Here is a 72,089-nt window from a genome sequence, read left to right as displayed (position 1 = left end):
TTTTTATTATTGTCATTGTTGTTGTTTGTTTGTTTTTGTGGGTCAGTGAAGGATAAGAGACTTGCCCAGGGTCACACAGCTAGTAAGTGTCAAGTGTCTGAGGCTGGATATGAGCTCGGGTCCTCCTGAATCCAGAGCTGGTGCTTTATCCACTGCATGATGTAGCTGTCCCCCGCAATCTATAGACAATCTCTGCATGGGATACAGTTTGTCATTCTGAGGCACTTCCCTTATACCTCCTCATTAGTCTCACAGAAAATGATCCCTAGTGTCCTCCACGTGGAGAGATGACATCTTTTCCCTAGCATCTTCCACACGAAGAAGGCATCTGAGGCATTCTTGGCATCTGCCAGATACTTATTACACTTACATTGATGGTTCTACATCTGCCACTCTGCAATTTCCATGCATTGGTTCTTTTTTTTTTTTTTTTTAGTGAGGCAATTGGGGTTAAGTAACTTGCCCAGGGTCACACAGCTAGTAAGTGTTAAGTGTCTGAGGCCGGATTTGAACTCAGGTACTCCTGACTCCAGGGCCGGTGCTCTATCCACTGCACCACCTAGCTGCCCCTGCACCACCTAGCTGCCCCTATGCATTGGTTCTTAATTCTCTTTTCCAAGTCCAAGTAAAATAGTTCTAACTTTCCCCACAGTAGCCATCCAAATATTTAATGATAACTCTAAGTCACTTCTCCATTCTACACGTACTTTATTTCATCCTCAAAAGACTTGTGCCCCACTATTTTCATCATCCTATTCTATGCGGAACATCACACTTTGTCACTGTCTTTACTAAAATGTGAGCCCTAGATAATTAGGCATAATATTCAATACATGTGATCTGACAAGGGAAAAATACAATAAGACTGTCATCACGATCTTCCTAAACATCATGCCTCTCTTAATGCAGCAAAAGATGACCTTAAATTTTTTTTGGCTTCCATCTCATTCTGTGGACTCGTGTTGATCTTAAAGTCTACTTAAACTCTGTTATTTTTTTCTTTTTAAAGATTAAATAGAAATCTTATTCTATTTCTTTGAGGTTAATAGTTCACTATATTTGATTTACAATAATGACTTAGCAGGATATAAAGCAAGATTTTTTTTTAATTTTGTCTTGTCAGAAAGTATGCCTATCCTTCCTACATGTTAAAACAAATTTAATAATTGCTTCCTATTTTTCAGAGCTGATGAGACCTTTAGCATTCAGCTATTCTAATCCCTTCATCGTACAAATGAGAAAATTAAGACCCAGGGAGGTAAATATAACTTGGCCAGATTCACAAAGTTGAGAAATGGTGTAGCCTCAACTAAAATCCAGATCATTTTATTTGACTCCTAAATCAGTTTTTCACACACACACACACACAATATGTATGCATGCATATATCTATTGAGATACACACATACAAATACATATATACATATATACATGAACATATACAAATATAGTTCAGTGGGGAAAGACTATATATAGTGTATAGTATATAGATGTTTGTACACACACACACACACACATATATATATGTACATATGCACATACATATGTGTATTTGGTTTAAATTCAATTTACAACATTTTAAGCATACACATATGAGTGTATATGTATATATACATACATACATATGTATATTTGGATTGAATTCAATTTGGTACACATATTGTGAGCTTCTTCTATATATAAAACATTGTGTTAGATGCTGGGAACACAAGGATAAACCACTTCCCTCAAGAGTAAATTGTATAGGGGCAGCTAGGTGGCACAGTGCATAAAGCACCACCCCTGGATTCAGGAGGATCTGAGTTCAAATCTGGCCTTAGGCACTTGACACTTGTTAGCTATGTAACACAGGGCAAGTCACTTAACTCTTATTGCCATGCCAAAGTGAGTGAGAGAGAGGGGGAGAGAATATGAATTGTATCTTAGGGAATATAGCATAATGATAAAAATTATGATGATGATAATGATAGCTCATATTTGTGTAGCACTTACTTTGTGCCAGGTACTGTACTCAACACTTCACAGTTATCTCATTTGATCCTCACAATAACTCTGGTAAGTAAGTTATTATCATCCTTATTTTCCACGTGAGGAAACTGAAGTATAGTTTAAGTGACATACCCAAAGTCATACATCTAGGAAGTACCAGCAAAGAACAACCAAGATGGTATAGGGACTTGAGTTCATGACACATGAAGATCCACTGATAGAATTGGGTGTCTTTAATATATATAAAAGAAGAAACAGCCAAGATGTGTGTTCTGTCATTTAAAGGATTGCCTTGTGAAGTATTGGGTGTCATATATTCTATTTTTGCATACATGGAAGAATGGAGGGTAGAGTCTAGAAGTGGCAAAAAGATAAATTTGTGTTTGATGTCAGTACAAACTTCCAGAAAATTGGGGTTAGTCAAAATTGGAAAGATCTATCTCAAGAAATGGTAAGCCTGGAGGAGGTAGGTGACACATTAGATAGAGCATTGGCCTGGAGACATGAGGACCCATGTTAAAATCAAGTCTCAGACTGTTGGATGTGTGATCCTTGTCACATCACTTAACTCCAATTGCCTTAAAACAGTGATGAATTCACTTAGATATAATTAAGTATATTTTCTGTGACCACTGGAAGTATGTTATAGTTTTACTTGAATTTATGAGTAGGACATTATGGTATATAAGGTCCCTTCCAACTTTCAAGTTCTATGATTTTGAAATTGTATTATTTAGATAAAAGTATACAGTTTTCCACATTTCAATCCTTCAGGAATGTTGTACACACAGAGAAAAGGTTAAGGACCAGACCTGTGATTTCACTGGTATAATAAATCCCCATGTAAAGAGACTCTTACCAACCTAGTTTGATAATTCTACAAATTAAAATCTTAGACAGTTGTCAAATTATTTTGAGGTTCAATGACTAGCCCAGTATATGTCAGTGGATCAATTGGAACCTACCTCTTGATAGCTTTGAGACTGACTTTCTGTCCACAGCTCCATGTTGTTATTCATGTGGCATGCTAATTATTTTCTAATATTATCATAAGAGTGCTAGGAGGACTTTTTCAAACTTATAATAACTCAGTTCAAAGGCTTAAAGTTATACTTCTAGTCAGCCAGATGCTACATTATTCCATTAGTAATGAACCATTATATTTTTTCAGGAGCTCAAGTAGGTTAATAAGATGGATTCTGATTACAGACATTTTTTCTTGTTGTCTAATTCAGCTGTTTCTGTATTCATTGTTAAAAGGTATCAAATGATATCATCTATAAAGATCTTATGCAATCAAAAATGCATATATTATAAAGCTTTGAAGCTCAAGGAGAAAGAAGAAAATCAAGGAAAAGGAAAAAAGTGTATGTTGATAGAGATCATAATTAAAAGGCATGATATCTGATATAAATGTTCATAATACGAAGAAATGATTGTGAATTCATTTAATTTTTCATCATTCATTAGAACTACAAGTGCATCTGTCTGCCTGGTTGGGAAGGAACATTTTGTGAACATGAAGTCAATGAATGCAATATTGAGCCTTGTGAGAATAATTCCACCTGTACTGATCTTTTCAATGGCTATTCGTAAGTAATACATTTCCATGTTCTCAATAAAATGATTTAGTTTCTTCTAAGACCATGGGAGACAGGCAGTAATTGGTGAATAGACAAATTTTGACATGAACACACTCTTTCATTTCTTATCTCTTTTATGTGAAACCCAATGGAGGGGAAGATGGGGGTGATGTTGAGGAGGGAGTGAACCTTATTTTCATCAGAATTGGATCAAAGAGGGAATGACATACACACTGAGTTGGGTATAGAAATCTATCTTACTCTTCTGGGAAGTAGGAGGGGAAGGGGATAAAGGGCAGGGAGTTTGATATAAGGGAGGGCACCTTGGGGGAGGGGTCAGTCAGAAGCAAAACACTTTTGAGGAGGGACAGGATGGCAGCAGATAGAGAATAGAGTAAATGATATGGGAGGGAATAGGATGGAGGGAAATACAGTTAGCAATAGTAACTGTAAAAAAAAATCTTGAAGCAAGTTTGTACAATAAAGCTCTCATTTCACAACCATAGAGAACTGAGTAAAATTTATTAAAACATGAGCCATTACCCAATTGATAAATGATCAAAACATATGAACAGTTTTCAGATGAAATAATCAAATCTATCTAAAGTTATATGAAAAAAATGTTCTAACTCCCTATAGATTAGAAAGATGCAAGTAAAAAAAAATCTGGGGTATTATCTCATACCTATTAATTTGGATAATAGGACATCAGAGGAAAATAACAAATGCTGTAGGGGATGTGGGAAAATGAGACATCAATGCTCTGTTGCTGGAGATGTAAACTGATTCAACCATTCCACAGAGGAATTTGGAACTCTGGGCTATAAAACCAAATGTATTCTTTGACCTAGCAATACTACTGCTAGGTCATTATCCAAATTGAGATAAAAAACAAAAAGTTAAAGGACCTATATGTACAAAAATTAATTATGGAAACTATTCTGGTGGCAAAGAATTAAAAATTGAGGGGATTCCCATCAATTGGGGAATGGCTGAAGAAACTGTGCTATGTGATTTTTATGGAACACTATTGGGCTATAAGAAATGATGAGCAAGATGCTCTTAGAAAAACCTGGGAAGACTTACATGAGCGGATACAAACATAAATGCACTTTGTGCAAAGTAATAGCAATATTGTAAGATGATCAGTTGTGGCTTTTCTGAGCAGTACAATGATCCAAGACAACTCTGAAGAACTTATGATGAAAAATGCTATGAATCCCCAGAGAAAGAACTGATGGTGTCTCAATAGAGATTGAAGTTGTTGGGTTTTTTGTCGTTGTTGTTTTTACTTTACTTTTCTTAAGTTTTTTCCTTTGGTCTGTGTTCTTTGACAATCTGAGTAATATGGAAATATATTGCATGCCTACACATAGATAACCTATTGAATTGCTTGCCTTCTTAAAGGTGGAAGGTGGGGAAGGAGGATGTAAGGAAGATAATTTGAAATAGAAAGTTTCAAAAATTGATGTTAAAATTGTTTTACATGTAATTGGGGAAAATTCTAAATAAACAAAATTAAAAAAAACTAATTCTGATAAGTTCTTCAAATATCTCAGAAAAAGAAAAAAATGGACATATGATTTTCAAAATAGTGATGTTATTTGGATTACCTTCTCTTTAAACCAATTTCCTACTTGTGAAAATAAAAATACTGAAAGTAAGAATAAAGAATTACATAAGAAAAAAATGTTACTATATGAAATACCTATCTAATGATAAACTTTAAAATGACAATCACTTATTCATATCACAGTTTTATGATGAAAGGCATGCCAAAGAGACTTTGTATTTACCTGCTCCATGAACTATGTTTGAAATGTTCTAAGAGAATATAAAATCTCAAGAGCTTATTCTCTGAGTATTCTAAAGGTAAAACCATTTTTGTTTCTGAAAATGAAGCAGATCATACAGAATTTATCATCTAGACTAGGCAGCCAAAGAAACTCATTGTCATCAGGATGTTTTATTCTATGCAACAGATGCAGATAATTAGTGCCCAAGTACTCATATATAGCTGGTTGTCTTTCAGGAAAGACCAAATGATTTCACTGTGTCCTCCCCAAAATGACTCACATGCTTACATTTTCCATATGCATTAAAAGATTTTTAGGAAGAATTCTGAGTCATCTCAAGTACCAAGTCATTTTCTTTCTAAACATCAAATATATCCCCTTTTTCCATGACTAGAGGGTGATAATTCTGATTTTGTTGGCCAGCAGCAATCTCACAATATTGTATGGTTCAATGAAAGGGGATGTTGCAAAGCAGCAAGCTGAGTCATATGAGTGTATCTAGGAAAGGGGTGGGGGTGGGAACCTACCACTTTTTTGGCTCTAATATTTATATGTATATCTCATAATACAGAAGGAGCTTCCACCTTAAAATAATCTTACAAGTACCTCATCATCTCAGACTGGAAGTTTTGAATTGTTGTGTACCTTGTACAAACAACATACCCCCATATGAACATCACAGGAATTGCACAATGTAGAGATAATATTGCCTGATTTATCAAGCTTTTATGTTCAACTGCACTGTAATATTGGACCCTATTGGGCTATTCCTCAGTGTTATTACTTATTAATGTAATGGCAGCAAGAGCACAGTGGATTGAACACTGCTCTTGGGGTCAGGAACACTTGAATTCAAATTAAGCCTCAAATACTTCTTAGCTATGTGACGCCGGCTATGTCATTTAACCTCTATTTGCCTAAATTGCCTTAATTGTACAATGGAGGTACTAATAGCACCTTCTTCACAAGGTTATTGTGAGGATCAAATGAGAAGATATTTGTAAAGTGCTAAGCACAGTGCTAATACATACTAGTTACTTAATAAAATTTTATTCCCTCTCTTCTCTAATATATTTTTGTTGACTTGTAGGTGGTACCTGTTTTGTAAAAGACATATAGATAAAAACATGTATATATCTGTATATATATCTGTATGTATATATACACATGTGTGCATATTGTGTACATGTATATGTGTATATTACATGCACATGTACATATGTATAACTGGTAAATTGCCCAAACCTAGAAACATGTAGAAACTTTGTTAAAGAAATGTATCAGAATATTATGTATAAAATTGCTAGGCTTGGAGTGATCAAAAACTATCTCTAATACTAGCTAATTGTGTGACTATGGGCAGTTCATTTAACCTCTCACAGATTCACTTTGCTCATCTAAAAAAATGCTCATGAGGATAAAATCTAAAGTACCTTTCACATAGGGTAGTTGTAAGGCTAAAATTTGATAACGAATGCAAAGGAGATTACACATTTCTGGCTATAAAACAGCAATGTATACAATGAAACAGTCTCTGAAGAATTTTTTAAAAATTAATATCACCCACAGGCCACTGGACTAGGGCAAGGTGTGTGTAAGCAGGCTGAAGCATATACCTGATTAGGAATTTCAAAGAATTCAGTTAAAGAAGTATCATCACAAAAATTTATTTCTGGCCAGATGGCAATAGTGAAGAATAATAGAGAGCCAAACCAAGAGTTTAGATAGTTCCTTTTTGATGTCTATAGAAAGTGAGAAAGCCCTCTAGCACATTGTATTGACTCCCAATTGTGAATTTATAGAAGGGCACTGATAAAAGTCAAATAGGATCACCAGGCAAGATGGACTATGGACTCCATGATTAGAGGGAATTAACACATGTGCATTTGAATATTTGTGGATGTTCCTTTTTATGCCATATTTCAGAGGAAGCACTATGGCTCAGAAATTACATTTTCCCCAGTAGTTATCAATAAATTGCCCATTTGAGTCATTAGCAAGAAAGTGTTTCCTGCCAACTTGGAACAGGGAGATAACCCTTTGTCTACATTCTGTTGAGCAAATGCTTTCTTTATGAAGCCAGTGCCACAGTTTACTGTCATTCTTTCACATCCACTTTGATGTTGAGCGTAATATTGTTCTACAGTTTTACCATCTATGTGGAAAAACACTATCCTTGCTAGGAGGAAAGACCTTTTCTTTGCATTGAACTAGTTTCTGATGGTCCCTGATGATGCAAGTGAATGAGATTAGTCAGTCAGCAAAATTTTTTTTAAATTCTTCTTTGTATGAAGCACTGTGCTAAACCCTGGGGAATTAAAATACTAAATAAATTAACAAACAAACAAAATAAAATAAAGACAATCTCTCACCTCAAGGAGCTTATAATCTGATGAAGGAAGACAAGATAGAAAAGGAAGCTGAAAAGGTGAGGGTGCATAGGCAATCTTTGCTGTCAAGGCATGATAGAGAAATCCAAAGGAGTGAAGTCAGTAGGGAAATTAAGATATAGCTTTCTGGATGCCCTCCTTAAATGGAAATTTTGGAAGAAGTTGTGGATGCTCCATTCAGAGGACTCTCAGGTGAATAGTGTATTGATGAGGTGCAAGGACCAAGGCTGAAGCGATCTGGCAGAATGATAGATTTTGGAAGCATGTTGTAGAAGTCCCTAGGAGTGCAATCAAGTGGGAAAGGAAGATGATAAAGACCAGGGAAATGATAAAAAGTACATGAAGCTGGAAGTGATGAAAAAGTTTGGTATATATTATACTAAACAGAGCTCTTTAAAAAGACAGATGGGATTGCTTAGTGAGACAGTGCTGAAGCTATGCCATATCTGTATGTGGCACACCATGATAATAAATTTCTTGTCATCTCGCCTGATTGAGGTCTCCATTTGTTTTTCTTGGACATATGGGAAAGGCAATGGCTGCCCAAAGGGGTTGAACTTGATGATATGTAAAGTCCCTTCCATTCTAAATATCTGATAATGTGATTTTCTAAAAGTAATTCTAAGTAGTAGCAAAATCTGAGCTAAAACCATGATATTTATTAGTCTTGAACACAACTGATGCTTTCACATTTTAAAAACCCTAGACAAAATTTAGAGCAACCTGGCTTAAGGTAAGGGGACAAGTGCATGCTGCTGTTAGGACAACTTCCCAAATTACAATGACAAAACCATCCCTTTGTCTAAGGAGAACCTTTTGCTGTCCCTATCTACATTTTCACATCATGATTAAAATTATCATTACATATGTAAAAAGAAAAAAACCCAGAAACTTGAAGCTGTATTGTTTTACAGTGCCTAAAATTGTTTATATATCAATCTTTGCAAGTTCATTGGCATTAAAAAAAAGAAAATGAGAAAAAGAGAATAAAATGTTATGAATAAAATTCCATGAAGTGTTTCATAGTCTTCATATCTATGAAGCAGGGTTTTTTTTGTTTTTTGGGTTTTTTTGGTGAGGCAATTGGGGTTAAGTGACTTGCCCAGGGTCACACAGCTAGTAAGTGTTAAGTGTCTGAGGCCAGATTTGAATTCAGGTACTCCTGACTCCAGGGTGGTGCTTATCCACTGCGCCACCTAGCTGCGCCTATGAAGCAGGTTTTGATAGGAGCTCTGTAGAATTACACCCAACTGACTAGCCCATAACAAGGGAGAATGCAAAATAATATACTTGCTCACATTTTTTACATTAAATTTTTCTAATTCTTATATTGGATTGACTGAAAATGATGAATATCATTTCATTAGCCATTATGGTACTCGTTTTGTGGGAATAAAATATATGTTACTTTATTTTTTGAATAAAAAATTAAATCAAAAGGCAAAAAACCTGAAAGTTTTCGCATAATTTTTGCATGCATGAGAGAGAACTATTTCAGAATTCTCCTGGTGACCATAAAAGTAGTGAGTCTGAATGAACCAATATAGAATCATAGATTTAGCACTTAAAAGTCATGTAAGAGGTCACCCAATCATTTTATAAAAGAAAATAAAATGAGGCCTACAGATATTAAGTAGCTTTCCCAAGGTGCACATTGCCATTAAGTGACAAGGCTAGATTCTAAGTTAGGTCCCATATCTTCAGGGTCATAGATCTATTCTGTGGTATCATGGATTTTCTCTAATTGTGTGATATAAATTAAATATATGTATACATGAAATACACATACATATATTTCTTTTCTTTACCAAAACTACAATGAAATCTTAAATAACAAGTTGACTTGGTGGACTGCTTTTACTTTCTATGAAGCATTGTCTGATTCAGTATGGAATTTCTTTAATTTTGACAGCAAGGTACTAATATTGACTCCTATAATTGACTAGCATCAATGCTTCTGGAAATGTATTTTAATGATACCACATTCATTGTCTATGTTGTTCTTTTGGTTATTTGTTCTTACTTTCTACTCCTTATGAATCTCCTTATGTTTCTCTGAATTCATATCTGGGTTGTCTTTTTTTTTTCTTACTAAACAGTAAAATTCCATCACATACATGTATACTAATTTGTTGAGGCATTCTCCACTCATTACATATCTATTGTGTTGGTTTATATTTCTTTGTGAAAAAATACATCTAGCTAAGAATATAATTCACTTAGATTTAGGAATTTTAAGAGTACCGGGTTTAGAGTTAGATTTGGGTGCAAGTCCCAATTCTATAACTGCATATACATGACCTTTAGCAAATCACTGAGATTTTCTTGCCTCAGTTATCAATTATAAAATGAAAAAAAAATGTTCATTTACCTCTGAGGGCCTTTCTAAGTCTGAATCTATGCAACTATTATACTCAGGTTACAAACATTAAATCTTTACCAATGTTTTATCTTTATCAGCTTTGATCATTATGAGAAAAGGAATCCCTGAGTACTCTCTTATTTTTTGTGGTGAACATACTATGTAGATTATATTTGTATATTTAAATATCAATACTTACTATTTGAAATTCTTTTTAAAAATCCTACTGTTTGTTCCTCAAACACAAAAATTGGTACACAGCAATTAACCTTCTCTGAATTAAATTGAAGATTATACATACCAAGATCACTACCTCCTGAGAAATAAGATAATATCTCACATATCTTCATCTGTGCTCCACATGATGAGTACTAGAAAGCAGCTAAATGTTGTTAGTCATAATCTAATGAGTAATGGAGAAAAATAATATTCAACTGAGGTTTCTCAACCTGGAACACTTTCCCTATAGTTTTGAGATATGGCTTCTGAATAATCAGAAGGAAATTCATGGTGCCTTCCATTTCATTGATTTTTTTTTTGAACAGTATGAAGAAAATAAAATCATGGGAATAATTTCCTTTAGAGTATTGTGAATTTAAAAGAAACTACTTTCATTAGTCAATTTCAAACATATTTAAGTGTGCCATGATATGGACCATAGCAAGCATGACATAAATTGTGTTTATATACATATGCACATATATATGTATATTTAAAAAAAACAAAATTGCTTCTTCATATCTTTGACCATATGTTCATATTCTTTAAGAAAAATGTTAATACAATGAACATCTGTTAGAATACCAAATCTGTTTCAGGGATCTGTGAATTCTGTGTTCCTGAATTACCTCGATGTGCTCATCTATAAACAACTGGAGTTAACACAGTTTGGTGTTTACACAGTTTCAAGACATTAAAAAACAAATTGGGCTAGGGATGTAATTTGAATGCTGACTTCAACCTGCCTTCTGCTATTCCTGGCACAGTTTAGATTTTAACTGCCTTCTTTATTTCTGATTTTTCTTCCCCCAAAGCAGAGTCAACAGCTTTAGCTACAGATGGGGCTCTGTGTGGCAGTTATTGGACCCAGATGTCACACTCTGGAATATGTTTTGCCAGCAGCATCTGGCTCTGTTGTTGTCTCTTTAATTGGCACTTGTGTTGCCTCTTCCACCTGCTTTTCTGCTGGTCACTACAGAGTGGTCTTCCAGACAATTTTAATATCATGCCACATGATATTCTTTTCTTTCAACTAGGGATTTGTGTGAAGATTCATCATGATATGCTTCAAATATAAGTTGATAAGTATAAACTAATTTTCATAGTATCATTTTAGTCATTTTTTGTTTTCTAATGTTTTTATTATCTTCTATTTTTACAGCAGCATCATTTTCTTGTCTATATCTTCAACAATTTTCACAGTTGTACCGTATAATAAGAAAGGGAAAAAGTTCAGAAAAACTAATAATATATCAATCAAATCTGGTGGTATATATAACATAACACACCCATAATAACTCATCTATACAGAAAAGTCTTCATTTATTTATTATTTGGGGGCCAAGGTTAATCTTTACAAATTCAGAAGACTGTAGTTTTTTGAGTTTGCTCTCCTTTTACCTATTTACTTTATAGTAATCATGCTGTACAGTTTTCTTTTAATGGTTCTATTTACTTCATTTTGTATAATTTCTCATAACTTCTTAACCTTCTCTGGAGTCTTCATAGTTATTATTTTACATGGAACAATTTCTTTAGGCATTCCCCAGTGAATAAATATTTTCTTTTTCTTTTAATTTTTTACTACTACAAAAAAATCTTCCTATGAATATTTTGGCATATATAGGGTCTTTCTTTGTATAACTGAACTTTCGGTTGGGTATAGGAGCTATGTGGTAAAAAATAGAATTTCTAGGTCAAATGATATGGGGGATTCAGGCAGACTATTTTTTTAAATCTAAAGTAAAGACCAAAAGGGGCATTCATTTATATAAAGCAGAATCTTAAAGTGAATTTCATAAGAATCCCTGAATTGCCATTTAACAGTGCATATCTTTCAGAAAAGCATATAGTAAGATAGACATACTTCTTTTAAAACTATCCTCCTTATCTTTTTTTTTTTTTACTTCATTCTCTACTATTCTGTGAATTGAAAAAATATTGTCAGGAGCAGCTAGGTGGTGCAGTGGATAGAGCACCAGCCCTGGAGTCAGGAGGACCTGAGTTCAAGTCCAGCCTCAAACACTTAACACTTATTAGCTGTGTGACCCTGGGCAAGTCACTTAACCCCAATTGCCTCACCAAAAAAAAAAAAATAGTGTCCCTCTTTTCTTTAGAATTTCCATTGTTCATTCAAATTCTCCTTCCAAAAACAACAACAACCAACAACAACCAATAACCAACAATAGCAAAGCACATTCAAGTAAAGAAAAATCTACCTACCATCCATAGCCAAAAAACGTATGTCTCTGCACATTGTGCCCAATACCTTTCTATCAGGACATGGTAAATATGCTTCATCATAATTCCTCTAGAACAGGGCTTCTTAAACTCTTTTCTACTCATAAACCCCTTTTTGTTACAGAAATTTTTATGAAACCCTGTGTGTATATATGTATGTATACAGACATACACACATGTATATATATATATAAGCACACATATATATGTATATGAGTATATATATGTATTTGTGCATATTTATGTTTGTGTGTGTATATAGTGTTGCAACCAACAGTTTAAGAAGCTTTGCTCTAGAAATAGTTGGCCATTATATTGATTATAGTTTTTAAGCCTTTTAAAGTAGTTTTTCTTTGCAATGTTGTGTTCTTGTATACATTATATTCCTGGTTGGCACACATTATGAACAAGTTCATAATAACCCCACATCTCTCAAAATCTTCTATTTCATAATTTCTAATTGTACAATAACATTCAATTGCATTCATATGCCACAATATATCTAGCCAGAACTAAACTGACTTGCGTGTGTGTGTGTGTCTGTGTGTGTGTGTTGTATGTACATTTAACCCTTCTTTATCAATTTCAGATAACAAGTACATTTTATGTATGCTCTCCCCACCTTTGTCTCCATGGTTATGGAGGGAGAGTCATGGAAGCATTAAGGAGGGAGGAAATGTTTTGGTAGAGGACACTATGGGAGAGTAGATAATCAGTTCATAAAGGGGAAACTATAGAAGGATTGCTTAGAAAGAATGAAGGCCACGGGGCAGCTAGGTGGCACAGTGGATAGAGCACTGGCCCTGGCTTCAGGAGGTCCTGAGTTCAAATCCAGCCTCAGACACTTAAACACTTACTAGCTGTGTGACTGTGGGCAAGGTCACTTAACCCCAATTGCCTCACCAAAAAAAAAAAAAAAAAGAGTGAAGGCCACGTGAAGTTGTATAACAAAGGCAAAGTGGTTGCATGATTTTCTCTACCTTTGTGCTGCAACACATTTGTAGGAATGAAGGCGGATTGTGGGAGCAATTGAAAGCTAAGTTTTGGCAGGGCACAATCAACAATATGATTAGGAGGGCAGGGAATCAAGAGAAGAGGACAGTTTAGAATTGAACAGGTTCAGAAAAAGATCACAATGGGGAAAAGAGGAAAGAGTAGCTGATATGGTAATGATCTGGGAGAAAATTAAGGGCTTAAGGGATAAGAGGTCATGGTGTGGACATAAAGTAGGGTTTGGTAAAAAGGGAAGGTAGAGGGAGAAGTGGAACATGAACAGATTGGTGGCAGACAACATAATTTTGGAAATCTTGAAACAAGGAGGTAGGACATTTGTGGGTAAAGACAAAATCAAAGATATGACCATCTTTGTAAGTGGCCGAAGTGAATTCTAATAGGAGGTCATAACAAGTGAGTAACTTTATGAAATGGGTATTTTAGGGTTTTTTCTATAGATAAATGCATTTTATGTGTAAATATATGTGTATTTATATATATAGATGTGAATATACATGCTTTATATATGTATCTAAGTGTATATACTTACTCACATATATGTGTATGAACTAATATATGTATATATGTTTATGTGTGTATATATGTACATATATATACAAAATGTATGTATGTATCTATCTAGAATTCACATAAGATATATTATGAGCCGTATGCTGGACTCCTTAAGAAGGATGGAGAGTGGCCTGGAGTTCCATAGTTAACAGTCACCAGGATTTTGATTAGATATTACATATGGATTTCATGAACCTTAAAGGAGGAGTGGTTACTGAGAAACAGAGCTAGGAGTAGACCCTCAAGTTGGCCACAGAGAGCAAGGAGTGTCTAACCCCCAGCCTTGACCAGTGAGCCAAGTGGAAAGAATAAAAATGCAGCCAGTACTGCAAAGGAAATTATGTTATCAGAATTTGGTGATTGTTAGAAGATGAAAGGAGTAGGAGAGGAAAATATTTAGAATGAAACAGGCATTATAGAGGACATGGTATAAGGGATAGGTAGTGTTTGGTTGGGACTTGGGTGCAGGAGCTTTGAATGAAATGGGAATCAGCAATTAGGAGTTAGAGAATTGATGATGAGCTACAGGGGTTCAGAATCATTGGGAATGGACAGTGTATTACCAGATGTGAACATGTTTACCTTTGAGTGGAAGGCTCACTCCTGGTAGCACAGTGGCTTGAGTGCTAGATCTGAAATTAAGAAGACCTGAGTTCAAATATGACCTCAGACACTTTCTAGGTATGTGACCTTTCATGTCACTTAATTAGCTTTTGCTCAGTTTCTCACCCATAAAAATAGGGATAGCAGTAGCATATGCTTGCAGAATTATTTTCAGGATCAAAGAGACATAATTTTCAGAGAGAGACTCTTCAAAAAAGGCTTTATATAAATACTTATTTCCTTCCCTTCTACTTCCCTACCCCCATCCAGGAAATAAACTTAGCATGATATGGAAGGCATACAATTATGAAGGCATATGGTCCGATGAAGGCTCCATTTCACTCTTCCTTTTCCCTTATAAGGCAGAAGATTAAGCAGGTGATGGTAGAACAGGAGACTGAGGGCTTTTGAGGTTAAAGGGAAGGTTGTTTCTCTTTACATTGAAGTTTCTATACATGGGGGGAGCTGGGAGATTAGCTTTGTGGGTAAAGCATGAAGTTCAATGTCACTCCTCTTCTTACCTGAGGCTAGGGGATCATGCAGGCTTAGCAGAATGTAGAAGTCTCCTTTGCAGCAAATGTTGTGGTGATGCAGATAATACCAGACAGTCCTCTTGATGCCTTCCCTCAGAGAATATAGACAGCAGAAAATGAAAGGTGCATTGCCTTCTTTCTACTGTAGCGTATTCCTTTTGCCATTCCCTCCTCAAACTCTCAGAACAGAATCAAAACAACAACTTGCATCTTTGTTTTCTTATTTAACTCTTGCAATAGCTCTGTGTTGAAAGCATCACCTTTTGTATCACCCATCATCTTCCAGATGTTTAAAAAGTTCTGGACTGGAAACTAAATTGTAGTTTCATGTTTTTTATCTATTAATCACCATTCAGTTTGGTGGTAATTCTAGGATTTTACTGAAGTAAATAGAAGGGTCTTGGGCGTGGTGTCTCCTGCATAGGCAACCAACTTTTCAGGAAGCCTTTTTATCCCCCCACTTTCTAAGCATGGTTCCAAATTGTTTTCCATAAGGTTGAACCAGTTCAACAACTAGACCAATCAGTTATGCTTATCTTCAAATCATTAGGAGAAATAAGGAAAAATTAAGATGGTTACTTGACTAAAGAATGCTAAGATTTACAAGTATAGTTTTAAGTTTTCATGAGCTGTATATTAAATGCCATTCACATTTTGGAACCCTTTGTGTTTTAATATGTGTTTACTCAGCCAAACAAACTTGTGAGGTTGGTCATAAATATTCCCCTTTTCACTGATAAGGAAGTGATACTCTGAGATATTGTTGGATGAGTTTCCGGGGGCACATAGAGAATGTCAGAGCTCGCTTTCAATCTAGGTCTTTGGATTCCAAGGCCTACATACTTTTTGCCAAAACATGTATTAATGGAAAACAAATGAAGTTTGTAAGGGATTTTTAATAATTGTGTGGGCTTCTTTGTTATGTTACCTCAGCTACTTCTTTCCATTACATCTTTCAAGGACACCCTTTTGTAGTCATTTAATAGCTACATGTAATCAGTATTTTTGTACATAGTTTATTCAAATATATTTAAATTGTTCAGAGAGCAAATAAAGAATTAGAGAGAACTACACCCTTAAGAAGCCTCTAGCAAGAAAAACATAACTGAAAGAAGTTGTGAAAAAAACCTTCTGGGAATGGGAGTTCTGTTCTCAGAAGCTAGATTGTGAAGTAGATACAGAACTGGGCCTGGAGTCAGGAAGACCTAATTTCAAATCCAGTCTGTGATCCTTATTGACAATGTGACTGGATAAATCTTCTATCTTTTGTCTGCCAGTTTCTTCAACTGGAAAATGGGAATAACAGTAACACCCTAATCTCAGGGCTTCTGTAAGGATAAAATGACATATTGGTAAAATGTTTAGTACAATGCCTATAGCAGAGTAGGTACTTAATAAATGCTTCTTCCCCTTCTGTTCCTTTCTTTTCCCTTCCTGTAAAAAAATAAGTAAATATTTAGTGATTCTGGTTCCTAAAATAAAAAGAATAATTTCGAAAGAAAAAAAAAAACTCTTGAATGAACTGTTTGGTTTTTTTATAGATTCCTAAACTATCCATTTTTCTGTCTTCTTTGGCTCAAACTAAAATAGCAGGATGCAGAAACACCTCACCCCCGCCCAACCTCCACCACAAAATAAAAATGTGCAGGAAAAGCAAGGTCATTGAGAATGTGCTGTCTGATCAAATAAAAAAAAAATGTAATATAATACATATTCGGTGGATGACTTCTGATGCTAAAAAGAACACAATTCTATTTATTCTTGATAATAAGTTAGCTTTAAGTTAAACTAAAGGAAACAATTATGTTTCCTAAGTGTTTCCTTTTTCCTTTTAACCATGGCCTGTGCAAAATTCCTTTGATTACATTTAGCAATTAATAATAAGTTAGGTATTTTATCAACAACATATTTAATAGGTTTTTCATTTATTAATAAATAATAAATGTTAATTTATCATGGATTTTTTAAATTAAATACATTATTTAGTATTTTATAACATATAAAAATTGCATGAGACTAGTTTTTTGTCATCAAAGCTTTATCAAGCATTTATCAAAATTTCAGAAAAGCTTGATTATTCATCTTATGAAATTTAACCCATGATACTAGTTCACCTGTTAGTAATTATGTATGTAACCTGCATTATATCTCATTAGATTTTAGAGCAAGAAGAGATATTCTAAGATTATCAAGAAAAATCTCTTTATTTTACAAATGAGAAAACTGTTATAACTATTGAATTTTTGGTTCTCAGTCTACTACTCTTCATTCAGTCCATCTTATATCCTATGTAAGGACAGATTTGGAAAACTGATCCTTAAAGAAGCCCTGAGAATGAGGAGCTACTATTATTCACATTTTCCAGTTGAAGAAACTGGCAGGCAGAAGCTAGATGATTTATCCAGTCATACTGTAAATAAGGATCAGAGACTGGATTTAAAATTAGGTCTCCCTGACTATAGGCCCAGTTCTGTATTAAATTTTTTCTCCCTCCTTCCCCTCTTCCATCCCCAAGATGGAAAGAAATCTGATATAGGTTATATGCAATCATATTAAATGTATTTTGACATTAATCATACTGAAAGAAGAGCAGAACAAAAGAAAAAAACACAAGAAAAAAAAATGAAAAATAGTATGCTTTGATCTGCATTCAGACTCCATAGTTCTTTCTCTGTATTTGGATACAGTTTTTTATCATGAGTTTTTTGGAACTGTCTTGGATCATTGTATTGCTAAGAAGAGATTAGTTTATTATAGCTGATCATTGAACAATATTACTGTTACTATGTACAGTGTTCTCTTGGTTCTGTTCATTTCACTTAGCATCCGTTCATGCAAGTCTTCCAGGTTTTTTTGAAATCTGCCTGTTGTAAAGAATTAATTGTTATTTGAGGTTTTATGCCTTGACACATACTTTCCTGGGGCTCCGCAAACCACACAGTACTCCACCCACTGATTGTAGCTATTGCCATGGCACTGGCACCTCATGTCATCACCACTTGCCAAGGCCTTCATGGACCTGGCAAAATTATAATGTTTGGAAGCCTAGTGATGGCAGTCATGTGACTATCAGAGCGGCCAGACAATGGTTGCGGGCTGTGTGGGTTTTGGGGAATGGGGAGAAGTTGCCATTCTAGCTGGAAGCTGGAAGGCATTAGGAGTGGGGCTGTGTATTCTCAGCTGATGCCTGGTTGGTGGTATTTTTTCAGGTTGTATAATTTCACTTTCCCCATTTTATTTCCTTTCCCTTGATCCTTCTGATCCTGTGTTTGTGTTTTTTGTTTTAAGTTCATTCTTCTTAAAATAAATCTCTGTTCTGTTTTGAGGGAGGCGCTGCTGGTCTCCTTCCTTGGCCCCGTATGGGAGCCACTTAGCTAACACTCCCCAATTAAAAAATGGTCCGCACACTGTTCATAATTTTTTTAGCACAATAGTATTCCCATTATATTTATGTGCCACAACTTGTTCAGCCATTCATACATTATAGGCATTCTCTCAATTTCTATTTTTTGCCACCACAAAGAGAGTTTCTATCAATATTTTTGTATGAGTAATTCCTTTTTCCTTTTTTATGATCTCTTTGGGATAGCCACATACCAGAGGTATCACTTAATTCAAGTGGTATACACAGTTTGATTGCCCTTTGGGAAACATATTCAAGAAGCTTAAATTCTTAAGGAGAAAGACTTTACTCAGGAAAGTTAAGTGATAAATTGGGCCTTTTGTTCAGGTGTTTGATGTCTGACTTTTGTGACTCAATGGACCAAAAGACTCTCAAAGCCAACAGGACTCTCTCCAGCCCAACAATTTGAATGCAACAATTCTGCAGCACTCAGCTTTCTGTATGGTTCAAAATCTCACAGTCATGCACTGCTACTGGAAAAGTGATTGCTTTGACTATGTGGACCTTTGTTAGCAAGGTGATGTCTCTGCTGTTTAGTATGCTATACAGATATGCCATATCTTTCCTTCAACGAGTGTCTTTTACTTTCATGATGGCAGTCACCATCTTCAGTGATCTTTGAGCCCAAGAATATCAACTGACATTCTCAACCAAGGAACAAGGCCAGAATTAGAGAATAGGCAGTGGGTTTGGTAGAGGCTGTCAGTTATCAAGAAATGTAATAAGAAGGTAGTATCTATTGATTAACATCTATTAAGTATATACACTGAGTCCAGAAGATTTCACTTGTTCTTGGAGAAGATAATGCATCATGATACAACATGGTTCATGCATTTTGAATCTCATATTATTTTAAACAACCAAACATTGAGAGTACTTATCAAAGAAAGCCCAAACAGATTAATCCTTTCAAATGAAGGTGTCAGTGCTACATTTGGGTACCATATACAGAAGCTTAATTTTGATTGATGTAACTGAAGAAAGCTAAATTTATAATAGACCTTATATTCAATTTCTACTAACATTTCAACAAAAGCTACTCATTTTAAAACTGCATTTGTGTTAACTTTGTAAGAAAATGAACTTTTGACATGGAAAATAAAGTTCTGTTGTAGAGATAGGAACCTTTCTAATAAAAAAAAAATAAACTTTGTCTGCCCATCCCATCACTTTTAAGTATATTTTTTGTGTTGAAATATAGTTAAGCATCAATAATGTCTAATACCAAACCATAAAAACACAGTATCATGATTTTCTAATGTCATGACAAACTCTTAGATTTACACTAAAAGACATCAGGAAAGTGAATGGGATTAGATCTGTTCCTTTCTTTTTCTATTTTCTTTACCTTTTATATGATTCTCACTAAATTTTGTCCACAAGAACTTAATTTTTAAATGCAATCTGTCCCTGTAGTTAAAGGAAAACCTGAACTGAATGTGGTATTGGAAATGATTCAGCAAATAAGTTATTACCATTGCATACTTCATTCAAAAACATAATTTTATTTTATTAATCTGGTCATTACTCAATGGCCCATACATTTGTATGTCCCCCCACCCACTTTAACACTATTATTCATTTAAGTCAATATCCTGGCATAAAAATTTTATAATAGAAAAAGAACTCTAACTAAAATGTTGGAACAGTAAGACTCAGGATGTCTATCCTCCCTGCACTTCTACCATTAAGGAGCTGTGTGACCTTGGGAAAGGTAAAATATATTTAAACCTTTGTGACCTTCACAGGATTAAAGAATTACAGCTAGAACTAAACCAATGAGGTCATTTAATTCTAACCCTCTTTTAAAAGATAGGGAATTAGGGGTAGCTAGTTGGGCTCAGTGGATAGAGCACCAGCCCTGGATTTAGGAGGACCTAAGTTCAAATTCGGGTTCAGACCACTTAACACTTACTAGCTGTGTGATCCTGGAAAAAGTCACATAGCCCCTCATTTCCCTGCAAAAAAAGAAATTATATGTGTGTGTACATACATATACATGTATACATACATATGTACATACATATAGATATATACACACATGGGAAAATACATGTGGAAAATATATGGAATAGATAGAGAGAGAGGAGAGATAGAGGATAGAGATAGAGATAATTATAAACCATTTCTCCCCAAAGAATCATCTTTTCTTAATAAGAAAATGATACACATCGAAAATGGTCACCTGTTTTCTTTAATAAGCACAATTCTAATTGAAAGCATACTTCATTAGTAGTAGTAGTGGTAGTAGTAGAGTGGTGGTAGTAGTAGTAGTAGTAGTAGTAGTAGTAGTAAAACCACAGATATTCCTAAGGCATTTAATTCTGTGCCTGAATCAAAGTATTATATTCTCTCCCTCACCCCGATAAAATTGATTGCCCTCCCCTTCATACATATATACACATGTGCATGCACACATATGTGCATGCACACACACATTTTGTTGACATGTTCAATTCACAGGACACTATAAAGCTTCTATTTGAGAAATGCAGGTGTCCTAATTTAATAGGCTGGAGATGTTATATACATGGGAAAGAATATCTTGACAGTTAGAATTTAAACCCTTGAAGTTTTTCTTATTTGTAAAATCTGTGGGTTGAGTTAGCTGATCTGTAAAGTATATTCTAACATTTATACTATGATTCTCCTATTCTATATAAAACATGGAGCATGTAAAAGTACAGAATGTGTGTACACATGTAAATAGGTATATAGTTCATAATATAATTAATCACTGTGTGCTTCACTCATTTAGAAGTCAATTATTCAGTAACTTATATGTCTAAAACACAGTCAAGAAAGATAAGGAAGCATTATTTTAATCTGAGAAGCCATAATAAAAGTCAAACAATACTTATTAATAGCTTCTTCTGTGCCAAGCACTTATAACAGAATCTATGCTATAAGCTTATGGAAAGTATTCATAGAAGAATACTTTGGGTCCTTATTCCTAGCATATTTTCTATGGAACTGAGAATGTCAAGGGTTTTTCTTTTAATCCTAAGAAAACCATATGGCAATAAGAAGTATGTGATGACCTCATTATTTCAAATATAGATGCATTATATATGTATAGCAGATGATAACACATAACAAAATTGATTTTATATGTACATTTGCCCTTCATTCAATGATTTTTCAGAAAGCATGGTGAACATTTTTTACACAAAACTCAAGAAAAATGAAGTTTAAACAAACAACAAAATGACCCACAAATTCTTAAAACGACTCATTAAAAAGGAATGGAAAACCATCCATCATTGTTTTCTACAGTTTAAATGTTTCATGCATGGGTAACGACTATGGCAAACGCCATGAAGGAAAATTTAGAAAGGATTGTGGGAATTACCCACTCACATTCTAGATTCTTGAACCATGGAAAATGGGTATAAGCATTGTCACACAAAATGACAGAATCTAGACTAAAGTCTTCCTTAGCACAAATTCCACATTTTTTTTTTGCCACAAATCTTATAAAAAACCCCCAAATCTAAAATAATCCACTTTGGGATGTCATTATGTTGGTTTTTTTTCAAATATATTTGGGTCATATTTTCCTAATAGTTAAAAAAGAAGCCTTTAAAAGGCTAAACAAAATTCACTTTTATTTCATATTCAATCAATTTATTCAATATATAAATGAAATTTTCATGAAAATCAGAATTGATTTTTAAGTTGAAACAGAAATCATAGAGAAGGAAATTTTATGTTTAAAATGTATTTTTATTTACTTTCATAATATACCATAGGATTTAGGGCTGGAAAGGTATAAAAAATTATATATCATAACCTCCTTCATTTTTATAAACAAGAAAACTGAGGATCAAAAAAGGAAAATATGAATGTCCTAGTAGAAACTTCTGTAACAAAAATTATTCATTATATGGGATATATGTACACACATAAGTGTGTATATACATACACATATATTTATATATGGAGTACATATATGTATGTATGCATGGAACATGATATTTTGCAATGAACACTTTTTTCCCTTGAATTTCCCCTGGAATTAAAAGACATTTTATACCTGGAAAACAAAAACTCCATATGAAAGTCTTAGTGGAACTGGAGGGAGAGATTTAAAGGCTCTTCAGGCAAAGTATTATATAAATATATAAATATATATATATATATATATATATATATATATATACACACACACACACACACACAAATATGTGTGTGCTTCTATGTGTATAACTATATTCATGTATCTATATACATATACACATACATATAATACAAATATTCATATACATATATGATGTTCCAAACATCTTCATAGCATTCTTATCTAATAGGCTTATATATAAATATACCAACTTATATAAATAATAATGTATATGCGTATTAAGCTTATATACCATATGGTTTTACTTTATCATATGAAAATCTTAGAGATTTTCTTACAAATTAGTTCTATTCAACTATCCATTTAAATTTCTCACCTTTTCATATTAATTCAGAAAGTTGAGTTTATAAAATTATCAATGTCAATAACAAGTGCTAAATATGTTTTGAAGACTACTTGTCAGACAACCTTGTTATATCTACTGTTCTCTTTCTGTCTTTAGAAAGGTCCTTTTATAATTTTTAATTTGATAGCATATTAAGATAATTGATTTAGATCCAGGAGGGACATCAAAGGCCATGCAGTCTATACTTACCATTTTAAGTTGATGAACCTGAGGTCAACAGAGGTTAAGTGGACTTGCCTAAGGTCTCATGTGGGTAGTTAAGTGTCAATGGAAAGATTGAAATCCTAAATCCTCTCACTCCAGAGCTAGCATTCTGTCTACTGTAATACAAGTTTGATGATTTTGTTGCTCAGTCATTTCAGTTGGGTCTGACTCTTCATGACACTTTTTGACTTTTCTTGGCTAAAATATTGGGATGCTTTTCCATTTCCTTCTCTAGCTCATTTTGTAGATGATGAAACTGAGGCAAACAGGATTAAGCAGCTTTCTTTGGAAGTGTCTAAGGCCAGATTTGTATTCAGAAGATGAGTCTTCCTGACTCTCGGCCTGACACTCTACCTACTGTACTACCTAGCTGCCCAATACTGATGTTAAAAACTTCATAATTGTTCTCACACTTGAATAATTTATTTTAATTTGCTTTGTTTTATCAGTAAATGTCTGCCACACCTTATAATAGTTAAAAGTCTAAGTTGGTTGTTTCATACTTATAAAAATGTTCTTTTAATAAAAGTATCTGTACTAATATATTTTTTTCTGTTTAAGGTTCCTTTTTGCTTTCTTCAATATGTACCTTTCCTGAACACATGGTTGAATGTGGAAAATACTCACAATGCTTTGTAATTTTGATATTTAAGTTTTAAGTTTTCATCATCTGAGCACTTTTATGTCCATGAAATATCTATTTCAGTATCTTAAACAGAGGCCACCTAAAGCTATAATTTTCAAGTGGGTTTCTAGGAAGATAATGACAATATATTTTATGTGACATACAATATCTAGCAGAATACTGATTTATTATTTATATCAATTTTAGATAGCATGTAGTAGCACATTAAAAGTTCTGCCTTGAAGGCCTGCCTGTGAATATACTGGCTGTGTGATCAAAGCCAGTTTCTCAAAATCTCAGTACATATATGCAAATTGCTGACTATAATTCTTGATAAATGCTCATCAGTATCAGTGGATTAAATTCCAACCTGTGGTTCTCTACACTGATGAAACCTCTTGATAAAACATGGAGTTTGCACCTTGTTAGGTGATGAAAAAATCAAAGGTATAATAATATATAATTTTTTTAATACGGCCTGAGGTAGGGTGGATGAGTAGGTTGTGGGAATTGAGTAGTTTGAGAACTGAATGGTTAGAGAATTTGAAGCAGAGTCAATATGTGTGTTGACGTCTCATAGTATGAGGGCAGGAGTTATGGAAGGAGAGAAAAATATACATGAAATAGGCTTATCTCTCATTACAGAAACGATGGGAATGACCTAGAGGTCTGGAGACAACAGCTATAGGATTTCAATTGGAGTAACCAGATACCTGTTGCGAGAACTTCATTCAATGTAGAAGAATATTAAAGTTCGGTGAGCAGCTAGGTGGCCCCAGTGGATAAACGCACTAGCCCCTGGATTCAGGAGACCTGAGTTCAAATCTGGCCTCAGATACTTGACACTTACTAGCTGTGAGACCCATGGACGCAAGTCACTTAATCCTCATTGTCCTGCCCCCCCCCCCCAAAAAAAAGAATATTAAATGATGTAGGTAGGGGGAGAACCTGGAAATAACAATGAAGAGTAAGAGATCATTCAACTCCCAACCTCACTAGTGAGCCAAACAGTGATGAAATGAATGATGAAAATGAAATCAGTATGGAAAGGGTGACTAAGGAGGCTCTATTATCAGCAGGGAATTGTTTCAATTTCCAGAAGATGGAAGAAATAAGGGAGGAAAAGATTCAGGATGAAGAGGTCTGTTACCTTTGAAACAGGAATTTCAAAGGGTACAGTGGAAAGAATGTGTAGTATTTGTTTGAGACTTTGGGGTCAGAGTGTTGAGGGGCATGAGAATGAGGATTAGGTGCTTGGAAATGGGAATAGGATCAGAAGGAACTTTTCTCTTTATACTGAAGGCTCTCCATAGGGAGAGACAGGAGATCAGGTTAGCAGGCTTGACATAAGGTGGGACTTGCTTTGCAATGGTACAAAAGGAAGTGTTTCCAGACCAATTCCTGTAGCCTAATGTTGTAGATTGGGTGGCTCAACAGGAATTGGAGGTCTTGCAAACAGGTTGGCCCGAATGGAAGTTACCCTGGCTTCTTACTCTGTCTTCCTTCAGGAGACACAAATGAAATCACTGACACTCATTTTTAAAACCTACATTCCAAATTATAGAAAGTTTTGTTGTTAATGTATTCCTTCTCCAGCCCTAGAGGATACATCAGTTGAGCATATTCCTCCCACATATTTCTTGCTTCATCCCCATTTGGCAGGTCACTAGCTTTGCATGTGCTTCTCAGGGGAGAGAAGAACAGGAGTCAAGATAGGGACAAAAGCTCAGATACTCCTCTATAGAATATAGCCAGAATTTATATTGTCTGCAATGATACTGTAATGTCAAGGAAGAAAAGACAGGGGACTTATATGCCTTAAACTGGGTGCCTAAGGAATATTAGATGTGTCTGACTATCCACTAAAATATGAAAGGAAAAGATTAAGCAGTAACTACAAGAAGGAGTAATCCATGTGCCTGAACAACTGGACTATCTTCCATTCTATTTTTTCATATGTTCTAATGTATTGTTTTATACCTTGTAATGTATTCTCCTCTTTTTTTTGAAACTGCTAGCCTATGGGACTATGAAAAAACAACAAAAATTTCTACTTTGAATACGGTTAACCTAAAATCATAAACTTCTGTTTTTTTTTTTCTTTTAGGGTATTACCATAATATTGAACAGCAACTCAGAGGTCATTTAAAAACAATTTATTTGTAGGACAATGTAAAGGAATCAGAATATGCAAAAATATATATTTGGAATTACAATATAAGTACCTAATTTTACATTCAATTCAATTAAACATTGTGAAGATTCCCATGTACTTCAAAACTTTTTCTTGGTGATATAAAGATGAAAAATCAAATCAATGGAAGACAACAAATTTTACTTTTGATAGAAAAGAAATAATACAGTAGTAAGAGATAAAGATATAGTCCATTCCTGGTGTAGGAACTTCACTATGCAAATGGCTAGAAAATGGGGAGAAGAGAACAATAAAGGGGTATTGAGAGAGAGACAGATATATGAAAGATGAAGGAAAAAATGTATGGATAGTTGGGAAGACAGAGAAAGGAACAATAAAAATACAAAACTCCAAAAAAGACTGTTAGGAAAGCAAACAACTATTTGATTTTAAGTCATATTGTATGTGTTTATAACCTTATTCATTTCCACAGAATTTCGAGGTGGAAATTATTGTTCTTATTTTGAAGAGAATATTATCACACTTAAGAAAAGTTTCTTCAATGTACATTAGAAGTCAGTGACAAGGCTAAATTCTTTTTTTTATTCCCATTTTTTTTCTTATTATGAGTTCCACATTCTCTTCCTCCTTCATCTTGTTCCTTACCCAAATGGACCAAAACCCTTTTGAGAGGAAAAAAGTCTTATTTTAATTCTCAAAGCTCCTTATTTTAACTGATGCTTAATAAAGAACTAAAGAATTTCAAACTCATGCTTATATTGTTAAGCTACTCTCCTATCACAATAGATTAGCATCATTTAAAGAGCTTCCTTTTATAGTTTTTAATGATACTTATGAACTGCCTTGATAGAGACAGTGATCAAACACCAAATAAATTTTAGATGATACCATAAATTAAATATACAAAATGTACTTGGAAGGATTTTCTAGAATACTCTATTTCTAGTCCTCAGAAACTCCAGCCTCAGTTATTCAGTGTTTGTAATTTAGTGCTACAACAAAAGATTCCTATAAGGATATGAGAAAATGTGTTGGGTTGGTGAAGGAAATTAACCAAGTTACAGAAAGGTTTATTTGGTGACTCACTCAACTTAGCTTCAAAAATCAAGGTGAATACTAGATGAAAATAATAAGTGGCATTATCTCTGATAGTAAAATAATGGTGTAATTAAGAAAATATTCACGCTTAATTATGTCCCATGCTAAATTTTATGAAGAGATTTTTTTATTCTTTTGTTATTCATGAAATTCCAAGTCAAATAATAATTGATAACCAGCACCTGATATTTTATCAGATAAATTGTAAAATAATGATAGCGAAGATTTATAGATCTTAGTTCAGTTTTATGTAGTATGATTTGAAAGGTATCAAAAGTTCTGTTAAAAGAATATCTCTTTATTAAACTTCCACAGAGACTAGATTTTCCCTACTCCTTTGAATGAACGCACCTGAAGGACTTTGCTAAATTGAAAAATGTTCTCTCTGAGTGTTAGTATGTTAATGATACTCTCATTAATGTCAGCATACATTCATTTTTCAAATTAGATGATCAGTCTCCTAGCTAGGTCCTGATAATGGAAGATAGAATGAGTAAAATTTGGTAGGTGGAAGGCATTGAGGAAAGATGCAATAGAATTCCTTAATGAGAAGCACAGGAGAGAATATAAGGACTTTTGGCACCTCTGTGGAAAAGAAAGAGAAAAAAAAAAGAAAGAAACCAAGGCAAAATGGACTATCATGGCTTGTAACTAGACTCAGAAGGGTGATGTACTAAAACTTTCACATTTCTATAACATATAACAATTCAGTGCTATACAAGGATTACTTAGCAAGAATTATCAGGTACAGAAACAGATGGACAATGAGCATAAGATGGGGGGGGGGGGAAGGCCAGCTAAAGTAAATATAGTCTCTCTTAGTGAACTTACAAGTGAATAATACATAGACAAATGAATCAACACAAAGTCAAAGAGGATAGTTTGAATTTGTAGGGTAACCCTATGTGAAAGGAAAGCATATAGAACAGAGGATTTGAGATGTAGATCATTGCATGGCTCCTCCCAGCCTATTCCTTCTAAAAGTACCACACGCCTTTATTTACAGAGAAGCTTCCAAAGATCTGTTGTCCGAGGAGGACATTCCAGGGCCTGCATATGGTAATTAGCCAAAGACAGCTAGGTGGTATAGTGGATAGATCTCCAGTCCTGTAGTCAGGAAAATCTGAGTTCAAATATGAACACAGAGGCTTCCTGGCTGTGTGACTCTGGACAAGTCAATCCTGTTTGCCTCAGTTTCCTAATATGTAAAATGAGTTGGAGAAGAAAATGGGAAATCACTCTAGTACCTTTGCCAAGAAAATCCAGCAATAGGGTTGAGAAAAGACTGAACAACAACAAATTTTTTTCACTCTCTACCTCAGATATTTTGTTATAAATAAATGCCCACCTTTCACATGCAAATTGGCTAAATGCAAAAACAAAACAAAAATTCCTGGATTTGACCTTCTCAGCCTATATAATTATGGTTCCTGGGAAAATGCATTTCTACTTGAATTAGAAAAAGGTCCTTGGAGAAGAAAGAAGCTCCTGGAAAAACAAGTAAGATTTGAACTGGTAAAAATAAGGAGAATACCATTCTAGACCTATGGTATGAGCAAACGTGCAGAAGTTAGAAAGTACATATGAGCAATGAGTAATTAATTCAGGGTGGCCAAAGTGAAGCATTCATTAGAAACAACCTGGACATAAACTGGGAAGTTTTTATATACTCAACTGCTTTGAATTTTCAGTATTGACACTAGAAACTTCAAGGAGGAAAAATCTTTGAAAAGGCTTCTTTATGCTTCAAAATCTAGATCCTGTCCTGTGTATACAGCTGCAGTAAAGTAATGCTCACTGATTGATAGCTTACATATGCTTGGCTCTCAGAAACACAGCACTAAAAAAAATCATTTGTTTTTATTTACTCACATTCAAGCACTGAAAAGCAAAAATGCTCTTTCAGCAACTTGATATGGTCAATTTTCTTTACTTCAATACTGCATTTATCAAGTTTTGGCAGTTTGCTTCCTTGGTATAACTTTCCTATTGCAACTAGTCAACTTGACGTGGCATTTACTCATTCCTGGAAGTAGTTCCAATTGGAAACTTGGTTATTCATGCTATTATCACATAGATGCTTTATGGTAGAAAACTTTTGCATGGCTTTATATCAGGCAATGGATTCTGTGTGTGTGTGTGTGTGTGTGTGTGTGTGTGTGTGTGTGTACACAGAAGTAAGCGTGTCTTTTAAAAGATAGATAAATAGGTACATAGGGAGATAGATACACAGATAGGTTGATAGATACATAGATGCATAAATACATAAATTCATGGATAAATTTTATATCTGAAAAATTATTTTAATAACATTATATGGGTTGCTAAAGTTTATAATTATTGCTACACAGAAAAGAACCCCATGTGGTAGACTTAGTACTTATAAATTGCTAAATTTGGAATCAGGAAGACATGATTCAGATAGTGACACAGTTACTTATTAGATATATAACCCTGGGCAAGGCACTTAACCTCTGTTAGTCTATTTCCTAATTTGTAGGGAAGGAAAGAAGCATTTATTTAATGCCTACTATGTGCCAGATACTGAGCTAACTGCTTTCTAAATATTATCTCATTTGATCATCATAACAGCCCTAAGACGTGGGTGCTATTATTATCCCCATTTTATAGTTGAGGAAGTTGTTGCAAAGAGAGATTAAGTGACTTACCCAGTGTTACTCAACTCCTCTTTGAGGTGGAGTTTGAAATCAGGTCTTCCTTACTCCAGGCCCAGTGCTCAAATCACTATGCCACTTAAGTGCCTACTTCACCATTTAGCTGCCTAGTTCCCTTTACCAATCTAAGGCCAAGTACTAATATCTAATCTACCTTCATTATAACTCTTGCTTATGCTATCATCTCTCCTCTAACACTGCCTTGAGGCAGCATCTTACTCCTGGACCAAGACAATAGTTTTCCTCATTGATTTCTATATCCTACTCTCTCCCCATTCCTCCCTTGGGCTATAAAATTGATATTCCTAGAGTGTAAGTCTGACCATGTCTCCCCCCATTCAGTAAATTCTAGTAGTTCCTAATTACCTTCCAGATCAGATATAAAATCTTCCGACTTTTAGAGACCTTCATAACCTCAGCCTTTTTTACCCATGTGGTATTCATACAACTTACTCCTCACTATTTATTCTGCAATCCAATGACACGTCTCGGTTGTTCCTCATACATGACAATCCATATACCAATTCAGTTAATTTTAATATTTTCACTGACTATCTCTCATGACTGGAATCATCTCCCTTCTTATCTTTATCCCCACCCTTCTCTAATTTCCCTTCAGGTCACAGATAACAATCCTACATTCTGCAAAAAGCTTTTCCCATTCCCCATTAATACTAAAGCCTCCCTTCTGTGATTATCTCCAATTTATCCTACATTTATGATTGCTTGTATACAGTGGTTTACACGTGGTTTACCCCCCTTAGATTGTGAACTTCTAGAGAACAGGGATGCTTGTATTTGCCTATTTGTATTTGCTTTTCTTCAAGTCCTTAGCTCTTAGCATAGTGTCTAGTCCGTTCTTCTTATTTCATGCTTGTTGGCTTGACTGGATGCATAAAGGTTTAAAGCCCAAAGCTTCAATGGCTTTAACAATTCAAAGACTAATTCCATTTCCAATTTGCTTATGATAAATGCTCCCAATGTTTAGAGTATCTTTTTAAAAAATGCTTACCTAAGTAGTTTCTTTAAAAGTCAGATTTGTATTCCATTAAAATTGCTCACAGTTTCTCCTTTAAAAATATTGTGAATCCTTCATTTAACTGAGTTGTTTAGCAAAATTGTCATGAATCTGCCTGAATTCCAGAGCCCATTAGGTTAGTAGTTTTAAGTAGCACACATTATCATTAGATTATTCAACTACTTAATGTGTATTCTCTTAAAAATAAAGTAATAAATAAGATATTTTAAGAAAGCACATGACAACAAATAGATCTATGAATTTTTTTATGTCTAAGGGATATTAAATTTACCTGCAGGCCTATTTTTTACCTGTTTTCTGGTTCCATTTTAGATCATTTCATCATCTGTAAAATGCACTGGAGAAGATAATGCCAAATCACTCCAGTAACTTTGCCAAGAAAACCCCAAATGGGGCATGAAAAGTCAGACAGGCCTCTCAACAAAAACAAAAAAAGCACTTTTATATACAATAATTATATAAGGCTAATTCATAAACTGGCCCATTTCTTCATCAAGGAATAATAAGATGAAAGGAGAAATGAGCACAACATAAACATAAGTTGTTAAATATCTTAAATTATATTGTAAATTCGAGTAGATTAATTGGACAATTTTTTAAATTATTTATCTTTACAACTAAGAAAAGTGACAGTAAACACATTTTGTAAATCAATGAGTCAATAGAGATGAAATATTTAACTGATTCATAATTTGGTATCCAATATTTTTTTGTGTAGAATTGCATTTTGTTGCCATCATTGGAGCTGCAATGAAATTGTGATTTAGATAACTAGATTGGATTCTTGCCTCTGACACTTTCTAGCTGTGTAACCCTGGGTGATTCTTCTTAATATCTTTGAACTTCACTTTACTCATATGTAAAATGGGGATAATAATTTCATCTATATCACAGGATAACTGTGAGAATAAAATGAATTTTTTAATGAAAGTGCTTTGTAAGTATTAAAACACTAAATATGTTATAGCTATTTCATGCTCCTTTTGATGAGTGAAGGATAGGAAAAATTTTTCCTGTCATGGTTAATTTCTGTGTCGTTTTGTATCACCATAGAAGCATTTCCAGCTAATTTATGAATATCACTCTCTGAGGACAAGTGTCTCAATCTTATATTTGGCATGTAGTGATCATCCTGGCAAAAACATGAGATGATTCTTATTGTTCACCATTTGCAGAACTTTGTGTGTTTTGGGACAATTTGTAATAGATAGTAGATTTTGGATTCTCAGAAGTATTGTACCCCAAACTAAGATACTTAGCCAAGAATTCCTGTATTTCTTCTATTTTTCTGTCATAAATTTTCAGTAGGTATAGGCATTTCTTCTCACTTTATCCAGGATTTCCAGTCCAATAGCCAAGTCTTCCATCTTGGTGAATATAACACAAATAAATTAGAAACAATCTAAATATTCATATTTTATTTTGCTTTTAGGGTATTTGCTAGTATAACAATCACCAAAGGTGGGTACAAAAGGAAATCAAATTTTGAAAATAAGAACAAAATATACATTAGAGTATGATGAATTTGTGAAAAAAGATCCTTGATCAAGTACCTTTATTTTTTTAAGTAATACATTTTTTGTTTATAATTCTGAGTTTTAATTTTTATCCATCCTTCCCTCCCACCTCTATCCCCTCCCTGAGGCAATAAGCAATCAGATAGGGGCAGCTAGGTGGCGCAGTGGATAAGTGCCGGCCCTGGATTCAGGAGTACCTGAGTTCAAATCCGGCCTCAGACACTTAACACTTACTAGCTGTGTGACCCTGGGCAAGTCACTTAACCCCAACTGCCTCACTAAAAAAAAAAAAAAAAAAAAAAAAAATAAGCAATCAGATGTGGGTTATACAGGTATGATTACATAAACCATTATCATATTTGTCATTTTGTACAAGAAAATGAATAAAAGAATAAAAATGAAAGAAAATGAACAATATCATGCTTCATTCTGGGTTCCATCATTTTCAGTTCTTTCTTTGGAGGTGGATATGTTTCAGCAATAGTCCTTTGAGATTGTCTTGGATCATTTTATTGTTGAAAATAGTTAAGTCATTCACTGTTTTTCATCAAACACTATTGTTATCTCTGTGCATATTGTTCTCGTGGTTCTGCTCACTCCACTATACATCAGTTCATGCAAGACTTCCCCAGGATATCACGTACCTTCAAGAGAGATTTTCTTAGTTCATTGTCAAAATGATTTGGTTTAGAAACAACTCTGGGAGAAAATTAGATTAGATGATCTATAAGGTTCCTTTAATTAAAAAAAAATCAGATTCTATTAAATTTGGAAAAAAATGCTTCATAGCATATACTCAATAATTTCTTGTTGAATGAATAAATTATTGCATTATATACTAATTAATGAGTAAATCAATATGAATGAAATTGTGCACATTATGGAATCATCTTCTGTATCTAGTAGTGTACCTGAATGCCTTTTATGATAGTAGTTGTAAAAGTGCAATGCTCTACTTCCTTGCTTTAAAGACAATATACTACAATTCTAAGAAATGGGTTATAAAATAAGACATACCAGTTTGCATGTTTAGGAGCAAGAAGAAATAATTTTATTTCTTTGGAAAAAAATGAAAATTCCAATTTTAAAAAAAATTACAAAGAAATTATGAAACAAAACATACACATACCTGCTATGTATCTCTTCTTTTTTCTTTGATTCACACAGAATTTGTCATTATTCTAATCTAGAAGTTTGAAATTTTTCATTGGGCACACTTAGTTTTTAGCTGCCCGGGCTTTTGTCTTATCAACCTACTGCTGGGGTGTAAACTCCAAGAAGACAAGGCAAGGATTATATCTCAAAGGTAGGCATGGTGGCATAATGTAACTATGCCCTGTCAATTACAGAGGCTATATTTAAATAGAACTATTATTCTCTAGTGCCTGAGCAATGTAAGGGACTAAAATTCTAGCTATACTATCTAAAATCTAAGGAGTGGTCATCAATAAATTATAAGCTTTAGCAAGAGTATTTGTGTTTAAGTATTTATTAAAGAGCATTAGGATCAGAGAGAAAGGTAAAAATCTAATTATTTCTAAGAGACCCCATCATCCAACCCACCATGGTGAGGTCAGAAACCAAAACAGAAACAACCCCTCAGCCAGTGTCTGCTTCCTACTTCGTGTCCTCTTCCCAGAAATGGGAGGCTCCTCAAGTGGATTGGCTGGTAGCTTTGAAAGACAGTACCCATGAGCAAATGTCACTTCCTGACACCAAGGATCTGACCAGATGGCTTGCCTTCAGACACCTTCTCCTGATGGCGGAGCTTTCCTACAGTAGTTCTCCAGCAGGTGGCATCATTCCAATCATTACAGCAACCAACATAGTTCATATCACTTTTTCTCCTGACCATCATTTCCATCCATTAAATAAGGGGGTATGCTTTAATGACTTAAAGATCAATTTTTCCCTATAAATCTGTGATCCTGACATCTTATCTAAAATGTTCCTGCAACTTTTCTGAGTGCTTTGGACACACAACAGAGGACTAAAAATTCTTGATACATGAAAAAACACCCATGAATAATTATAAACTTCTAATAAATAAATCAGAGTCCTATATCTCACTCAAGAGGAAGTTGCCTAAGTCTCTAGCATAATAACCTGGGGATAGGGACATGATGGAGCCTCCCATCTTCTCTCATGTTGGCTCCTTTGCAGAGTATTTTTCTTCAATGACCTGAAGTAATGTAGGTCTCATTGATCTTCCTTTGTGAAGCAGGAAGCCAGAAGTGCCTAAAGCAACTATGGGGCCCAAAGCAACTTAAAGCTTGAAGAAAACTCAAGAAAACTGAAGAGGGCTGGGGCTTTCCCACTCTGCCTAGCCCTTCACTCAGGCAAGGGCATTTATCTCCACCAATGGACTGTGAGAGTAGGTTTATAATGAATTAATGAATAAATGAATGAAAGAATTTTTGACCTCCAGAAATTTAGAAATTAACAGTCACATTCTTCCTATTTTCCTTCCCCTACCCATTCCTTTTTTTAATAAATTGGATCAGTGATATAAGAAACATCTACTTTTTAGCTTGCCTCAGTCATTTCTATACTTTTTCCTATTCCTTGGGAAGACATTTATGATGTCCTTGATTTATATTTAAAAAGATATGTATTCCAAATTGGTAAGTCAAAACATTTATAGAAAGTGTTGTCAGAAAGTTGCCTGAATTCAAAGGTTGAGTAAATTTTGCAAGTTTCAATGATGTCATAATTAAAACTACCCTTGATGTAACATCTGAGATCACTTTTTAATGTTTATGCCCCAATGGAAAATTAATTTGTGTAATTATGAAATAGGTTGAGAAATAAGGAACAGACGAAAGCAGTGAAAAGTAGAAAGGGATACAGAGGCAGAAGGCTTGGCTGGGATAGCAGATTGGGAGGTTGATGGGAGGCAGGTTGGAGAACAAGATGCGGAGGGAGAGTGGCAGTGAGTAGCGCTCATATAAGCGTGGATTAGACTTGGGAGCATAAGGCAATGTGGACACAGTCAAAATGGAAGAGTGTTCGTGGGGAAGGAAGCAAGATGTTGATCTCATTTTTTTGTGTTTTTTGTTGTTGTTGTTGTTATTGTTGTTTTGTTTTGTTTTTGGACAACAGGCCAACTCTTTTCTCTGCTACCTTGGGGTTTGTTCATTAAATATACAAATCTCAAGGTTATTGGTAAAGCTTTGAATTTGTCGTTCCAAAGTTATCAGCACCTTTTTTTTTTTTTGACACCTACGATAACTTTATTGATTTCCAACTACACAAGAACCAGGGAGTGACTAGGCAGCAAAGGGCACGTGCTTGGGCCACGGGTACATGGTCGAGGGGGGCGGGCGCTCAGGCAATTGTGGAGCGGGTCCAGCCCATGTTGGCCACGTTCGTGTCGTAGTAATTGATATAGATCCTGTCCCGGGGAATTTTGAGGTGTTTGGTGAGCAGCTCGCAGAGTACGCCTTGTTCTGGGGTTTGCCAATGCTGTGCAGGCTGCAGAGAGCGAGGAGCCCTCGAAGGCCATCAGCTGGTCCGCCAAGGTGTGCACCGCTATGTACTGGGCCGGCTTGCCCATGGCCTTGGCCAATTGCGTGGTGAGCTCGCTCAGCAGGGAGTCGGGAACCGCAGAGCGTGGCATGTTGGTCTGCACCACGAACATGGGCATCTTGGCGGCGGTTCCAGCGGGCGGCAGCGCGGGGAGGTGGGAGTGGGCGGCACAGAGCAGCAGGCGGCTTGAGCCAAGTGAGCCTCCCCAAGTCCGCACCTAACGCGCCGCATGCCCAAAAGGGGCTGAGCGCCGGACAGCACCTTTTCTGATATTCTGCTGTCTGTAACTGTGGAAGTCTGGAATTTATTTGGAATTTACATATCATAGAATAATAAGTTTGAGAAGTAGAACCTAGATGGTTTCCCTTGATTCAGCAAATGTGAACAGGATGTGAATTATAGTTAATATATGATACAATTTTTATTTTTGGGGCAGTTTGTATGTGACTTCCAGGTTCCTCTTCACAATGTTATTTCCTACTAAAACTTACTGTACTGACTAGAAGGGGATGTGTGAGAACCAAAGTGTGTATACGATTTCAACCTAGTAATGCTGTCTCTAACCAAGAAAATAATTATAATGTACCCCTATTAGGAAAATACTTATTGAAAATTGATCTTGTCAAATGGTAATAGATTAAACATTCTTTTCTTTCAAAAGAAATAAAAAGAAAGAAGGGAGAGATGAGCATTGTTTCAACCTTACTCTCATCAGATTTGTTTCAAAGAGGGAACAACATATACACCCATTTGATAAAGAAACTTAGCTTACCCTTTAAGGAAGTAAAAGAGTAAGGGGAAAGGGGGTTGCCTATAGAAGGGAGGGCAGAAGCATGTAAGGAAAGGACAAAGAAAAGGGAGAGGGTTGATAAAAGAGAGAGCATATTGAAGGAGGCAGGGGTCAGAATCAAAACTGCTGAGGAGGAATATGGTGAAAGAAAACAAATGTAAAAATAAAGGGAAAAATGTGATGGGGGGAAATAGATAGTAATAATAACTGTGAATGTGGATGGGATGAACTCTTCCATAAAATAGAAGCAAATAGCAGAGTGGATTAAAAACCAGAATCCTACAATGTGTTGTTTGCAAGAAACAAATTTGAAGCAGAGAGATACACATAAAGTAAAGGTAAAGGTTAGAGCAGAATGTTTCACCTGAAGTAAAATAAGCAGGGGTAGAAATCCTTATCTCAGATAAATCAAAGGCAAAATAGATCTAATTAAAAGAGATAAGGAAGGAAACCACATCTTGCTACAAGGAACCATAGATGATGAAGTAATATCAATACTAAATATATATGAATCAAGTAGTATAGCATCTAAATTCTTAGAGAAGTTAAATGAGTTACAAGAGGAAAGAGGCAGTAAACTATACCAGTGGGGGATCTTAATCATCCCCTCTCAGAATTAGATAAATCAAGCCACAAAATAAATAAGAAAGAAGTGAAAGAGGTGAATAGAATGCTAGAAAAGTTGCATGTAATAGATTTCTGTAGAACATTGAATGGGGATTGAAAGGAATATACCTTTTTCTCGTGGTACATGGCATATATTCAAAAATTGACCATGTATTAGGGCACAAATACCTCATAGTCAAATGTAGAAAGGCAGAAATAGTAAATGCATCCTTCTCAGATCATGATGCAATAAAAATTATATGTAATAAAGAGCTGTGGAAAGGTAGACTGAAAATTAATTAAAAACTAAATAATCTCATTCTGAAGAATGAGTGGGTCAAAACACAAATCATAGAAGCAATCAACAACTTCATCCAGGACAATGACAATCATGAGACAATAAACCAAATTCTATGGGATGTAGCCAAAGCTGTGCTTAGGGAAAATTTTATAGCTCTAACTGCTCACATCAATAAAAAAGAGAAAGAGGAGATCAATGAATTGGGATTACAACTTTAAAAAGCTAGAAAAAGAACAAATTAAAAATCCCCAATTAAATACTAAATTAGAAATCCTGAAAATCAAAGGAGAAATTAAGAAAAATGAAAGCAAGAAAACTATAGAATTAATCAGTAAAACTAAGAGCTGGTTTTATGAAAAAAAAAACAATAAAATAGATAAACCTTTGGTTAATTTAATTAAAAAAAAAGAAAGAAGAAAACCAAATTACCAGTATCAAAAATGGAAGGGTTTATTTCACCACCAATGAAGTGGAGATTAAAATAATAATTAGGAACTATTTTGCCCAACTGTATGCCAATAAATTTGACAATCTAAATGAAATGGATGAATATTAACAAAAAATACAAATTGCCCAGGTTAACTAAAGAGGAAATAAAATCCTTAAATAAGCCCATATTAGAAAGAGAAATTAAACAAGCCATCAATAAACTATGAAAAAATCTCCAGGGCCAGTGGGTTTACAAGTGAATTCTACCAGGGCACCTAGGTGGCACAGCAGATAGAGCACCAGCCCTGGAGTCAGGAGGACCTGAATTCAAATCCTGCCTCAGACACTTAACACTTACTAGTTGTGTAACCTTAGCAAGTCACTTAATCCCAATTGCCTCACCACCCCCCCAAAACAAAAAACAATTGAATTCTATCAAACATTTAAAGAACAATTAATTCCTATACTATAAAAATTATTTGGAAAAATAGGAGAAGAATTAGTTCTACCAAATTCCTTTTATGACAAAAATATGATGGTGATACCAAAACAGAGAAAGAAAGTTATAGTCCTACTTCCCTAATGAATACCAATGCAAAAATCATAAATAAAATATTAGCAAGCATATTACAGAACTATGACCAGGTGCAATTTTTACCAAGAATGCAGGGTTGGTTCAATATTAGGAAGTGTCAACATAATCATCCATATCAATAACAAAACTAACCAAAATCAAATGATGATCTCAATAGATGCAGGAAAAGCTTTTGAAAAAAATACAGCACTCATTCCTATTCAAAATACTAGAGAGCATAGCAATACATGGAGATTAACTTAAAATAATAAACACTATCTACCTAAAACCATCAGCAAACATTATATATAATGGGGATGTTAGAGGCATTCCCAATAAGATCAGGGGTGAAACAGGGATCTCCCTTATCACCTCTATTATTAAATATTGTACTAGGGATGTTAGCTTTAGCAATAAGAGAAGAAAAAGGAATTAAAGGAATTAGAATAGGCAAGGAGGTAACAAAACTATCACTCTTTGCAGATGATATGATGGTATACTTAGAGAATCCTAAAATATCAACTAAAAAACTACTTGAAACAATTAACAACTATAGCAAACTTACAGGATATAAAATAAATCCGCATCAATCATCAGAATTTCTTTACATGATCAACAATGCTCAGCAGCAAGAGATAGAAAGAGAAATTCCATTTAAAGTAACTGGAGACAATATAACATTCTTGGGAGTCTACCTGCCAAGATGAACCCAGGAACTCTATGAATGCAATTACAAAACACTGCACACAAAGTAAGTCAGATCTAAATAATTTGAAAAATATCAATTGCTCATGGATATGCCAAGCTAATATAATAAAAATGACAACTCTACCTAAATTAATTTACTTATTCAGTGTCATAACAATCATACTACCTAAAAATTGTTTTATAGAGCTGGAAAGAATAAAAACAATAATAATCACAAGAAAAAGGGTCCAGAATATCAAGAGAACTAATGTAAAAAAAAATGTGCAAGAAGATGGGCTAGCCATACCAAATCTGATGCTATACTATAAAGTAGCAGTCATCAAACTATTTGTTACTGGTTAAGAAATAGAGTGGTGGATCAGTGGATTAGGTTAGGCACAGGAGACCAGTAGTAAATGACTACAGTAATCTACTATTTGATAAACCCAAAGACTCTAGCTTCTGGGATAGGAACTCTGTATTTGACAAAAACTGCTGGGAAACTGGATGATAGTATGACAGGAACCATGCATAGACCAACATCTTACACCATATACCAAAATAAGGTCAAAATGGGTATGTGATTTAGACATAAAGGGTGATATCATAGGTAAATTAGGAGAGGAAGGAATAGTTTACCTCTCAGATCTACGGAGAGGAGAGCAATTTATCACCAAACAGGAGATAGAGAATATTATGAAATGGGAAATGGATGATTTTATCGCATTAAATTAAAAAGCTTTTGTACAAACAGAAGGAATGCAACCAAAGTTAGTAGGGAAGCAGAATGCTGAGGAAAAGACTATACAGCCAGTGTTTCTGAAAAAAAGCCTCATTTCTAAGATATAATGAGAACTAAATCAAATGTATAAAACAGCAAGTCATTCCCCAATTGAGAAATGGTGAAAGGATATGAATAGGCAGTTTTCAGATTATTAAAATAAAGCTATCTCTTGCCATATGAAAAAAATGATCAAAATCACTATTGTATAGAGAAATAAAAATTAAAATAACTCTGTGGTACCAACTCACACCTATCAGATTGGCTAATATGACAAAAAAGGAAAATAAGAAATGTTGGAGAAGGTGTGGAAAAATTGGTACAATAATGCATTGTTGGTGGAGTTGTGAGCTGATCCAACCCTTCTGGAGAACTATTTGGAACTATGCCCAAAGGGCTATGAGACTGTGCATACTCTGACTCAGTAATGCCATTAATAGGTCTGTATCCCAAAGTGATAATAGAAAAGGGAAAAGGACCCAAATGTAGAAAAATAGTTATAGCAGCTCTTTTTGTGATGGCAAAGTATTGGAAATCTAGGGAATGTCCATAACTTGGGGAATGGCTGAAGTTGTGGTATGTGAATGTCATGGAATACTATTGTGCTATAAGAAATGATGAGCAGGCAGACTTCTGAAAAACCTTGAAAGACTTAAGTGGACTGATTCTGAGTGAAATGAGCAAAACTAGGAGAACATTGTACACAGTAACAGCAACATTGTGTGATGATCAATTGTGATAGATGGCTTTTCTCAGCAGTGCAATGATCCAAGACAATTCCAAAGAACTCATGATGGAAAATGTTCTCCACTTCCAGAGGGGAGGGGGGAGAACTTGCATTCTGGGTGTAGATTGAATCACACTATTTCTACTTTTTGGCTATTTTTTTCCTTTTTTGAGGTTTTTCCCTTGTGTTCTGATTCTTCTTTCACAATATGACTAATGCAGAAATAAAGAATCAATCATTTCCAATATTTTGCATAAAATTTTTCCTGATATAGAACAGGTAATAACCTAACCACATTGTAGACATTTTTATATAGCTAAATCATATTGTCTCACTAAATTTTATATGCACTCATTTAGGAATTATTTTCTTTGTAACTTAAACATCTAACATGTCTACTTCCTAAATAGTATATTGATAAATTCTTATTGATTGATACTCAAGATTATGATATTGAAGAATCACATTTGAGTCTTTGGGTTTTATAGATTGACTTACCTTCCATGTGTGTCACCTATACATATTATTGATGAAGAATGTATTAAATACAAATTAGATTCGAGGTGTCATCTGTGGAAAAGAGAATATAGCTCCTGATATGCTGCATTGAAAGTCAGATGACTGCCACAAGGGATCTGTACACTTATTTAGGTTCACAATCTTTTTGAAAACTCATGAAGGATGTTGTGCCTTGCTGTGCATTTGAAAAATGGCGTTGGAGGAGAGTGACTTCTGAAATAGCTTCATGGTACAATCACAAACCAGATTGAAGCTATCACAGGAAATATTACACTTCATCCATCAAAGGCCAGTTTATTTGAAACAGTACTAAAACAGATTCAAGGATATAAACCCATAGACCTTATTGGTACTTTGTTGCACTAATGGTGTTTTTATGTCTTGGGACTCACATTTCAACATAGCCTTCCAAAGTATCTAGTGCCTTACACTTGCACCAACCCTACTAACATTTAGTCATAGGCTGATTTAATGATTTATTCCTTCTAATAGCATTGTAGGTCGTCTGTGTACCACCTGTCATGATTGTGACAAAAACAAATACTATGTTAAATATTCATCTATTGCAGAGTTTTAGTGGAAGCTACATTGAAGTAACTGTGGTGAAATGAAATTTAGACACATGCGTGACTCCTTGGAGGAAAAGACCTTTCCATAGGAAAATGTTTTCATAGAAAAATATTGGTGGTTTTTTTTTTACTTTTTTTCTGGGAACTAACACTAGCATTTATTTTTGATCAGTTTTTATGACAAGTATTTTCATGGTGAAACACATATGTAATAAAGAAAGTAAGATATTGTTATAGAAATTCTGACTGTAGGTAATTGTGTTATGAAAGTGATTAATGGATAGGTGAGAACCATGCCCATGAAAATTCTGGTGCATCCTATGAATCTAAAAAGGCTTTGAGCATAGTCCATGAACAGGATAAATATCTATTATGTGATTGTGAGCCTACAGGCTCATTACAAGGTCTACTACAAAGTTATGATTCTTTCATAACCATCAAAAAAGGTGTAAAGTGATTGCAATTCTCAGTGATGGCTAAACTCACATTTGATAAATTCATAGATTCTTGAAGTAATTAAGTATTTCATGGAAAAAATCATTTATTTTATGGGGGAAAATGTCTAGACAATGTGTTTTCTGAATAGAGACAATTGATATGATCCCCATTCATTCACTCAACAAAAACTCATTCAGCATGAACTACATGATATTCTTATATTTTCTACAGGGGTTAAAAAGTGAGTTAGAGATAGATTCAACTCTTGAAGAATTTAGAATCTACTAGGGAATTTGAGCATATATAAGAAAACATACTAATCCTTTGTGGTGACCTCCTTGAAGGTTCTATTACCTCTAAGGATATAAATTATATCATACCCATGAATGCATATTCTGTGGGAGTATTTTCCATATCCATTCCATGTGTTTGACATAAAGGATCTCTGAAACATACTGGTTCACATATCTCCATTGTTCTTTAAATAAAGTGAATTAAATTCTCTGGATAGCTTAATATTACAAGGCAAACAGCCATACAATACCAGTAGAAGAATATCGATACTGAAAAGACTGTCTATTATGGGTACCCAGGTCATTGTTCATTTATAGTATTTCTGCTATAGGTGTGCTTCTTTCTCTCTCTCACCAACACTCTCTCTCTCTCCTTCCCTTCCTCCCTCTCTAAATAAAAATAACAATATGGAAACAGATATAGATATAACTGTTTAAGTGATATATACTTTGATGGATGAGATATATGGATTGTCCATCTAACTACATTTTGCAGTATAGTGGAAAAAAAGAATCATGCATCACATAGATTTTCCACTTTAGATATTTAGGCCTCATTAGATATTTAGGGTTTTGTTTGTTTTGTAAATATGGATATCATTTAGAAAGTTCTGCAATTTTAACAGCAAATTGTAATACAACATAAGAACAGAGGACACAACATCTATAGGAATCCCCTTTCCACTTGAATTCTGTGTAAGAGAGAAACATCTTTGAAAAATATATTTCCATCTGAAGACTTTGTATGATTTTTTTCAAATGCACTGGAGATACATTTCTTTTGAGGGAAAAAAATCTTTATTGGTGTATTATTCTCTACAATGTCAATTGCATTTTTTATCATTATAAATCATTAATACAGTGAGATTTTGTGCCCTCTACATCTTTTAATCAATTATGTGATGATAAAGAGTCTTCTACTTTGAATATCACTTGAGAAAACATGCATGGGAAATACCATGTAAGAAGAGACTTTAATGTGGTATTTTGCTCTACTGAATCAAATGCTGGTTTATATTCAGTAATGATCTCTGCAGTTTTCAGTGAATACTGTGATAGCAAAGATGTGTTCTATTTTAGAATAAAGATTGTGAAAGTTGCTTTTTCCATTGTAGTACCATCATAGAAAATGATGGTGCATTATACTTTACTTTTTAATAAATAAAAGTATTTTATTATTTTCCAGTTACATATAAATATAATTTTCAACATTTGTTTTCATAGGATTCTTAGTTCCAAATTTCTCATCCTCCCTTCCCTCTCTCCTCCCCAAGACAGAAAGCAGTCTGATATAGGTTATATATGTACAATCACATTAAACACATTTCTTCATTAGTCATCTTGTGAAAGAAGAATCAGAACACAAGGGAAAAACCTCAAAAAAGAAGGAAAATAAACAGTCCAAAAGTAGAAACAGTATGGTTCAATCTGCATTCATAATTCACAATTCTTTTTTCTGGATGTTGAGAACATTTTCTATGATGAGTTATTTGAAACTATTTTGGATCATTGCACTGCTGAGAAGAGCCAAGTCTATCCCCATTGTTCATCACACAATGTTGCTGTTACTCTGTACAATGTTCTCCTGGTTCTGCTCCTCTCTGCATCAGTTCATGTAAGTCCTTCCAGGTTTTTCTGAACTCCTGCTCATCATTTCTTACAGCACAATAGTATTCCATTACATTCATGTACCACACATATGAGACTAATTCATGGTAGAAAAGATGTCTATTGGACAACTAGAGGAATAAAATCATAGGATTACAACTAGTCCATTTTTTTTTATTTTTCATAGAGGGGAAAATATACACAAAATGGTTGTGACTTGCCCAAGGTTTTATCGGGGAAAGGGGATAGAATTGAAAGAGAAGTCCTCTTACTGCAAATCTATAGTGTTTTCTACTGCACCAAGTTTTTTTTTTTCTTTTCTTCATACTCATTAATGGCCAGTTCATATAAGCCAGAGATTGCTACATAGTGGAATGTTTTATTAATAAAGCAACTTAACACTCCTTACTGATTTCTATTCTTTATTCTTCTGAAATAGCTTTATTTAAACAATTGAAGCCTTGTCACAGTAAACAATAACATTTGAAAGAAGGATGTATTGATATAAAATGTCTACACACATGCTCCTATTTACTTTTAATCTTTTCATTATTTTTTCTACTCTTTACTTTTTTGTCATAATCTCCCTAGTCTTTCCCATTATCATTCCTAACTTTAAAAGAGTTAAATTTGCTAGTTATTTGAAATAATGAAAAATTAACACAAAAGATGAACATAATAAACAAAGAAAATGCTGCATGTTACTATAGACAAAGAATATAACCTGATTTCCTTCAAAAATATGTTGATCCAGGGCAGCTAGGTGGTGCAGTGGATAAAGCACTGGCCTTGGATTCAGGAGGACCTGAATTCAAATCCAGCCTCAGACACTTGACAGTTAACTAGATGTGTGACCCTGGGCAAGTCACTTAACCCACATTGCCCTGCAAAAAAAAATTTGTTGATCATCTCTTAAAATTTTTTTAACATTTTAAAATGATCAGATAATTTAGAGCAATTGGGAAGCTTAGGCATAGGGCACTAAAATTGGAATTAGCACTGCTTTTTATAAGCAGTTTGTTTAGAAACTTCCTAGATTCCTATTAAATTCTCCTTTGTTCAATGCAGTTAGTTTCACAATAATTCTCCAAAATGAGGCAAACTATTTTCTTCTGTTTATTTAGACTTATAATTGTTACTAAAAAACAAAACACTAATGATAAGTTAATATATTATTGCACTGAAAAATTAAATAATCTCAAATGGGTCCTAATTATCATGTTGTATTTCATTTCAGGTGTGTATGTACCCCTGGATGGACTGGACAGAATTGTAGTGAAGAAATAAATGAATGCGACTCTAGCCCATGCAAAAATGGAGCAATCTGTCAGGAATCCACAATTCCTGGGCAATTTGTATGTCTCTGCCCTCCCTTTTTTACTGGCTTCTTTTGCCAGCAAACCTATAATCCTTGTGATCCAGCCTACAATCTTTGTATAAACAATTCAACATGTTTGATTACCGTTGATGGAAATAGCAATTGTGTCTGCACAAAAGGTAAGAATTATATGTATTTACTCCAAATCTATGGGTGAGTTTGTCTAAATTCTGGTTGAGGCTACATCTCTAACTATTACAGGATAATGCATACTTTCAGGTTGTTAGCACTGGGACCCTAATACTTTAGTAAGAGGGCAAAACTTAAAGAAGGATCACTGAATAGGCTATACTTTCATGAATCGAATCTGGAAGAGTTGTTTTTCCTTATAAAATGGTTATTTCAAAATCTGACTACATTATTATTGCTCATTTGATTGTTTTATGCCCAACCTCTTCTATCCATTGGGAATATTTTACAGTTACTTAAAAGGAGAAAACAATTGAAATAAATCCCCTTTCCTGATACCTACTGCTTTAGTACCTTCCCACCAAATCATACCTTCCTCTCTTAGTTCTGGGTTTTATATAAGCATACAAACTACTGCTTTCTTGTCCTTGATTGAATGGGGAAGGACAAAAAAAGTCAGACTTTATTGTAGATATTCTGTCAAATCTGAGATAAACTATAGGCTCTTCTACTTTATATCTATTGTCATTGGGGAAATGAGTGGGAATCCTTAGGTATTCCTTTGTAGAGAATTACAGTCTTACACACAGTCCAATTAGAATTTAAATGGTCTTTTATTTGGTACTAGAGAAAGTGACCAATGGGGTGAGTCAAAGACTTTCCACTGGGGAGGGCTCAAGCATTCTCGTTCCTGAACAGAAGGCAAAAGCTTTTATAGAGGATAGATTGAGTGACAAGCTGAAAATGGAAAGTTCTTTTTAGGGGTGGGGTGGGGAAAGCTTGGAAGCTTGTCATTCCTGAGAGTCAAGGAGTATTACTTTTTTAGGAATGATGGTCCTGACCTCTGGAGTTATCTCTGTCTCCTGGCTCCAGTCAGGTAGTATCTGTGCCTAATTGACTTTCCTGGTATAGAATTTTATCTCCACTGCCTTCTTAATGTGTCCCTCCTAATATCTACTTGGTCAAGGTAAACTTTAATAGTCACTTAATACCTGGATATGTTATGTCCTGTTGTCTGGTCACTTTTGGTTTTGCTTCTCAAAGGAGAAAATTATGAGTTATCTTATTGTCCTAATTTATCCTAATATCCTTATTTAGCCCCATTTCATCTATCATTGTAAAATTAACTTGTAAACAGAGCACTTGTCTCATTAGAATAATATGTTGATTCATCTGTGAATCTATTTTACTTATGCTTCACTATAGAAATATAGATATTTGATTTTATAAAAGTTGAAGAATATAATTCATGCATCAGAGTAAATATCATCAATACGAATATTGATTTTTAAATATAATAAAAGATTATAAAGTGGTTAGGAAGATATACTATTCATCATGAAATAAATCTTGTTGCTCCGAAGTGGGGTCATACTTTCATATGATACATGTTTATTTTATTGTTTAATGTTACCTTTAGTTTTGTATCAATTTGAGTATATAATGTAATACATTTCTTAAAAAAAACATAGAAATAACCCACCTTAAATAATTATTCAAACATTTGGTATATAATTTGTTTTTAAAAAATATATAACTTACTATTTTTGTAAATCAGTCTAGTGTCTGAGATACTATACTTAAAAGAAAATTTAAAAATGTACATATATTATGTTGGTGAAATTTTATTCCAACAGATAAGAAAAAAATCAAAATTTCATTTAAAAACAAACAAAAAAATACCTACCATGTGTTCATCCACCATTTTTTGAAGTAATATTTGATTCAACTAATTTCTAATACAATCAGAAATTTTGGATAGTCCTTCTTTATACTTGTATTTACTTGAATTTTGCATATAGCTTGTAAAGTTCATTACCTCTGTGTAGATGAGATTAATTATGTCAGTTCCTTTGCATCTCCATGTAGAATCCTCAAAGCTTCCTTCCATTTATGCATGACTTAGCCCATTTCATTTCAATATGGATGTGTTTCAACTCTTATAGGTAGCATAGGCCAGAAGAAAGTGCATTGGACTTAGAGTTCAAGAATCTTTATTCAAACTGTGGTTTTGCAACTATGTGATTTTAAGCAAAACACTTAACTACCCTTAACCTCACTTTGTTCACCTATAAAATGAGAAGGATAGATTGTACAACCTCTAATGTCACATGGAGGCTCTAAATTTAGAGTCCTAAACATTTAGTCCTCTGTTTATTAGAGAGAAAATGGCTATCATTCTTGATATTTTTATTATAGGATTTTTAGCACACTTTTCTCCTTTTATGCAACAACCCAGACATCAATATGCAAATAGAGAGGGACAGTGCAGGAAGTAAGAACATGTTTAGCTTTTCATTTTCTTTTTAATATATTATGCATTAGATTTGCTATTTAAGTCAACAGGTAATCAAGTTTTGGTGGTGAGACTTTCTATATTTTAAATTCATGCTGAAAGGACATACATGCTTTCCTCCTGGGACTATGTCCCCATATTGTAATTTAAAATATGCCTTATTAAAACACAAAGATAAATAAAATAAAAATAGAAGTAGAAAATCCATAAAAACAATCCACAGCTAAAGCATAAAGATAAATAGAATTAAAAATCAAAATAGGGGCAGCTAGGTGGCACAGTGGATAGTTTATTGGCCCTGGATTCAGGAGTACCTGAGTTCAAATCCGGCCTCAGGCACTTAACACTTACTAGCTGTGTGACTGTGGGCAAGTCACTTAACCCCAATTGCCTCACTAAAAAAAAAAAAATCAAAATAGAAAATCCACAAAAATGAATCATTAACATGATCTTATCTCAAATTTGTCTGATTAACCAGACTAAAGTTAGGGGGGGGAAATGGGTTCTTAGGAGCTACTTAGGTATTTTGAAAATTTAAAGTAACAGGCACATGAAAATAGGAGAAAATTTCTTACCCAACTTCTTTTTCAAAGAAGATCAGAAGATTGAGGGGTTCAGCACCCCCTTTTGTGGTTGCCAACTGTGACATTTAAAATTAAATATGTTGCCTTATTCCTGTCCCAAGTGTAAGGAAAGCTAGCTAGGGTTTACTTATAAATGAGAAGTTTTAACACCAATTTTTTGGGCATTAAGCATTTATTAGAAAAAAGAGAACACCTGGATCAGAAAGTTAAGAAAAGGTCTATCTATCCTAGCATTCCAGACTTCCCTGGTTCTTCCTCAATTTCTCCACCACCAGCCTATTTGAGATATGAACTAAGTATGGAAGCTTCCTCTGCATCCCAAGGAGAGGTGGTCCTTCCAACACTGCTTTAAGCTAATTTGCTAGCATCACCCAAATCCATTGGTTCATGTGAGCTACTGAAATTAGCTTCACATGCCCTGAATGGGGGGCCCCTCCCTACACAGAGGCCTCGGGAGCCCAAGTCCCACTCACTGGGGATATTCAGGAGTCATGGGGTAGTGAAATGGGGGCTGAGAGTGAAAGGAGAACAAGTAGTAAAAATATATTGAGAGAAGAATGGCTTTGGTTAGTGAGGAGACATAAGAGATGCAGGGAGACATGGGGGGTGGCTTTCAGTTAGAAGGAGGGGTCACTATGGTGAAGCAGGGTCACTACAGAGAGAGAAGTTAAAGAGTGAAAGGGAGAAGACTGAGAAAGTTGCATAGGACTGAAGGTGAACCATTCCAAGTGACATGTGGCTACAGCTGTGGCAAGGGCCAGCAGATCCTAAGGCAAGAGATGCACAAAATGCAGGAGAGACAATTTAAAACACAGTCAGGTCATATTTCTTTTCTTTGTATTTAACTATAAGTTTATCCATATGAATAAACTCTTGTGCTTTAATTGAAAAAAAGGGGGGGCAAATGCCAAGATGGTGGAGGAAAGACATTAAAACATGAGCTCCTGATAAAATCACCCCCAAAATAGCAATAAAAGAACCCTTGGAGCAGAAAAACACATAAAAATATGGGCTGAGATAGATAGATAGATAGATACATAGATAGATAGATACATAGATAGATAGATACATAGATAGATAGATACATAGATAGATAGATACATAGATAGATAGATACATAGATAGATAGATACATAGATAGATAGATACATAGATAGATAGATAGATAGATAGATAGATACATAGATAGATAGATACATAGATAGATAGATAGATAGATAGATAGATAGATAGATAGATAGATAGATAGATAGATAGATAGATAGATAGATAGATAGATTGATTTCTGGGGCCATACTGGGCCACAAGGAAAGTCTAGCCCCGCATTCAGGCTGACAGACCAGGCACCTGCCCGAGGAATTTGCCCAAGAGCGTCTTAATCTACTGCAGCACAAGCGTCTTCTGGAACTGACCTTGTGGTCGGGTTGAACTGCTAGCCAGGGTGGGTGCGGGTAAGTGCAGGGGTACCAGTGGACTGGGGGGAAGAATTCGACTGTCCCACCCCAGCAGGGAACCAGGAAGAAATCATGAGCAGCGAGAGGCCCAGGGCGGGAGGGGAGCAGGGGAGCTGCGGAGCAGGCTCATGGAAGCTAAGAACCACACCACAGAAAGCTTTGCTGGTTGGTTCTTTAGTAAGTAGGCTTGAGATTATCTACCGACCAGAGAACATGCCAGGGGAGATTAAAACTTGCCTCCCCTCCCCCTGAAAGCAAAACACCTGGGACCCACTGAAGCTGGGAACAGGAGCAGAGCCAAGAAGCAGCCCCACCCCCACCCCCACCCAACACCCCCTACCTCCCAGTGGAGAGTTTAAAATCAAATTAAAGCAAGGCCAGGCTGGCTGAGAAGAAGCCCAACCACCCCCTGGGACATGTTATAGCTCGAACAGTGTGTCCTGGAAGCAGCACAACACTTTAAGAAGGAGTTAAAAGCCAATAAATAGTAAACCAGGATGAGTAGGTGGAGAAAGCAGACCATTGAAAAATTCTTTAGGGAAAGGTAGACCTCAATACAACCTCAGAAGAAGAAGATAATAACAGGGTCAAAGCTCCAACATCCAAAGCTTCCAAGAAAAACATGAACTGGTCTTAGGACATGGAAGCTCTCAGAAGGGACTTTGAAGAGAAAGTAAGAGAAATAGAAGGAAGATGTAGAGAAAAGGAGGAAAGAATAAAAAGAGAAATTAGAGCAATGTAGGAGAGTCATGAGAAAAAAGTCAACAGTTTGAAACATCAAATAGAAAAGGAGATTAAAAAACTGTCTGATGAAAATAACTGCCTAAGAATTAGGATTGAACAAATGGAAGCTAGTGACCTTATGACAAACCAAGAAACAGTAAAGCAAATCCAATTGAATTAAAAAATAGAGGGCAATGTGAAATATCTCCTTGACAAAACAGCTGACCTGAAAAAATAAATCTAGGAGAGATAATTTTAAAATCATTGGACTACCTGAAAACCACGAACAAAGTAAAGCTTAGACACTATCTTCCAAGAGATTGTGAGGGAAAATTGCCCTGATATTCTTGAAGTAGAAGCTAAAATAGAAATTGAAAGAATACACCAATCACCTCCTAAAAGAGATGCAAAAAGGAAAACCTCCAGGAATATTATAGCCAAATTCCAGAACTCCCAAGTCAAGGAGAAAATATTTCAAGCAGCTCAAAAAAGGAATTCAGATACTGTGGAACTACAGTAAGTATAACACAAGATTTACCAGCATATATATTAAAGGAGCAGAGGGAATGGAATATGATATTCCAGAGGGCAAAGTAACTGGGACTACAGCCAAAATCACGTACCCAGAAAAACTCAGTATAATCTTTCAGAGGAAAAAATGGGATTTCAATGAAAAAAGAGGCCTTTCAGGCATTTGTGATGAAAAGACCTGAACTGAATAGAAAATTTGACTTTCAAATACAAGACCCTGAAGAAGCATAAAAAGGTAAAAAATGAAAAAGAGTTCATGAGGGATATTAAAAGATCAAACTGTTTACCTTCCTACATGGAAAGATAAAATTTCAAACTCATAAGTACTAACTCAGTAAGGAATTCACAGAAGTCACAGGTCAGAACTGAATATGAAGGGATGATATCTTTAAAGCATTTATGTTTTTGTTCTTTGTGGGGCAGACAGGATGGCTTGTCTTATGTCTGGGGGTAGATTTGGGCTTGGGGCTTCCTGCGTCCAGGGCTGGTGCTTTGTCCACCGTACCACCTAACTAACCCATGATGACATCTTTAAAATAAGGTTGAGGTGTAGGAAGAATAGACTGGGGTAGGGGGAAGGGGAGCAATGATCTGGTGAGAGGTAGTTCACTTGAAGGAAACAAGAAAAAAGTTTATGGAGGGGAGGGGAAGAGGCAGAAGGAGTTGGAGAGTGAGTGAACCTTAATATCATCAGAATTGGCTCAAAGAAAGACTAACATACATACTCAAGTAGGTATAGTAATATATTTTTGCCCTGAGGGGGAGGAGGGAGGTAAGGGGCAGGGGAGAAGGGAAAGAGGGAAGGTAAGTTTGGGGGAGGGAGATATAAAAAGCAAAACACTTTTAAGGAGATGTTCTGCATTACTGCACCAGTATGATATATTGAATTGCTTGATCTCATATGGAGGGTTGAGGAGGGATGTAGGAAGAAAAAATTAGAACACAGAATTAGCTAAAAGACCTTAATCTCATCAGAGTGGGCTCATGGAGGGAATAACATCCATACCCAATTGGGAAGAGTAATCTATTTAACCCTGCAGGAAAGTAAGAGGGGAAGAGGATAAGGAAGGAAGGGTGAAAAACGGGAGTGCAGAACAAGAGGATAGTCAGAAGTAAAATAATTTTGAGGAGGAATAGGTAAAAAGAAGATAGAAAATAGAGTAAATATCATGGGAAGGGAATAGGATGAAGGGAAATAGTTATGATGATTGATGGCAAAACATATGGTACCTACTTTAATGGCCTATTATGAAGAAAATTCTGTCAAGTTTAAGGTACTATATATATAGGTTATAATGAACAGGATTCTTTCAGAAAAACCTGGAAAGACTTACATGAACTGAAGCAGAGTGAAATGTACTGTATATAAAATAACAGCAATAGTGTAAGAGGATCTGCTGGGAAGCATGTGGTTATTTGCAGTAAGGCAATTGTCCAATATAACCCTGAAGGACTTATGAAAATTGCACCCCATCTACAGAGAAAAAACTTATAGTATCTGAAAACAGATGTAAACATATTTATTTTATTTTATTTTTTCCTCTTTGACAATTCCTTAATCTGAAGTTTTGTTTTTGGATTTTTTTGACTGTTTTCTCTTGCCATCTAGCTAATGTGGGAATGTTTTCCAGGACTACTCATGTATAACTTATTTTGAATTGCATGTGTTCTTGTTGGTGGGGGGTGAAAAGGGAGGGAGGAAGAGAAGTTGGAACACAAAGTTTTAAAAAATTGATGTTGGGGCAGCTATGTGACGCAGAAGATAGAGCGCCGGTCCTGGATTCAGGACCTGAGTTCAAATTCTGCCTCAGGACACTTAACACTTACTAGCTGTGTGACCCTGGGCAAATCACTTAACCCCAATTGCCCTCACCAAAAAAAAACAAAAAAAAACCTGATGTTAAAATTTGTTTTTTACATATATTTTGGAAAATAAAATTCTATTTAAAAGGAAAAAAAGGCTTTTGCTTATCATTTGTGAGAAGCAGTTTGGGGAATTTATAAATGGCCCATGTTAAATTAAAAGCAGTCAGATAGACAGCCAGGACTTCACAGATTAGGGCCCAGTTAAAATAATTTTTAAATTCACTTGGCTTGAAGGTGGTTCCGTGCTGAGGTCAGAGTTCACAGTACCTGAGAACACACCCTCCAGAGAGTCAGGCAGGTGTGGCTTCAATTAAATTAACTTTAAGTGAGTTAATCAGCTAAGTCAGTCAATCTCAGTCAATCCAATCAATGTAAATCAATCCCCTCTGGCTGGCACCTTTTGGTGTTAGCAAAGCCCATTATTTTCTTACAGCATTAGATTTGCTATTTAAGTCAACTGGTAATCATTTTTTGGTGGGGAGACTTTCTATATTTTAAGTTGATCCTCAAAAGACATACATGTTTTCCTCCTGGGACTATACCCCAATATTTTAATAGTATTAAAGCTATGAAAAAGATGGCCTTCAGTACTCTGGGCAGATTCATTAAGAAGACTTTATGGCTTTAAAAATGGGATGAGTGAAACATATAGAAAGTCACGGCAAGATCACAATTTATGTTGTGGAATATATACCCATATCAAGGAATAATTTAATCATTCAGCTTGTTAAAGTAGGCCTATGTTATATATGATGGTATTATGGATTCATTGGAGGTTAGGGAACTAATGGTTAGGACAAAATTTCTTTTCTGCATGTTCTTTGATAGAAATTAAAATTGAATATCACTATTTTTCCCACTTCAAAATGGATAGAGTTTTAAATAAGAAACTGTGCAGAAAATGTATTGATAAGTTAAATAGAAACATTAGGCATGGAAACCTCTTATCTAAAACTTGAATTTTATAGAAAGTTCCTAGCATAAAGATGATGTGAGAAACCATATGAATAGGGCCTTTGAATATGGCATCTATAGACTCTGGAGGAGAGATAACACAGGCCTACAACTGCGTAGGAGCACACAAGACCTTTTCCACTGATATCACCCCATTTTCCTAAAAATTTTACAAGTGGCCACTAAACTCATTAGATAACATATGGAGTATAATATATAGGTTAGAAACTAAGACAGACTGAAGAATTGTGGGGGTAGCCAATAAGTCAAACAGAACAATGATTTTACCCTCAAACTTACTACCTCTGCCAGTGTATTTAATGTTAGAGAGGCTAAAAGCCATTAAGACAGTGGTTTCACAGATGTTCATGGCAATTATAAGTGAAATACCAAACCTTGAGCTTATAACCTTTCTGTAAATGCTCATCTAACAAACAACAAACATCTGAATGATTATAAGTAGATAGATTTCATGACCCATTTCAGGAGAATCTTCATACATTCCAATCATCACATACACAATGGTTTGCCCAGCGGTAATAATCATAACAGATAATTTCTGGGCTCCATTTAATAGAGCTTGCTATTTTGTAGTATCTCAGACCTCAATGATTTTAAATCTAAAAAATGCTTATATCACTTTCTTAAATTTGCATATATTTGAAGCAAAATATTTAATGTTTAGCTATAAAACAGTAATAGGATCATAAATGAAAACAAGAAATTATTGTAGAGGTCATCTAGTCCAGACACTTTATGTTTCAAATAAATGAATTGAGACTCAATAGAAAAACATTTTGAAATGTTTCTAAATTATATGTCCCTACCATGTGTAATCTATTCTGTGGCATCTCAGTGTAAAAGTATATAGAGTACTGGGCCTAGAGTTAAGAAGACATGAGTGCAAATCTAGCCTCAGACACTTACTATCTTTGTGACCCTGAGCAAGCCATTAAACCCTGTTGCCTCACTTCCTCCTCTAAGAAATGAATAGAGAAGGAAATGGTAAATTACTCCAGTATCTTTGCCAAGATAACCCTAAATGGGGTCATGAAGATTGGGACATGACTAAAGCAACTAAACAACAACAGCAGCCAAAAAATAATAATATATTTAATAGGCATAAAATTGAAAATATCACTTAGTCTAAGGCCAAGGTGGTAGTAGAGATTGCGTAGGGAGAAGTTCTTTTAAGTAATACTTTATCCAGCTGTAAAATGTGAGAAAGAAATATTTAAAGGTGTGATATTGAGAGGTTAAAAATAGATCATTTACATAAAGTATTGATTTACTATTTGGATACTATGCTTCACTGATTTGTACTACCCAAGGCAAAAAAGTAGTTGCATTTAAATGTCTATTTCTCTAGTATATATACTTGTATTATCATAACAATGCACTACATAAATTGTATATTTCTAAGTTCCTAAATATATGAACAACTTGAGAAAATAGCTTGGCTAAAATCAAAATTCCTTTTAGATTTAAAACCTAGAATGTTACATTCAGTGCTATATGTTTAATTAGTTTTCTTAACAAATTTATGATAAATTTATAGTCGTGAATATTTATTTAAATTTTAAAAAATTCCCCATTGATGAATTAGTCTTATTAGACCTTAGTAACTTAAAGTTTCCATTGAATCACAAAGTAGCAGTTGCCTACTTCATAATCTATTAAATGAGATTTTTCTTGAATCACTAACCAATCTCTATAGGATTGTGTGGGTTGTTTTCTATACATAATACTGGATTTTTAGAGTTACATTGCATTTATTCTAGCTTTTGGCCACTATAGCTTCTGGGACTAGAATTTTATATGTATATCAAAATGTACTTAAATCATGTTTAAAGGTGTACAAAACAGGTTATTTACTACTTTGAGATGTAATTATCCCTAAGATGTTTTCCATGATTAAAAAAAAACCTTTTTTCTCTTTAGTGAAATAAAATATTTTTAAATAGGAATAATGGATTTAATTTCTTCCTCAATATTCTGAAGAGACATTTGATATTTGCATGTTTTTTTCTTTTTAGATTTTAAAAATATTTATTATGTTACTAGAATTATTTGTCAACCTATACTTCGTTTTTTGTTTCTTTGGCTTTTTTCCCCCTTGCCTGTACAGCTCATCAATTTTTGCTTTTTGTTATAGAGCTAGTTGCATTTTACTTCTTTTATGAAGTACTTTATTCAGGAGCCCCTTGGTAAATATTAAATAACCAGGTCACTGTGTGTGGGGATGGGGCAGTAGGGAGGAAGTTGTTGGTACAAGACACATTTAACTTAATTAAGTTTTTCTCCATCACTGTCTTGTCTAAACAATCAGCAAAATTATAAAATTAAACCATAATCTGTAGCATTTGCTGATTTGTGAAATGTAAATGCTCACACTCGAAATTTAACAATTATCACAAGAAAGCCTGTCTGAGCTAGCTCTAGCCCACCCCTGGTTTTATTTTTATTAAAGTTTAAGTCAAGGAAATTTCACACTTATTTAAACAATTCAATTCAATAACCACTTTATTAACCACCACTATGTTTCAGAAATTGTGTTAGGTACTAGAAATACAAAGACATAAACAAAACAGCAACTGCCTTTAAGGAGAATGTGCTTCCTTCTTCTGGGGAAGGAATACTAGATAGAAACAACATGTACAAAGAAGTAGAAACTATATGTTTTTAAGTGTGTATGTAAATGGGATGTCCAGGGAGAAGGAATCTCTAATTTATCCAGCCAACAAATAAAAATCAATATCCAGGTAGCAACATAGGAAGGGAAACCCTATAGCTACATTTCTCATTTCTCAAACTATATTTAATCTGACTGGATTTGAAGAATGGGGAGACTGTGCAAAAGAAGAAAGAAAACTATATCCTTCCTAATTTTTCCATGAGTTTTAGTTATCCTTAACCTTTCTGGTGCATTATATTCTGGTTATTTTACTGAACATGAATCAAAAGATTATATTTATTTCTCCAGGAAACATGAATACTCCCAATTGAGACTGTTTTTTCACTTCCTGAAGTAATAGCCAGCTAAAAATTGGCATTGAATGAGATGGTTTTCTAAAAATGAAAGAAAGAAAGAAAAAAATCCCTTTTTGAAAGCTTTATATAAATTCATGATGAGATCCTGACTTCTTGATATTCTAGAAATTGCTAATAACATCTCTTCTGTGGCCTTTCTTCCTCTAGGGAACCATGTATCAAAAGGTTATAGAGGTGATAATATAGAGAAAAGTTAGTGAAATTGACAAAAATAATGACAATTGGTTGAACTCCGAATTCATTTAACCTCTGGCAACATTTAAGGAATTGATTAAATCTTTCTTTTTTAATCAGAGTCCAATCCAAAACATCAAAAATCATTTACTATCCACACAAATTTGGAATTATACAGAACATGTTTGACATGAAAAAAGTTGAAAGAGGGGGAATTTTGCAAGGTAGAGTATAGTGCATTGGAATTGTCTCTGTTTGTGCCTATAAGGAATATAAAATGAGTTAATTAGCAGTTTGTATAGAGAAGTTTCAGTGGATGGTGATAAACAGCAGGGAATCAGGTTGAATGAATTCATGGAACTTCCCTCCATTACATATGTCTTGTCAGGAACTACAGATATTCAAAACAAGAATCCATATTGCAAATGAATATCAAATTGGAATATTACAATAGTAATGAAAAAATTTGTTTAGGAACTTCTTGGATATTTCCACTAAAAAAATATGCTACTTCAACAAGCTTGTGAATGTCTTTGACCTACTTAAAATGTTGCCCACGTTTCCTTTTCCCTCTCTTGTCTCCCTATATCCTCCTGCATTTCAGCAGGTTCATTTCCCCAGCCCATTGACATGGGCTGCTAGTTTGTAACAGAGTTCAATCTTTTAAAATGTCAAACATAATGAATAAAGGGAAATCACAAAAGAGAAAGTTGGTTCCAGACACTCCTGGGGAGGGTCCCAGGCTCACAGGTACTGAATGTTCTTCTGATTCATCAACCCAACCAAGTTAGGGAGACATACTGGCACTTTTCCTCTGGCTGTGCATTGTCACTTGGGTCCAATACATCAAAAGACTATTTCTTGAAGAACTGCTCAGTGTCAAAATTTCTGGTCTAACTGATAAAATCAGATATTCTAAAAAGTGGTCAAGGAGAATTTTGAAGGCTTGCTTTCTAAACCTTTCACTTTCCCTTTTGACAGAAAAAATTAAATTCAAGTATTAAAAGAAAGTGAAAATATGGCTTTTATGTTATGTGACTTTTAATTGTTTTAAGGCCAAAAGTTTCGAGTAAAATATATTGTAATAATGAAAACAACATGGTAACCCCTAACTCTAATTTAGTTAATGAAAGGACAACATTAATTTGTAAATATTAATGTTTTATTCATTTTGTTCACTTCCGTACAGTTCTTGCTTCCCCATACCCCCATGAGAAACTATTTTAACAAGAAAATCAGTTTATCAGAATATTTCACAGCATCTGAAAGTGTGAGTCCTCTTTCTCAATTGTAGCCCCAAGAGATAAGAATTGTGTATAATTAAAACTCTATAGGAAAGATAACACCTAAGACTTAATCTGAATTCTGATGTCTTTTAGAATACTTATCGTCATTATTATTTTTGTATATATTATTATATTGGTCCAAACAATTTTAAGGATTTTAAAAGTTGCTTAAGTTAAAAAATAACACCTTTAGACTAATAATAATTATAATTCAAAAGATCATGAATTATTAATAAATGATACTAGATTTATGAAGCAATTTTGGTGATCATTCTAAAGTCTCTTGAAAATATAAATATAGGATGAATGTAGGAAGCTAGTAAGGACAGCCACTTTTATAGAAACTGTTAACATTGGTAGCCTAGGCTATATTTTACAACTTGATGCAGGCCATTTGACACCTGTATTAGCAAAGTCTCCAAGTAACAGTGCCATTTGAAAGTAAGCAAAACACATCCAAGTGCTTGCATCCTTATTTCACATTTCTACAAAGGAGAAGCAAAATTCTAATCCTATATTAGGATGGACATAGATTCTAAGCATGTGTAAAATATTTTTGAGAAGGGAGATATGCTATAAGTGTACATGTGTTGGGAACGTAGGGGAAATTTTCAGAAGGTACAATGTGACTATGATAATCTATTTGATTTGTGTTATTCTAAGGCATTTTAATAACATCAGTTACTATTTAAGAAAATATGTAAAACTGATTTCTCAAAAAGTAACGAGTGATAAAAAATAAAATGCCAATCTTATCAAACATTTGCATGAAATATTTTTAATTGCTTTATGAAGCCAAGGATTTGACAAAAGAAATTCTTAGATGCAGAAAGTAACTAATTACATTTCCTTATTACCAATGGCCCTCGGGCAAATACAATTTCTGCAAGTTTAATTTAATAATACATTAAACTTTAATTTAAATAAAAATAATTGTGTGTTATGTTTATGTATAAATATATACACATACTTTATGTGAATGAATATATTTTATTTCAAAGTTTACTATCGCTTTGATTCTCTTTGGTTACTGAATTATTTCTACTCTTGCTAATGAAAACTTTTCAGACCTTTTCAAATATTTTGCACTTCCCTAGTAGATTTAGCAAATAGTTCATATCCTATATTCTTTCATTTGAATTCATTTATCACATATACTAAAATATGCTCAGACTAACATTTTACAGGAAAATATTCTGTGAGAGGTTGAAAAGATAAGCTGTACTTCTGATTTGAAAAGTTCCATTAAGATTGCTTTCAAGGGGTTTTTATCACTGATACTGACTTTGGTACACATCATGAAAATCACTCATCTGAGTCTATCTCATACATCTTTCAGGATATGAAGGGCTACACTGTGAAACTGACACCAATGAGTGCATTTCCTCTCCATGCCAAAACCATGGGCACTGTGTGGATGGAGGTCAACAGCTACAGGTTAGGAGAAAAACAAAATCTGGATCTTTATAATTTAAATATTTTAAAATCATTATTATATTCAGAAATCTGTTTCCATATTGTGCAACATAGTCCACAATATATCTTTATTAAGGCCATAACTCATAATGAGTAATCTCATACAATAATCTCTCTCTCTCTCTCTCTCTCTCTCTCTCTCTCTCTCTCTCTCTCTCTCTCTCTCTCTCTCTCCCTCTCCTCTGTGTTTATATGCACATGTGTATGAATGTACTCTCTCGCCTTCCCTCTCTTGCAGGTGTGCGTGCAACCCTGGATTTTCTGGATATCAATGTGAATTGAAATTGATGAGGCTACTCTACTCCATGCAAAAAATAGTTGGAACATGCATCAATCTATGAACAGGTCAATTTTTAATTTTTTCTTCCTTTTAAAATTTTTTTATCAATATTTTATTTTTTCCCGTTACATGTAAAGATAGTTCTCAACTTTTGTTTATACAAGCTTTCCAATTTCAGATTTTTCTCTGTCCCTCCTCTCCCTCCCCTCTCTCGTAGACAGCAGGTAATCAGATATAGATTATATATATATATATATATATATATATATATATATATATATATATATCTATATCACACACACACACACATACACATAATAACATTAAACATATTTTTGCATTACTCTTGTTATAAGAAAAAATCAGAGCACTGATGAAAAACCTCAAAATAGAAAAACAATAGCACCAAAAACAAGAGAAATAGTATGGTTCATTCAGCATCTATACTCCACAGTTCTTTTTTTTCCCCCTGGATTTGGAGATCCTCTTCTATCATGAGTTCCCTGGAACTCTTTTATACCATTGCATTGGTGAGAAGAATATAGTCCATCAAGGTAGATCAACACACAATGTTGATGATACTGTGTACAATGTTATTCTGGTTCTGCTCATCTCACTCATCATCAGCCCACGCAAGATGCTCCAGGGTTCACTGAACTCCTCCTGCTCATAATTTCTTACAGCACAATAGTATTCCATTGTATTCATATACCACAACCTGTCCAGCCATTCCCAATTGTTGGGCATCCCCTGAACTTCCAATTCCTTGCCACCACAAAAGAGCAGCTACAAATATTTTTTGTACATGTGGGTCCCTTTCCCCTTTCCATGATTTCTTTGGGAAAAAGACCCAAAAGTGGGATTGCTGGGTGAAAGGGTATGCACAGCTTTATAGCCCTTTGGGTATAATTTCAAATTGCTCTCCAGAATGGTTGGATCAGTTCACAGCTCCACCAACAATGCATTAGTGTTCCAATTTTTCCACAGCTTCTCCAACATTTATTATCTTCCTTTTTTGTAATTTTAGCCAATCTGATAGGTGTCAGGTGGTACCTCAGAGTTGTTTTTAATTTGCATCTCTCTAAACATTAGAGATTTAGAGCATTTTTTCATATGGGAATAGATAGCTTTGGTTTCTTTATCAGAAAACTGCCTGTTCATATCCTTTGACCATTTCTCAATTGGGAATGACTTAAATTCTTATAAATTTGATTTAGTTCCCTATATATTTTAGAGATGGGGCCTTTATCAGAAGTACTGGCCTCAAAAATTGTACTGTACTGGCCTCAAAAATTGTTTCCCAGCTTTCTGCCTCCCTTCTAATTTTGGATGCATTGCTTCTGTTTGTACAATTTTTTTTAATTTAATGTAATCAAAACCATCCATTTTGTTTATTATAATATTCTCTATCTCTTGTTTGTTCATAAACTGTTTTCCTTTCCAAAGATCTGATAGGTAAACTATTCCTTTCTCTCCTAATTTACTTATGGTATCACCTCTTATGTCTAAATTATGTATTCATTTTAACCTTATCTTAGTATAAGGTGTAAGATGTTGGACTATGCCTAATTTTTGCCATACTATCTTCCATTTTTCCCAGTAGTTTTTTGTCAAATGTTGAGTTCCTGTCCCAGAAGCTGAAGTCTTTGGGTTTATCAAACACTACATTACTAGTGTCACTTACTACTGCATTTCCTTTGCCAAGACTATTCCATTGATCCTCCCACTCTATTTCTTAACCAGTACCAGATAGTTTCAATTTCTTTTTTTAATATGGATTTATTTAAGGATTTTATTTCCTCTTCAGTTAACCTGAGCAGTTTGTATTTTTGTAAATATTCATCCATTTCATTTAGATTGTCAAATTTATTGGCATACAGTTGGGCAAAATAATCCTAATTATGATTTAATTTCCACTTCATTGGTGGTAACATCACCCTTTTCGTTTTCGATACTGGTAATTTGGTTTTCTTTCTTTTTTTTTAATCAAACTAACCAATAATTTATCTATTTTATTGGTTTTTTTTTTCATTAAAACCAGCTCTTAGTTTTATTGATTAATTTCTATAGTTTTTTTTTTTGCTTTCAATCTTATTAATTTCTCCTTTAATTTTCAGGATCTCTAGTTTAGTATCTAATTGGGGATTTCCAATTTGTTCTTTTTCTAGCTTTGAAGTTGCACCCCCAATTCATTGATTTCCTCGTTCTCTTTTTTTATTCATGTAAGCATTTAGAGGCATAAATTTTTCCCCTCAGCACTGCTTTGGCTTTCATCCCACAAATTTTGGTATGTTGGCCCATTATTGTCATTCTCTTGGATATAGTTATTGATTGTATATATGATTTGTTGTTTGGCGCATTCATTCTTTAGAATTAAATAATTTAGTTTCCAATTGATTTTTATTCTACTTTCCCTGGCTCTTTCTACCTGTCATTTTTATTGCATCATGATCTGAGAAGGATGCATTACTATGTCTGCCTTTCTACATTTGGACTATCATGTTTTTGTGCCCTAATACATGGTCATTTTTGAAAATGTGCCATCTACTGCTGAGAAAAAGGTATATTCCTTTATATCCCCCATTCAATTTTCTCCAGACATCTATCATGTCTAATTTTCTAGTAATCTATTCACCTCTTTCACTTCTTTTTTTATTTATTTTTCAGCGAGATTTATCTAATTCTGAGAGGGGGAGATTCAGATCCCCCACTAGTATAGTATTCCTGTCTAATTCCTCTTGCAACTCATTTAACTTCTCCTCTAAGAATCTGGATGCTATACCACTTGGCACTACATATTTACTATTGATATTACTTCATTATCTATAGTACCTTTTAGCAAGATGTAATTTCCTTCCTTATCTCTTTTAATGAGATCTATTTTTACCAGTGCTTTGTCTGAGATAAGGATTGTTACCCCTGCTTTTCTTACTTTAGCTGAAGCATAATATATTCTGCTCCAGCCTTTTACCTTTACTCTGTGTGTATCTCTCTGCTTCAAATATGTTTCTTGTAAACAGCATATTGTAGGATTCTGGTTTTTAATCCACTCTGCAATTTTCTTCCATTTTATAGCAGAGTTCATCCCATTCACATTCACAGTTATTACTAACTGTCTATTCCCATTTGTACTTTCCTCCCCTTTCACCCCTTTTCCTCCTCACCGACATCTTTTACTTCTACCCTGCTTCCCCCAATCTGTCCTCCCTTTTTATCACCCCCTTTCTTTTCTTTACCCTGTTCTCCCTTGCTTTTGTCCTCCCTTCTATCAGCCCCCCCTTTTCCTTCCCCTTTTGCTTCCCTAAAGAATGAGCTAATTTTCTTTATCCCAATGAACGTATATGTTATTCCCTCTTTGAATCAAATCTAATGAGAGTAGGGTTGAAACAATGTTCACCTCCCCTTCTTTCCCTCTATTGTAATAGGTTTTTTTCACCTCTTCATATGATCTAATTCACCCCATTCCACCTCCCCTTTCCTCTCCTCCCCATAGATTCCCTTTTTAACCCTTCATTTTCTTTGTATCATTACATCAAGACAATTTATATTTATACCCTCTGTGTAAAGTCCTTCTCTCTGCCCAAAAACATTTACAATTCTTGAGATTTATGAGTATTATCTTCCTGTGTAGGGATACAGTTTAACCTAATTGAGTAACCTTTCTCTTTTTTTTTCCCCTCTGTTTACCTTTTTAAACTTCTCTTGAGTCTTGTATGTTGAGATGGAATTTCTATTCAGTTCTGGTCTTTTCATCAGGAAACCTTGAAAGTCCCCAATGTCATTGAATGTTCAACTTTTCCCCTGATAAAGAATGCATATTTTTTGCTGGGTAATAGATTCTTGGCTGCAATCCAAGCTCCTTTGCCTCCCAGAATATCATATTCCAAGCCTTGTGGTCCTTTAATATTGAAGCTGCCAGGTCTTGAGCAATCCTGACTGTAGCTCCACGATATTTAAATTGCTTCTTTCTGGCTGCTTGGAGTATTTTCTCCTTCACTTGATAATTCTGGAATTTGGCTACACTATTCCTTGGAGTTTTCCTTTTGCGGTCTCTTTCAGGAGGTGATTGGTGGATTCTTTCAATGATGTTTTTATCCTCTGATTCTGTGATATCAGGGCAGTCCTCGCTGACACAGATCCAGTTCCAGGCAGACCTCACCAGAGAAAGAGTCCCCCAGAGCCTCGGAATCACCTACAGTTCCAGTGTCATCTGGAACTAAGCTCACAGTCTGGTGAGAGAATTGGGCAGTTGGCCAGGGGGAGGTTACAAGGGTCTCTGCTGCTGCTGAGCAGAACTTGGCTATTTCACCCCTGCTGGGAAACAAGAAGTAGGCCTGAGTGGCAGTGGCCCAAGTCTGGGAGGGGAGCAGGATCATCATAGTTAATAACAATAGCAAACAAAGTTTGGCTGCCTGGTTAATTAGCAAGTGGGTCTGCAGTTATCTATAGGCCAGAGAATAGGCAGAGTGAAGAACCTGCCTCTCCTTAAACACCACCTTAGGGGGCAGCTAGGTGGCACAGTGGATAAAGCACTGGCCCTGGATGCAGGGGGACCTGGGTTCAAATGAGGCCTTAGACATTTGAAATTTAATAACTGGGTGACCTTGGGCAAGTCACTTAAGCCTCATTGCCCTGAAAAAAAAACACACCACCTTAGACCTCCTGAAGCTTGGGACAGTATATCCTGGAAGTGCCCCAATTAAGAAGAGGTAAAAGTGAAGTAAAAGCGTGTCAGAATGAGTTCCTTTACCTGACAAGGAAGATTGAGGTACACCCTCAGAAGAGGATAGCAATGTCAGTTTTCTTATGTCCAAAGCTTCCAGAAAATATGAATTGGTCTCAGGCCATAGAAGCACTGAAAAAAGGACTTTTGAACATAAAGTAAGAGAAGTAGAGAGGAAAGTAAGAGAGGTAGAGGGAAAAAATGGAAAGATAAATGAGAGTAATGGAGGAGGGTCATTAAAAAAAAATCAACAGCTTGAGAAGCTGAATTGGCCAAGTGGAAAATGAGCTACAAAAGCTCTCTGAAGAAAATCATTCTTAAAATTAGGATTGAGCAAATAGAAACAAATGAATTTATGAGAAATCAAGATAGAATAAAGCAAATCCAAATGAATAAAAAAATAGAGGACAATGTGAAATATCTCCTTGGAAAAACAGCTGACTTCAAAAATAGATCCAGGAGAGATCATTTGAATTTTTTTTAATAAATAAAAAGTTTATTATTTAAAAAAAATAAAAGTGAGCCTAGGTGTGATATAATGCCCTACCTCGATCCACGTAGTTGCCTCTTCTATAACTTTGAGGAATTTCTTTTTTTATTTAATGTTTTCTTTTTTTTTAAATTTTAGACTTGTATTTTTCATGTAAAAGCAAATTATGACAGCAAGTTTTTTAAAACTTTGTGTTCCAAACTCTCTTCCTCCCTCCCTTCCTGCCCCCCAGCCCCAAAATTCAAACAATTCAACATAAATTGTACATGAATAGTCATGACAAACAGTTCTACCTTATCAAAGTTGTGAGTGGAAACATATAAAAACAAACTTCAGATTAAGGAATTCCCCCCCCAAAATGTGTTTCAGTCTGTTTTCAGATACCGTCAGTTTTTTCTCTGTAGATGTACTGCAATTTTCCTAGGTTCTTCAGAGATATATTGGATCATTGCCTTGCTGAAAATAACCACGTGATTCCCAGCAGATCATCTTACACTAATTCTGTTATTTTGTATACAGTACATTTCTCTCTGCTTCAGTTCATGTGTGTCTTTCCAGCTTTTTCTGATAGCATCCTGTTCATCACAATTTCTATATAGTACCTTGAACTTGACAGAATTTTCTTCATAATAGCCCACCAGAGTATGGTACCATACATTTTGACATTGTAGTCAATCAGTATAACTACTTCCCTCCATCCCATTCCCTTCCGATGGTATTTATTCCATTGTCTAACTTATTTTGCCCTAATCTTCTGCATTAGTGTTTTGCTACTGATTGCCCCTCCCCTGTTCTATCCTCTTTTCATTCACCCTTCCCTCTTTATCTTCTTTTCTTCCTATTGCCTGAAGGGTTAAATAGATTGCTCTTCCCTATTGGTTGTGTGTTATTCCCTCCTTGATCCCACTCTGATGAAGTTATGACCTTTGAGTTAATTCTGTTTTCTAAATTTTTCTTCTTCCCTCCTTCCTCAACTCTCTCTATGAAATCAAGCAATTCAATATATGTCATACATGTGGTGTTATGCCCGAACATCTTCACCTTCCTCTAAAGTGTTTTGCTTTTTACAGCTCCCTCCCCAAAACTTCCCTTCCCTCCTTCCCCCACACCCCATCTCCTCTCCTCCCACTTTTCCTCAGGGCAAAAAATTATTACTGTACCCATTTGAGTATATATGTTATTCCATCTCTTAGCCAATTCTGATGATACTGAAGTTCACTCACTCCCCCTCTGCCCCTCCCCTCCATAGGCTTTTTTCTTCTTTCCTTCCTATGAGCTACTTCTTACCATTTCACTTCTCTCCTCCCCCTCCCCCAGTCTATTCCTCCTACCCCTCACCCTTATTTAAAGATGTCATCATGGGTTAGCTAGATGGCACAGTAGACAAAGCACCAGCCCCTAAGCTCAGGAGGCCCAGAGTCCAAATCTGGGCCCAGGCACAAGACAATCCACCTTGTTTGCTTTCCAAAGAACAAGGATATACAAAAAAGAAATGCTTTGCAAATACCATCCCTTCATATTCATTTCAGATGTGTGTCTTCCTTGCTGAAAAAGTTCTTATGAGTTGGAAGTATTATTTTCTCATGTATGACTGTAAATAGTTTAATCTTTTAATGTCCCTCATGATTTCTTTTTCCTGTTTACCTTTTTATTATTCTCCAGGGTCTTGTATTTGAAAGTCCAATTTCCTATTCAGTTCAGGTCTTTTCATCACAAATGCCAGAAAGTCCTGTTTTTCATTGAAATTACATGTTTTCCCCTGAAAAATTATGCTACATTTTGCTGGGTGCATGATTTTTGGCTGTAGTCCTAGTTCCTTTTCCCTCTGGAATATCATATTTCATGCCCTCCGGTCCTTTAATGTAGAGGCTGCTAGGTCTTTCTTTATACTTATTGGAGCTCCACAGTATTTAAATTCCTTTTTGCTAGCTGCTTGCAATATTTTCTCCTTGACCTGTGTGAGTGAGATTTTCCCCATCCCTTAGTTATAAGAGATTTACCATAGTTATAAGTGATTGGATTAAGATAATAATCAATATAGTAACTAAAAAAATTGTTATTTATTCTATTTAATATAGATTGCATAAGGTCAAAAGGTTAAGTCTTTTCTCATATTTCCTAATTTTCCAATGTCAAGCATTAGGTAATATCACAAGATATAGTAGTCAGGAATGCTATATGTTAATAATCATGAGTGACATACTTTTCTATAAATAGTTCATGCTGCTAACCAGTGGCCTGACAATGACTCACCCCATTGTTATTATAATGCTGTCATTTATAGTCATTTAGGTAGTTCCTCATATTTCCTAAGAATATGATTTAATTTTAGAAGCACAATTAATGATATAATGCTGTACGAGTGTAAATTTTGGAAGGGTATATAAACCCATGGATTGTGTAATTCTGGGTCTTTCAGGCCCAACGCCTGGATGACCAGCTTTATTGGGAGAGTAAAACTCTCTCAATAAAACTATTTGTTTCAGCCTGGAAACTGTTGTTTTCATTCTTCCATCGGACTTAAAAATTTCCCTGACACCTGGGAGTTCTGGAATTTGTCTATAATATTCCTGCTGGTTTTCCTTTTGGGATCTCTTTCAGGAAGTGATTGGTGGATTCTTTCCATTTCTATTTTAGCTTCTGCCTCAAGAATATCAGGGCAATTTTCCCTCAAAAACTCTTGGAGGACGATGTCTAAGCTCTTGTTTTGGTCATGGATGTCAGGTAGTCCAATGATTTTAAAATTATCTCTCCTGGGTTTATTTTTCAGGTCATCTCTTTTTCCAAGGAGATATTTCACATTGTCCTCTATTTTTTCATTCAGTTGGATTTGCTTTATTGTGTCTTGGTTTCTCATAAGGTCAATAGCTTCCATTTGTTCAATCCTAATTCTTAGGCAATTATTTTCATCAGACAGTTTTTTAATCTCCTTTTCCATTTGGTTTTTCAAGCTGTTGACTTTTTTCTCATGACCCTCCTGCATTGGTCTCATTTCTCTTTCAATTCTTTCCTCCTTCTCTGTATATCTTCCTTCTATTTCTCCTATTTTCTCTTCAAAGTCACTTTTGAGAGCTTCCATGGCCTGAGACCAGTTCATTTTTTTCTTTTAAGCTTTTGGTGTAGGGACCCTGTGGTTTATTTCCTCATCTGAAGCTGCATCTTGTTCTTCCTTGTTGCTGAAAAAGATTTCTATAGTTTTGAACTTTCTTTGTTTACTCATCTTTTAATTGATTTTAAACTTTCCATTGGGGTGGGGCTCCACTCCTGTTAACAGCTTCAGAGGGTTCCAGGTGTTTTGGTTTGAGGGCTGGTTTTGCTCTCACCTGGCTTGTTCTCTTTTAAGCTTACTTACTAAACAATCAACAAGCAAAGATTTCTGTGCTGTGGTTCTTAGCTTCAGTGAGCCTGTGCACCTCCCCGACCTGAGCCTCCTGCTGCTCAGGATTTCTTTCTGGTTCCCTGCTGGGGTGGGACAGCCAAATTCTTCCCCCATCCCAATGGTACACCTTCAGTTTCTGCCCACCCCTCATCCAGCCAATCTGCCCTCTCACTGGATCACAAGCTCAGCTCCAGAAGATGCCAGTGCTGTAACCAATTCAGAGGCTCCGGGGTAAATTCCTCTGGTGGCATGTCTGGTGTTTCTGTCAGCTCGATCATGGGGTTAGACTTTACTCATGGCCTAGCATAGCCCCCTGAAATCTATCTATAGCTGGAGAATAATCTCAGCCCATATTTTTCTGTGTTTTTCTGCTCCAGGAGTTCTTTTACTGCTGTTTTTGGCATGATTTGAAAATTATTGGACTACATGTAAACCATGATCAAGGAAATAGCTAAGATAACATCTTCCAGGAAACTTTCAGGGAAAATTGCCCTGATATTCTAGAAGCAGAAGGTAAAATAGAAATTGAAAGAATTCATTGATCAACTGCTAAAAGAGATCCCAAAATGAAAACCTCCAGGAATATCATAGACAAATTCCATAGCTCCCACGTCAAGGAGAAAATATTGCAAGCAGCCAGAAAGAAACAGTCCAAGTACTTTGGAGTAATAGTCATGATAGCACAAGATCTATCATTTTCTACATTAAAGGACCAGAGGGCATGGACTATGATATTCCAGAAGGCAAAGGAGTTGGGATTACAACCAAAAATCACCTATCCAGCAAAACTAAATACAATCTTTCTGAGGAAAAAAATGGTACTTCAATGAAAAAGAGGACTTTCAGGTATTTGTGATGAAAAGACCTGGACTGAATGGAAAATTTGAATTTCAAATACAAGGCCCTAGAGAAGCATAAAAAGGTAAATAGGAAAAGGAATTTAAGAGGGATGTTAAAAGATTAAGTTGCTTACAGACCTATATGGCAAGATGATATATCTAACTCATAAAAAATTTCTCATTATTAGGGCAGATGATAGCAATAAATTTAGACAGAGAGCACAGGTGGGAATTGATTTTGAAGGGATCATATCTGTAAAGCATTTAGTTTTTGTTTGTAATTTTTTTGGTGGGTGTTTGGAGTTAGGTGACATTCCTGGGTATGAGCAGTGAGTAAATGTTTTGTGACAGTGGCCAGATTGGGTCTCAGGTCCTCCTGGGTTCAGGGTGGGAGCTTTGTCCACTTTGTCACCTAGCTGCCCCATGATAACATCTTTAGGGTAAAATTGAGGGGTGAGAGGACTGCACTGGGGTAGGGGAAAGGGGAGAGTTGGAATAAATTGAAATCCCACCTGAAAGAAACAGAAAAGGGCTTATGTAGTGGGAGGAGAGATGAGGGCAGTAAATGAACCTTACATTCATCAGAATTGGCTCAAAGACCTTAAGATCATCAGAGGGATTAACATACACACTCAATTGGGTGGAGTAATCTATCTAACCATGCAGGAAAGTAGGAGGGGAAGGGGATAAGGAGGGAGTGGTGAAAGAAGGGAGGGCAGAGTGGGGGAAGGGGTAGTCAAAAGAAAATCCCTTTTGAGCAGGGATAGGGTGAAAGAAGATAGAAAATAGAGTAAATATCATGGGGGAAGGGAATAGGGTATAGGCAAACAGTTAAGAATTGTAACTGTGAAAAAGAGAAAAGGAAAAAAGTTGTACAATAATATTTATGGTAACTCTTTGTGGTGGCTAAGAAATGGAGAACGAGGTAATGCCCATCTATTGGGGAATGAATGAAAAAGCTGTGGTATGTGATTGTGGTGGAATATTATTGTGCTGTGGAAGATGATGAGTAAGATGATTTCAGAGAAACCTGGAAAGGCTTATATGATTTGATGTATAGTGAAGTGAGCAGAACCAGAAGAACATTGTGCACAGTGACAGCATTAGTGTTCTATGAGCAATTGTGAATGACTTAACTACTCTCAGCAATACAATGATCCAAGATAATCCCAAAAGACTACTGATAAAATATACTATCCACCACCAGAGAAAGAACTGATATTGAATGAACACAGACTGGAGCATGCTGCTTTGCATTTTCTTCTTTTTTCTTTGTATTTTTTACTAGAGTCTTTTTCTATAAAATGACTAATACAGTAATGTTCTAAAAATTAATAATTTATACTCATTTAATATCATCTTAGAAAAAAATGTATAAATGTTATTATATTTTGCAAGGACCTGATCTAAAACAATCTTCCAGATTGATCTATGTAGTTTCTTTTAACCTCATGAAGCATTTATGAATTACCCAATGAATTTGTTTTTATGTTTTATGTTTATAATAAATCTCTCCTCTAGGGTTTGACATCTATCTTCCATTACTAATAAGCTTCTATGCCACTACCAGATGTTATAACTGTTAGGGAGGAATGAAAAGACTTATAGGTTCTAAAGGAATTTAGCAATTATGGTATGAACTGCATGTAGACCAGGTCTAAGAACAGAACAGAAATATGCTTCGTCATCACAGACAAAACTTTATTAACAAGTTTCAACTTATCTTTGGCAACAAGAATACTATATTTATAATGAAGTGTCTTGGGTTAAAATACTGTTTCTGTTACTTTCTACATGTGTTCTACAGAGAAGTAACTTAACCAGCCAACAGCCTCAGTTTCCACTTATATAAAGTGATGGACTTATACAAGTTGGGTCTTGCCCCAAATTCTATGATCCTTGATATAAGTTTGTACTTTAAAAAATGAAAAAGAAAAAAAAAAATCCAGTGTAAAATGGCTGTTCAGATTCAGCATTCAATGCTTTTGCAATTGGTAGTTCTAGCCCTCTGAAAAAAATCAGAATAGGCATAATTTTTCTTGGGCTTTCTTCCACCAAATATTTTCTAATTCTTTTTGAGAAAATTTCCTCTTCTCTCTTACTTGGTACACAGTTACCTCATGATGCTGCTGGTTTCCTCA

General features: G+C 34.9%; 1 pseudogene; it reads right to left on the bottom strand.

Moving 5' to 3' along the window:
- Positions 1-35,812: 35,812 nt before the first annotated feature.
- LOC122753835 lies at positions 35,813-36,131 on the bottom strand (annotated as a pseudogene).
- Positions 36,132-72,089: the final 35,958 nt, after the last annotated feature.

The sequence above is a fragment of the Dromiciops gliroides genome, chromosome 4, assembly GCF_019393635.1.
Source record: "Dromiciops gliroides isolate mDroGli1 chromosome 4, mDroGli1.pri, whole genome shotgun sequence".
In the NCBI taxonomy this organism is placed as follows: domain Eukaryota; kingdom Metazoa; phylum Chordata; class Mammalia; order Microbiotheria; family Microbiotheriidae; genus Dromiciops; species Dromiciops gliroides.
This window is presented reverse-complemented; position numbering and strand designations above follow the sequence as displayed.